This window comes from Phyllobates terribilis, unplaced genomic scaffold (assembly GCF_046119375.1).
Source record: "Phyllobates terribilis strain yellow unplaced genomic scaffold, ASM4611937v1 Scaffold_123__1_contigs__length_5148117, whole genome shotgun sequence".
In the NCBI taxonomy this organism is placed as follows: Eukaryota; Metazoa; Chordata; class Amphibia; order Anura; family Dendrobatidae; genus Phyllobates; species Phyllobates terribilis.
Window position 1 is genome coordinate 3,965,585 of NW_027362883.1, and position 72,089 is coordinate 4,037,673.

At 47.0% G+C, this 72,089-nt stretch overlaps 1 long non-coding RNA gene across 1 annotated transcript; it reads left to right on the forward strand.

Moving 5' to 3' along the window:
• Positions 1 to 37,672: 37,672 nt before the first annotated feature.
• Positions 37,673 to 39,909, forward strand: LOC141201662 (uncharacterized). Its single transcript, XR_012272961.1, has 3 exons — positions 37,673 to 37,733; positions 38,025 to 38,117; positions 39,824 to 39,909. It is a non-coding gene; the product is annotated as an uncharacterized lncRNA (long non-coding RNA).
• Positions 39,910 to 72,089: the final 32,180 nt, after the last annotated feature.

Consider the following 72,089-nt stretch of genomic DNA (forward strand, 5'->3'; position numbering starts at 1 on the left):
ACACCCTTCTCAACCCCGTCTAAGCACAACAGCCAGCCCTCGGTCCCTCAGATGTGGACAAGTAAAAGACCATTTCCTCCTAGCCATGAGAAAGCTAAGAGGTTGAATTTCACCATCTGCAAGATCTTGGCTACAGAAATGCTGCCTCTCCGCCTGGTGAACACAGAGGATTTTCGAGACCTTATGTCCGTCGCAGTGCCCCAGTACCAGATGCCCAGTCTGCACAATTTCTCAAAGAAAGGTGTGCCTGCGCTCCACCAGCATGTCGCACACAACATCACCGCTTCTTTGAGAAACTGTGTGTGTGACAGGGTGCATTTCACCACAGACACTTGAATGAGTAGGCATGGACAGGGGCGTTATATGTCGCTGACTGGGCACTGGATAACTATGGTGACAGCAGGACAAGGGGCTGCTGTCCAAGTCTTGCCGTCCCCACGAGTTGTGCGTCAATCCTCTTTATCTCGAAGTTCCTCCACTGCTTCTGCCTCCTCAACCTCCTCTCGGTCCTCCACCTTCTCCCAAAGCCTGTCTATTCATGCCACACGCTTTCTAACTGCGCAAAAGGGATCCTGCCCACCTCCTTACTATGCTGGAAGTAGGGCTCAACGTCATCAGGCGGTTTTTACTTTGAAATGTCTGGGAAATGTGAGTCATACAACTCAGGAGTTATGGTCAGCTCTGGAGAACCAGTTTCATGAATGGTTGTCTCCACTGGACCTGAAACCAGGGAAGGCCGTGTGCGACAATGCTGCAAACCTGGGTGCGGCCCTTCGCCGGGGCAATGTCACACACGTGCCTTGTATGGCTCACGTGTTGAACCTGGTTGTCCAGCAATTTTTAGGCCACTATCCCGGACTAGATGGCCTTCTGCAGAGGGCACGGTCGCTGTGTGCTCACTTCCGCCGTTCGCATCCCGCAACTCAGCGACTTACATCTCTACAGAAGTCGTTGGGCCTGCCACTTCACTGGCTAAAATGCGATGTGCCTACCCGGTGGAATTCAACTCTGCACATGTTGCAGCGACTGTGGCAGCACCGACAAGCCCTGGTGCAATACGTTCTGACGTATAGCCTGGGCCAACGGGATCCAGCGGTGGGGCAAATCACGCTGGAGGAGTGGTCTCAGATCAGGGACCTATGCACCCTTCTGCACAGTTTTGAAATGGCGACGAAGATGTTTAGTACTAACGATGCCATTATCAGCATGACTATTCCGGTGATTTACATGCTGGAGCACATGTTAAACAGAACTCGGAGTCAGGTGGTGCGACAAGAGGAGGTGGAGGAAGTAGAGGAGGAGGAGTTGTATGCGGAAGGGCTAACCTCTGCAAGACTCATCAGATGAGGGAGACCTTGATCACATTTCTGTTGTGCGAGGTTGGGGGGAGAGGGCAGAGGAAGGAAGCATGATTGTTACCTCACCACCAAAACAACAGGGACTTGGTGCTCCTGGATGCGCAAGACACATGAGTGCCTTCTTGCTGCACTATTCGAAATAATCCTGACTACTGGGTTGCCACACTCTTAGATCCCCGGTACAAAAGTAAATTTGCCGAAATAATTCCTGCCATAGAAAGGGATTCACGCATGCAGGAGTATCAGCAGAGACTGTTGCAGAATCTTACGTGTGCTTTTCCACAAAACACCAGTGGTGCATGTAGTGAATCTCACAGTTCTAACTTGCCAACCGTGGGACTGTCGAGTTTTCACCACTCAAACCGTAACAGAAACACAGTATCTGCTGGTAACAGCAATTTTGCGGAATCATTTCACAGCTTTTTTAGCCCATCATTTGCAAGGCCACAGGAGACAAGAAGTCTGACACATAGTCAACGCCTAGAGAGGATGGTACAGGAGTATCTCCAAGTAAACATCGAAGCCATGACTGTGTCACTGGACCCTTGCTCTTTTTGGGCTTCCAATCTGGAAAAATGGCCGGAGCTCGCCACTTACGCCTTGGAGATCTTGTCATGCCCCGCAGCCAGCATTCTCTCTGAACGTGTGTTCAGCGCTGCTGGTGGTGTGCTGACAGATAAGCGCACGCGGCTGTCTACTGAGAATGTAGACTGACTCACGTTCATAAAGATGAACAAATCATGGATCCGCAAGGACTTTTCTACCCCTGTGTCATCCTGGGGAGAGTAAAAGCTTGAGGATTTCGTAAAATCACCTCACCAACCGTTTTAAGCTTTCAAATTACTAATAATTTTTAGCTGCATCTTGTCTGGAAAATAATTTTGGGCCTGTAGCAGTGTGCGGTACTCATTCTATTATGCCATCTATACTAAGCTCCACCAGCTTGCAAATTACTAATAATTTTTAGCTGCATCTTGACTGGAAAATAATTTTGGGCCTGTAGCAGTGTGCGGTACTCATTCTATTATGCCATCTATACTAAGCTCCACCAGCTTGCAAATTACTAATAATTTTTAGCTGCATCTTGTCTGGAAAATAATTTTGGGCATAGTAGCAGTATGTGGTATTCATTCTAACCAACCATTTTAAGCAACTCTGGGGCAATTGATGCCACTTAAGTGGTGTCTGTGCCACAAATTTTTGGAAAAAATGGAGACTCTTTTTGGAGTCCCCTTGCTTTGTTTTACGTGACGTTGCCATCGTCAATTAGAGATGGGTTGGGTCCCCCCCCCCTTTTAACCGTATGAAAATACATACACTATGGCTTGGGGTAACACAGATGGTTGAGTCTGAAGTGCTGTTTACTCAGAGGTCTTCTCCAAAGCTTCAGTGTCTGCTAGTCAGCGTAGTAACCCAGCTGCGAAGCAAGCTGCACCGCCTGTGTATTTAATAATGATTTTTAAATGCATCTAGCCTAGGCAGACTGTGGGGACCCCTAACCAAACCCAGACGCTCAACCCCCTAACGCCCCCCTTTCATTGACAATACAATCATGTAACTCTTACAACTGGATGGGTGAGGATCGGTCACAGCTTTATTAACTGTTTATACTCATTCCATTAGAAATGCATTTTATTTCTAAAATAATTCAGCTTGTTGCAGCATGCCCTGTGTCTCTAGTCTCCACAACGGCAAGTTGGCCAACAAGTGTAACTCTCCAACATGTCCTTTCTATTTCCAGGCCACGGAGGAGCCTGCTTACTCGTATGCAGGACTCTGACCCCCAACCATCACTCTTAACGCTTGCTCCACTCCGTCCTGGAGTCCTGACAAGAATATGTCCAGTCCAATATCCATTAAGTGAACACCGTCGGGCCGTATGAGACCTGCGTTATCTCCTTCCAGTTGTCGGTGTCGTATCACTACACAGCCTCTGTCTCTTATAAATTTTACCATCCGAATATTTATTACCTGCCTTGTCCATTCGATGGACGTGATGTCTCACGCACCATGCCATACCGTTCTCGGCACAATCTCTGACCATACTATAGTTAGTTTTGTGAAAAATTCTCTGAAGCACTCAGTGTCTACTTTCATTATTGCCATTAGTTATGCGCTCTTGTGATAAGCTATGTCGTTTCATCCGGCCCGTATAACTAAGATGACCGGACCTCTTGCCTCTCTCCCTACCTTGATTACCTCCATTAGTATCTGTGGCCATTGCAGGCCTCTAATACCTCTCCAGTTCAAATATGTGTTATGAAACTCCAATTTCCTCCCGCCTGGGCGGACTTTCACCCTACTTTCTGCACAATATATATACGAGTACTTAATCATTGCATAGCAAAAAAAACAGCAAGGAAGTGGTATTTATATGTCATGTCCTGCTATGCACCTGTTCAAGGCTGAGTTAATCAGAAATTTAAACACACGTACCATGTTAAAATCGTATAGCATAGAAATAATGCATATAAATGTAAATAATCAAAAAGAAAAGAAGAAAAAAGGAACATATATATAATGATAATCTATAAATGATCACTCATAATGATACATCAAATCATGTCTGATGTTTAAACCCGCTGGTACACGTGTATTTAAAGTATAAATCCACCTACTTTCTCTATTAAGGAGCTTTCTCCTATAACCATCCACCAAATCTCCATCAATCGCCATGGCCCATGGAGGGGCCACCACAGTCAGTGAATCCTTGCTTATTTAGTATAGAGTCTACCAATACTTTGGGTGTATTAGCCCATCTGCGAAGCAAGCTGCACCGCCTGTGTATCTAATGAGAATTTTTAACTGAATCTAGCCTAGGCTGACTGTGGGGACCCCCAACCAAACCCAGACGCTCTGCATCTAACCCAGCCAATCATTTGATAGTATTGCTAGTAGCAGAGTCGCATGGGCTCTAAACCTTGCATAGCCTGTGCATTTTTTCAGATCGCTAAGGATGACCCAACTCGTGTTATCTGTAACATTTGTCACCAAAAGCTAAGTAGAGGCCAAAAAATCCATAGTTTGAGTACTTCATGCATGAACCGTCACATGGATATGAAGCATAAGTTGCAGTGCGAAGCTCACTGTGCTACAATGCGGCCTAGCGGGCCGGGACAACCACCATCTGCCCCACCTGTGTCATCCTGGGGAGACTAAAAGCTACTCCGCAGTCTTTTCCAAAAATTTGAGGGAATCACCACGAGAATGGTTTGGAAGAGGTTTAAGAGTTTAGGTAGGACGTTCATTTTTAGTATACTTATTCTGCCGAACCAGAAAAAATCCTTCACCATCCAAGAAGTAAGATCTTTATGGAGTTGTTCAATAAAGGGCCCAAAATTAAGATAAAATAGATGGGAGAGGTCTGTATGAATACGAATTCCTAAGTATTTGATACCCTGTGAAGGCCAGGCAAAAGGAAAGTTGGACTGGATGGAATCCTGTATGGATTTGGGGAGGTAGACATCAAGGGCCTCAGACTTCGCTGCATTGATTTTAAAATTTGACCATGTAACAAAGTGATCTATTTCAGCCATAACAGCAGGGATGGTGTAACGGGTCTGGGAAGTGGAACCTCTGAGCAACTATACAAGGGGGCAGTCCTTGTAAGGAAGTTGGTGGCTCCCAGGGAAGGCGGGCAAGTAGTCACGGCTAGTGACGGGGACAGTCTCTGGATAGAAGGGCAGGAGGTCACGGCAAGTGACGGGGACAGTCTCTAGACAGGCGGGTGGTCACGGCAAGTGACGGCAGAGCCTCCAGGTAGGCTAGCAGGCAGGTAGCAGGTGGAAGCTCCCAGGTGAGCGGGCAAGAGTCTCTGGACAGGCAGGTGGTCACAGCACGTGACGGCGGAGCCTCCAGGTAGGCTAGCAGGCAGGTAGCAGATGAGCGCTCCCAGGTGAGCGGGCAAGAGTCTCTGGACAGGCAGGTGGTCACAGCACGTGACGGCGGAGCCTCCAGGTAGGCTAGCAGACAGGTAGTAGGTGAGCGCTCCCAGGTGAGCGGGCAGGCTGGTCCATAGACAGACTGACAGGTGTCGGAAGGCAGACCGTCGGACCGCGGGCTTGCAAGCAGGTAAGCGGATATCAGGCAGGTATCAAGCAGGAATCTGGCAGGTGACTGACAGGTAACAAGCAGGAATCTGGCAGGTGACTGGCAGGTAACAAGCAGGAATCTGGCAGGTGACTGGCAGGTAACTGGTAACGGGACCTGAGGGCTGAAGCAGAGTGAAGGCTTTGCAACAACATTGCTCGGGCACCTCCATTTTGGAGGAGGTGCCTTATATATGGGAGGTCCTCCGGCAATTGGCCGGGGACTCCTTAGGACGGCGCGCGCGGTCCCTTTAAGAGAGGGGGAGCGCGCGTGCGCGCGCCCTAAGCACACTGCCGGGGAAGGAGCGCGTGCCGGAAGCAGCGGGGAGAGAAGCGCTGGAGGACGCCGCGCCTGGAGCGGGGAGGTGAGAGGGACGGCGTCTCTGCCTAGTACGGGGCAGAGAGGCCGATGCTACAGATGGATATATGTGATTGAGTGATATATACTAGGACATCATCAGCAAATGCAGAGCACTTGTACTCGGTGCCTCCCACCTCAATCCACCTAATATTGGGGTTTTCACGAATTGATGAGAGCAGGTGCTCCATCACTAGGATGTACAAGAGAGGGGACAGAGGACATCCCTGCCTTGTCCCATTGGTGATTATGAAAGGTGATGAAAATGTTCCTTTTATCTTCAGCCTAGCTGACGGATTGCGATATAGGGCCATGATTTTGGCTATAAAAGGGTCCCCTAGACCCCTACCCCAAGCTTTTTAAGAGAATAATATATGGCGTGCCAGGAGACTCTATGGAATGCTTTCTCAGCATCCAACGAGAGTATCTAATTACAAATTTTTAACTGCATCTAGCCCAGGCAATACTTTGGGGGTAGTAGCAGTGTCTGCTAGTCAGCAGAGTAGCCACCGCCTGTAGATCTAATTACAAATTTTTAACTGCATCTAGCACAGGAAATACTTTGGGCCTAGTAGCAGTGTCTGCTAGTCAGTGGATTATCCCAGCTGTTAAGCAAGCTACACCACCTGTAGTTTGGACACTTAATTTTTTCAAAGGAAATGCTTCGGGCCCCCGGGACACTCAGTGAAGAGCATCGGGGAGGCACCCCAAGGCACAGGGGCTGGGACTGGCGAAGCTCGATCCTTATTAAAGCTTTTTAACTGCAGCAGCTTTAGTGGAGGCTACTGGAGCTGGAATTCCCACGGCTGCTGGCATCAGACTTGCCCTCCAATAGATCCTTGTAAAAGGATTTAAAGTGTACTCATTCAAATTACAGAGACAATTTAAATTAAAAAGCTTAGACCTGCCTCCACCGCAGGGGGGCTCGCTCGACCCACCAGCGGACAGGCACCAGTATTGGGAGAGGGGGGCTGGCCGTCAGGGTCCACCGCAGCTCTGGCACAAACCCAGCGACACAGACGTCGCACGGGCAGGAACGGACTGGCCGTGTCAGCTTCGCACTTTTTTGGTTTTAGAAGGGCATGACATGCCTATATCTGTGTCTCCCCCTCCTTTTACTCCTCCACCTCTTTTCTTTTCGCATGACTATATGTACTTGTCACTTTTCCATGTGTTAGTTGTGTCTTCTGAGCAGTTTGTCAGGTTTTGGACTCCTTTGAAGGTGTTTTCTATGTGTTTCTATGTGTTTTTGTTTGCCTGCCATTGGTTTTAACGGTGTTCGACGGTGTTCGACGACCAGTTCGACGAACAGTTCGGCGAACATACGGGTGTTCGACGAACCGAACTCGAACACTACGGGGGTGGCTCAACTCTAGTCCCGGCCTATCCACACACACACAGACAGGAAAGGACCCCGTCTGAAGTCTAGGAACACTCTGGTGCGGGGTCCTGATTTAACACTGGACTTACTCAGAGGTTGTTGGACCCCCTTCGTCTCTGGTGACCGCAAATCCCCCGTGAGGAGCAGGGAGTCGCCTTCCTACTGCCATCTCTTTCGTGAGTAAAGCCTTGGAAGTTCACCCCTATGGCCTCCGGACTCTTTATTCTGCGCTACACCGCATTACGGAGCACCAGGTCTCCTCTACTACTACCCCCGTCATCCTGTCCCTCTGCCCTGAGGCCTTGCTACGCCTGTGGGGAGTAGTAACAACGACGGCCGCCATAACACCATGCCTCAGCGGACTGCAGCGGCGCTGGTGACCTTCACCAGGTGCCACAGGTGGCGTAGTCGTAACCAGCCACTCAACCCGGATAAGCCCATACCATCCTTTTTAATGTGACGGCCCTGGGCACGGAGCAGGTCCGGGCCACGGCTGCACTCCATCTCTCCATCACAGGACCCGACTCCGAGTCCCCCATCTCCCAGGGTAAGGGGCTAACAGGAGGCTTTGAGGCGTCACACCTGCTCAAGAAGAATCCCCGGAAGAAGGATCCCTGGTTGGAGCAGAGCAAGAAGGCCCAGCCAATGGTATACTTGCCAGTCCTGTAGAGAGGTCTAGGCAACCCTGCAGTTCCCCAACACTTAGAACTGACAGAATGGGAGGTAGTGCAAATACTATTGCCTCACGCATCCCAGTACCACGTAGGTCAACACGTAGCACACGAGGTCAGACCCCTGTCAGATACAGAGAGTAAGAAGGAAACTCTGACAGTGTAAATAGTTGCCCCTGGGGTATTATATTGTGTATTTTCATGTATATGTATTTATTAATTTGTGTTATGCTTGCAATGGACAATCTAAGTGAAATGGACACTTTCCCCTGATTGCCTCTAGTTAACCGTAAGGGTACATAAAGAACTCTGTGGCTGAGGACTATGTGCAGCCCCAAAACTGCTTCTTGTAAATAATTGCACTCCCTGGAGTGCCCCTTTAGGTGACATCAGAACAAAAACCTGTCTGGTGTGGCACAAGCGGAGGTCCAACTCAGGATCACCATGCCCTGCAACCACCCCAGGGCCAACATGGAGGGTTTGCTTTGGACAGGTCCCTCAAGCTACCAAGTACTCTAACCTGTGAGATGGACATCCTGTCGGGGAACCTCACCGGAAGAGACTTGAATTCTGGGGTTGCTTATTGAAATGTAAATATCTATTTATTATTTATAATGTTTTATATGTAACATTTAAGCAAAGTGCCTCCCATAAAGTGAAGAGTTATTGTTATTGTTGTTAAAAAAGTACTTCAGTCCGGGAGTACTGAGCTTTGCTAGGGGGGAATGTGGCGCCCTGCTACGCATTGGTGCCACAGATCCCAGAGGGGTGCATGGACGGATTCCTCCACAAGAGGCCCTCATAGCATTCACACACCTCTACCTTCCACCTCAGACAACCAGAGGGAGCCTGTTAGAAATATAAATAGGGAAGGTGGAGCTAGGCAGTGCAGTCTAAGTCTGGAGTCCACAGATAGTGTTAGTCTGTGAGAAAGTCAGGCCAGCCCAGACTCAGTGAGCTCAGTTAGTGAGCCCAGGGCGTGCCGACGCCGTAAGAGTGGTGAAGAGTAGCGAGGCCTACTGCCAGTGTGAAGCCTTGTGAGGGCCCCGAGCGCGGCCGAAGGCAAGTGGAGTAAGTGAGCTACATAGGGGGCAGAGAAGCTTAACCAGCTCACCCCACAAGCATTTACCGGACTCCGGGTCCGCGTCTGCAGGGATCCCTAAGGACCAGCAGAAACTACCGGAACCCCTGGCGAACTATATGTCCCAGAAACACCAAAAGCTGACCGTTATACCAGGGTCAGGAGTGAGGGAGGCCCAAGAGACCGGGGAGTGTGATCTCCAACGGAAGGCCCTACCACCAGGTCAGCCGCTGCAAGACAGAGACCAAGTTAGGCATAGCTCCAGGCAGGTCATAAACTTACCAGGAAAAGGCAAGAAGCAGGAGGCTCCACACCCGCTCACTGGGGAGAGTCCCGATATGCACCCTTCACCCTACAGTGCCCTGGATCGTGCCTGAAACACCACCAGTAAAGGTACTGAAGTGAACTGTTGTGAGTGTGCCTATTCTTCCTCTGACCCGGCTGGGTCCCCTCTGTCCTGCATCCCTTCTACTACGCTGCCCTGAGACCCTGCTCCACCTGTGGGGAGCCGCACCAACTAAGCTGCCTAATCACCAGCCTCAGAGGACTGTAGCAGCGCTGGTGATCTTCACCAGACACCATGGGTGGTGTCACAAACAATTTCCCCTTTCCCATATAACTTTCCCCCATTTTTCCTTGCTTTTAAGAGTGACCCCAGGGTACGGGCCTGCTCGCATCAGAAGTATCCCGACCGGCGGCGCCGCTCCCCGGTCCCCGTTCCTCACTAATACGGTTCGCTGATTGGTCGCGGCCGCCGGCTTAGTTACTATATATATAAATTTGTCATTATCAAATTGGTATAACATTTATAAACATTGATAATAACCTATTCTTGCAACCTTTTTCTTGTAGGACTCCTGTAAGAAATAAACAACACATTTAAAACAATCAGCATCTCTACCGCTGGAGCTTTTCGTACGTCTTCAACCAGCTCTCTCACTAGGCCAAAACAAGTCTTTCCACCAGGTAACATTGCCCATACTGTCTCTCGGAGGTGAACACCACTCAAGTGGGCTTACCTGGTCCGCAGGGAGAGATACCTGTTTCCAGTCGACAGTCCTTGGCACTTGACTTGGTTCTCCAATTGTCTCATACGTCAGCATCACGGGCCTCCTTACTTCTCGAGTCGAAATCCTTCTGGTGGGTTGTTCCTCAGATACCACGGGTTCTTCGGTAACAGGAGTTTCTTCCACCGCACTCATTTCCCGTGCTTCCTCAGATGCTCTTGGATCTGCCTCTGTAACTTTCTGTACTTCTCCTGAGTCGCCTGTTTCCACACGGTCTGGTAATTCCGCTCCTCCTGAATGTCGATCAATCTCTTCAGTGATCAGTATTCGATCATCAGATCTGAATTGGACTTCATCTGTACTCCTTGGTACAAACTTTGGAGCCTCAGGACTTAGTTCACTCTCTTGAGGATGGTACGTCCCTCTCCTTGCCGGTTCGAGAAATACAATGGTGTGCTCTTCCTCATCGGAACTTTCAAGGTCACTATCCACCTCTGGAGTTTCAGTCTGTGGTGGTCCCTTAGTTGATCTCGGTCGATGTCGGTCTGCTTCTGGAAAGTTTTGTTGTGGTGGGAGATAATCACAGGGTTGTAATAAATTCCGATGGACTATTCTGGTTTTCTTGTCCCCTCTTTCCAATCAGATTTCATACACTGGAATGTCATCAGCTTTCCTCTTTACGACCACATACACCTTGTCCTCCCAGTACGAACAAAGTTTTCCTGGACCACCTTTCTCACCTACGTTTTTGACTAGCACCCGGCTTCCCGGTGCCATTTCTGCTCCATAACATTTTTGATCATAGTACTCCTTACTCTTGCTCTGTCCTTGCGTAACCACTTTAGATGCTATGTTGTATGCCTCTGCCATCCATTCCTTCCATTTCCGAACGTACTCCGGATATGTTCTGTAAGTCTCTTACACCGGAGTATCGAACATGATGTCGATTGGCAGTCTTAGCGATTGTTTGAGTAACCCGTTGCATCGCTCTTTGTACAGTTATAGGCATGTACCACTTTTGACAGAGAACTCTTGCAGTCTTTCTTCTCGTCAGCTGTTAAAGTGCGCAACATCGACAATAATGTCTGGTTAAAACTTTCCACTTGTCCATTACCCTCTGGGTGATAGGACGTTGTGTGGGATCTCTGAATTCTACAGTACTTTCCTAGCTTGGGAAAGAGCTGGTTCTCAAATTCTCTTCCTTGGTCGTGGTGTAACCTCGTAGGGAACCCAAACCTCAAAGCAAAATCATTGAATATCTTCTCTGCCGCTGTTCAATCAGCTTTATTGGCGGTGGCATATGATTGGGCAAATCGAGTAAAATGGTCCATCACCACCAATATGTATTCTCCTATGTCTTAAGGTTAATTAAGTATTTGATCCTATGGCTCTCCTCAACAGTCCCCCCTAAATACTTTATTAACCTTTTGTCCCTACTGTGGTTCCCTCACCCATCAGTGCGTGATCACCCCCCTTGCTTGGGTGATTGCAATCTGTTGTCCTCCTAGAAATGAGTATAGAATGGCACAACACACAAAATAGAGGATATGTAACATTTTGTAGAAGGTTCTGATGGAGGCACGAACTTCTTGCAGTGGGAGGCGTGTATCCACGTCGGTCTTCCTTCAAGTTTGACTGAAGTAGGAGTGGTCAGGAGCATTTGGTATGGACCCTCAAATCTCAACTCTAGGGATGTATTTCTGGTGAACTTCTTTACCAGCACGTAGTCACCAGGTTGGAAAGTGTGAGTACCTTTACTTAAATCTGGATCTGTTATGGATGACAAAACTCGTGCATGTGTTACTGACAATTCTTTAGTAAGAGCAATGACATAATTTACGAGAGTATCACTTCCTAAGGCTAGCTATTGTGGAAAATATTGACCCAACCTTGGAGGCCCCCCAAAAAGAATCTCATATGGTGTGAGTTTAGCGGGACCCCTCGGAGTGTTTCTGACTGAATATAAGGCAATGGGCAAAATGTCTGTCTAAGGAAGTTTTGACCTCCTGACTGGCTTTCAGTATTTTGTTTTACAAGGTGCAATTTAGCCTTTCTACTTTACCACAGCTCTGGGGGTGATACGGAGTATGTAAACCCAAATCGGCCCCTACCAATGTCCATAGTTCCTTAGTCAGTGCTGCAATGAATGCGGGTCCTTGGTCACTCTCAATTACCTCTGTGATTCCATATCTGCACACTACCTCAGTCATCAGTCTCTTAACAGTCACTCTGGCAGTAATATTGGTTACTGGATAGGCTTCAGGCCATCCCGAGAACATGTCAGTCACTACCAGTACATACTCGTACTTCCCTACTTTTGTCATTTGAATATGATCGATTTGAATTCTTTGAAAGGGATAGAGTGGTTTAGCCAAATGTTTCTGAGTTACTTTCTGAGGCGGTGCTGGATTGCATGTTTCACACACAAAGCAGGACTTGCAATATTTTTGGGTGACAGTAGAAATCCCATGTGCCATATAAGTCTTCCAAATCAAGTCATTCATCTGATTCTTGCCTCTATGGGTGATACCCGGTGCCCATTCTGTCACCGAGGGGTACAAATTACGAGGTAGCCAGATCTTTTTGTTCTTCCTCCAGACTCCATCTTCATCCTTTAAGCTCCTGCTTCTTGCCACGACTTCTTTTCATCATCCGGTGTCTTGTCTTGATGTAAATGGATAAAACTTCATAAGAGAGCTTTGAGGCCCTTCTTCAGTGTCTTGAGACACGTCCACCGCTGCTTTCTCTTTTCTAAATGAATCCTGGTCATGTGTAACCACGGCATATCCCGGATGGAATCTTCCTGTTTCTTTTTTTTAAACATCATTTTTATTTGTTTTTTTCAGAAAAGCAAAAACATATAAAGACATATGAAACAAAGGCAGAATGCAGAATAATAAGGAGCCTGTCCATAGATCAGGCACACTGAATACCCGATAAGATCAGGTTAGCTGGCTTACCAAATAATCAACTAAAGAAAGATACAAAGATTAAGTCTTGCAAAATACAGTCATCTTCAACCAAAAGAATTAAGTAAATATCGGTGATTTGTGTGAATTATCTCCCATGTTTTAGTTAACGCGTAAAAGTCCTAGGTTGTTGTGTAAATCCTCTAGTATATACCATTCTGTAGAAGTAAATGGTTTGACAATTTTATTCTTTTCAGTCAGAGAGCAACATGTTCTAATAAACTGCTTCCATTTGATAGAAACTTGCCAGCTTGTTGTTCTTTGTTACTAAGGGCATCTAGCTGCTCTACTCCCATAAAATGTTTCATTTGGATTATTAGCTCTGCTATGGGGGGAATGATAGGGTCTAGCCCAGGGGTCTCAAACTCAGCTGGGCATAGTGGGAATTTCAACGTCATCAAGTTGTTGCTTCCATTATTTAAAGAAAATGTCAGGGTGTATCTTTAATAAATTGGATTTCATGGCCGAGTAAAGACTAGATATTGAGGGAGTGCCTGTTGGGGATGATAAAATTACATCTAATTCGTTTTGAAAGGTCTCGAAGGTAACATCCCTTAAGTTTGACATAATGGATAGTCTAATTTGTTCAAATTGAAAGCCCTGCTGAAGAGGTAGATCATACCTATCCATACATTCTGGGTACGTCAACCATCTCTGATCGGTTGGGTGGATAACGTGAGATATGTTATTTATACCTGCTTGCTGCCATTTAAAAAATAATTTATTTTCACTGCCCTGTGGAAATTCCGGGTTCCGCCATAGCGGCAGGTGCTTAGAAATTCTGAAAGAAAGGCCATATTTCTTTCTAAACGCTTTCCAAGCGGAAATGGTGCCTCCATAAAAGACTTTTACTCCAGAGCCTCCAGGTGTATAAAAGGAGAAACTCATTAAATCAACGATTGTTATAACTCTGGTCTCCTTTGTCTCCTCGTTTTGTGGGTCTCTTAGGGGACAGTGAGCTAGAGGGAGTTATCGCCTGGTAGGTCTGTTCAGGGCTGGCCCCTGGGCCTAGGAGACTGCTGACAAAAGATTCTGCCTTATCAGGTGAGATAAATTCCCGGAAAGAGTCATCTGTGTCTTTCAGGCGTAGAGTAGCCGGGTAGCGGAGTTGAAAGCAAATTTTTTCTTTGTGCAGTCTGGTGCATATAGAGCTGAAGGACTTCCTTTTCCTGGTTACTTCAATGGAGTAAAAAGCAAGATTTTATGGCCTTGAATGATCAATGGGTGGTTGATGCTCGGATAATGTCAGCTTTATCATTGAAATTCAAAAATTTCATAATGACCTGTCTTGGCCTGGTTGTATTGTAAGCTCCAGAGACAGAGGGTGGAGGACCAATTCTGTGGACCCTTTCCACCTTTTTACCTTCAGATAGTTTTAGGGCTTTTGGGACTTCGTTCTCGCATAGGGGTTTCAGAGTGTTCTGAAGATACGATTCAGGTAGACCCCCCAAACGCAGGTTGCTTCTGCGAGAGCGGTTCTCAAGGTCATCTATACGGTTTCTCAGTATTGTGTTTTCACGAACAATAGCCATTATTTTGGAATGGTCCTCATTTGAATCATCTTCAATGTTCGATACTCGTGATTCTAACTCAGTGAGCTGTTCGGCTTGTTCTTCCTGTCTGGCCTGAAGATCCATCAGAGCAGTATTTAGTGTGGATTGAATTAAGGTTTTGATTTCAGGAAGTAGCCTAGCAGTGACCTCAGCCGCTAGTTCCGAAGGGTCCATTTGTGATTCCCCGTTCCTAGAAGTAGAATTGCGGGGCGTTTTAGGGGGTTGACGTAGATCCCCTCCGTCTTCAGATTGGGCGGGCTGTTCCTCTTGGTCTAGAGTAGGAGCCATATTATGAAGATTGGAGAAGTCAGAGTGATTTGAAAAGGAAGATAGTTTTTGCCTGCTACGGAGAAGGTAGCGGTCCATATAGGCCAAAGATATTGTTCAAAGACGACCTTCAGCTGTGTGAAAATTTCAAAAAAATTCTGAGCTGCGGGGTCGAAAATCAGGAGCTTGGAGGCGATGTACGGGGGGGAGAACATGAGCAGATAGATAATCAGAGATCACATGGTCAGCGCCTGAACCGGAAGACTCACAGAATCATGGTTTGTAGACAGTAGTTACTTCATGATAAGAAATGGAGGGATCGCCAGAGCAGGTTATCTATTGTCCAGTAATAAACTGAATATGTGAGGTCAAGTCTGGTTATTAGATGACCATGGAGAGTTGGGTTGTATCATAGGAGTAGTGAGTGGACAATAGTTGTAAAAAATTGAGACTGCAATATTCCTGTGGGCCTCAAGATGGCGTTTGAAGTAAATGATAAAAAAAAATGATTGTTATAATTCAAATGTCCACTGGATGGAGTTTTGATGTAATTAGCAATGGAGGACGGATATTTGGAGTTTAACAAACTCCCATATTACTCCACTGATGTAAAAAATGACCCTGTAGTGAACAGAGTATAAAGGAGAATTATCAAGGTATTGATGCTCTGTTTGGGCCAAATTCAAAGCGCAAGAGTAGCCTCAAAAGTCTCCGTTGCCCGGGACTAGCAGCCTCCCAGCCCCGCACTACACACCGTTGAAGGGAAAGTCCCGACGACCCGCTCTGCAGGACTCCACAGAGGACGTGGTGCACTGCACGCAGGCAACCCTGATGTCTCCGGACCCCTAAGGAGGACGAGGGCGAGGTGAGTGTCTCTTTTACAGGTGATCAGGGGGTGCCGGTCCGAAGCACTTACCCCTGGCTAGTAGAGATTACTGTCAGGGGAGTGCAGCAAGAGCGGAGACAGGCTCCAGTGATGCGTCTCCTCGTGTCCAAGATGTTGGCGGTCCTCAGGCCAGGACTCCGCCTTCTGCTTGAGGCTCCAGTATCACGCACAGGGGGATTCCAAGAGGTGGTGCAGACTGTATGACCTGTTTAAGAGTGTAGAAGGCTTCCACGGATTTGGGACGTAGTGGAAAAGCTGACGTCTTGAGGTCATCGTACAACGGTTGCATCAGCTTTGAGGCATCTGGAATCCATTGGTGACAATATGTGATAAGTCCTAAGAAAGCTTGTAATTGCTTAGGTCCTTTTGGTAGAGGAACGGTCTCAATAGCAAGTTTCCTTTCACCCGTTAGATGTTTCAGGTTTGGAGAGAGACAGTGGCCTAAAAACACAACTTTGGGCTGACACCACTGGAGAAGAGCCTGAGAGGTGACTTGGTGAGTTCTGTGCTCCTTGTGGTAAGACTGTCCAGGTGTATTGTGATCCTCTGTAAGTGAAGGCAAACAGATACCAATCTTCTGGATGCAGTGGTACACTGAAGAAAGCATTGGCCAGATCGATGACACGTTTTGCATCTGATGGCATTTCTGACAATGTATGTGGATTGGGCACAATGGGACTTTCTAGTACGGTTGCCGCGTTAACAGCTCGGAGCTTAAGTTTTTGGCAGAACTGAACATCAGAGTCCCATGTGGTGTCACTGACAAGTGAGGCATCATTAAATGCAGTGTCCATAACAGGCCAATATGCATCACCTGCTTTAAGATTTGCCAGGGAAATGAGATCTTGCCATGTGGTGGAGTAATTCCTTTGGATTTGAAGCATGCTTCTATAGAAAGGCATCGGCTGTTTTTCTGGATCTGGGAGTTGGTTCAGCAGAGTAGCAGCTTGCTGGGGTGTACGCACACTTTTCCGGACTATTGGAATTTGGTCTCAAAATTCCGGATTATCGGAATTTAGCTAAAATATAAATTTTAAGCCTTCTGTGTATCCCACTTCTGACACCAAATGTTTTGCCAAGTATTTAAAGGGCTCGGATACGGCTTTAAAGAAGGTGATTAATTTTTATTATAATTAAATGATTACAGAAAATAGGAAATGGTGTGATATTGCGTACACTTTTGCATCACAATATAAATCACAAAGGTAAAGTAGTTACAGCGCACACTATACAGGAAAAACTTCACCAGGAGCAACATACATCATCTGTCCAGAAAAATATCAGCTGTGAGAAGCAAAACAGCGAAGACAGAGAAAAGTCCTGGGATGAATCCACACTGCGACGTCAGGGCGTCCCCTTTTAGTCCACAGGTCAACAGGCTTCTGTCTTAGCTGAAAACTTCACTAGCTTATATCTTGTTCAAAAACAAATGCTTGCGTAACCAAATGTTGCACAAATTCTGACAGGTTCTATTTGTTCAATATAGTATCTTTCTTCTGAGTGGCCAGCTGTTCAGATGTCAATTAACTCCAACAAATATATCAAATATATCACCGGAGATGAAATATGCCAAATGCTCCTGGTACCAGATGTCTTACCATTCTATAAACACAGCATATTCTCACCAAATATTGCCAACGAATATAAACATGCATCGTTCTCACTAAACATTGATAATGGAGCTATATGGTACTGGGTGATACTATAAACTAAACAATGATAATGGAGCTATGCAGTCCAGGTGTTTGAGAAAATTACAGAAAGTACAAGGCTATCAAGTTGAACTGTTACTGTGAAATATCTTAAAGGGTTCTTTAAAGACAGGATACCAATATGAATTCCTGATGACCATTAACATCTTAGCACTACAGCATTACATTGCATCCTTTGGTATCTTCACATTTCATGATGCCTTGCACACAGTCAGGGCACCCAGTGCCAGAGGCAGCAAAACAACCCCAAAACATCTTTGAACCTCCACCATATTTGACTGTGGGTACTGTGTTCTTTTCTTTGTAGGCCTTCCAAACAGTAGAATGATGTGCTTTACCAAACGTCTCTATCTTGATCTCATCTGTCCACAAGACGTTTTCCCAGAGAAATTTTGGCTTACTCACACACATTTTGGCAAACTGCAGTCTAGCTTTTTTATGTCTCTGTGTTAGCAGTGGGTTCCACCTGGATCACCTGCCATAGCATTTAATTTCATTCAAATGTCGACGGATAGTTCACGCTGACACTGATGCACCCTGAGCTTGCAGGACAGCTAAAGTTTCTTTAGAACTTGATTGGGGCTGCTTATCCACCATCCGGACTATCCTGCGTTGCAACCTTTCATTAATTTTTCTCTGCCGTTCATGTCGACAGAGATTAGCTACAGTGCCATGGGTTATAAACTTCTTGATTATGTTGCACACCATGGAAAACGGAACATCAAGATCTCTGGAGATGGACTTGTAACCTTGAGAGTGTTGATATTTTTCAACAATTTGAGTTCTCAAGTCCCCAGACAGTTCGACACACAATGCAAAGATTGAGTCAACTTCTACCATTTTTATCTTGTTTCAGGTGTGATTTTCATATTGCCCACACAATTTTGGAAAGTTGTCAGCAATTTTGTCCTGCCCATTTTAGGTTTTTTTTGTGAAATTATGTCCAATTTGTCTTTCTATCTCTGTTTTTTGTGTGTTGTTCCAGTACACAAAGGAAATAAACATGTGTACAACAAAAGATGTGTAATTGCATTAATTTTCTGGAAGAAATACCGTACTTTGCGGATTATAATACGCACCAGTTTATAATTTTGGGCAGGAAAATAGGAAATTTTTTTTTTATAAACCGGTGCGTATTATAATCAGCTTGCCTGGGGGGCGGTGGCGTTGGTAGAGCGGGGTCCCAGGGTTGCTGCTGGCTGAGGCCGCAGATGCTGCAGGGTCAGGACGGGGTGTTCAGAAGTAGCTGCAGGCCCCATGCTGTCTGCCAAGTTCTGCGCTGGAGGTGTCCGGTGGTGCGGGGGATCCGCCGACATCTTGTGGCAGCCGGATGTTGGCGGAGCCCCCGTACCTTCCATGCTGTCCTATGCAATGAACTCCGGGAAAATGGTCGCCAGAGGCGGCGCATGCTCAGATTGAGATCTCGGCACCAAGATCTCAGGAGACGAGATCTCAGCGCAAAAATCTCAATCCGGCGGCCTTTTTCCCAGAGCCCATCGCATAGGACAGCATGGAAGGTGCGGGGCTCCGGCTGCCACAAGATGTCAGCGGATCCCCCTCACCACCGGACATCTACAGCGTAGAACTTGGCAGACAACATGGGGGCCGCCTCAGAACACCCCATCCTGACCCCGCAGCATCTCCGGCACCACGTCCGCATCTCTGGCACCCCGCAGCATCTCCGGGACCTGCTCGACCGCAGCCGGTAAGGTGATTTCGCTTTCTAAGACGCACCCCTATTTTCCCCCCTAATATGGGGGGAAAAAGTGCGTCTTATAAATCGAAAAATAAGGTACTTCATTATCTGGAACAATTTCAAGGGTGCCAACACTTTCGGCCATGAATGTACATACACCATAGGTGATATTGTATATAGATGGATAGATAGACGCTGTAAATATTTTAGATATATATTTAGTAACATTACTGATGTCATCACTGATCTCGCCGGGTCTCGCAGAGCACAGCTTGACCGGGAGTGACCTAAGAGGCTTTGTTCTCAGAACGAGACTCCAACGGCTGTACTACAGAATCGGTAGATGTCGTGGGATCGCCATGGATTACATGGGCGGCTGCGGGCTGGTATTGTTTGGCAGGGAAGAGGCCAATATCTGTGGCACCCCAGTGGTCCGGTTGTCACAGTGGCTTTGCCTCCCTCAAAAGAGGTAATGCCATGCCTAGAAGCAAGCAGGGATCCCCTAGTCAGGGATACTAAGCATGCAACATTTTCCTGGCTCCAGACCAGCAAGGGGAGCTCCTCCCCTTGGCAACTGGGATTTGGGGGCGGGGTTAGTTAGTCTTGGTGTTGGGAGTTGAATTTAGGACGTCGAAGAGAGAGGAGCTAGGGACTGGAGCTGAGGTAGCTCGTCCTAGCTAGAAAAAACACAGAGGACTGGACACTGAAGTCCGAGGCTGTGGAGCACTGAAGGCCCAGCAGCAGATACCGTAGGGCAGGAGACTGAAGGTCTCCTAGCCCCATCAGATGCCCAGAGGCTCAGCAGCACAGAAGGACAAGCACCCCTACGTGGGATCAATGCATGAGTAAGGCCCGAGCTGCAAGCCATACGGGTGAGCACAGAACGTTACACTCAGGGATGTGGGCTATAGCACAGCTACAAGCTGCAAAGCCAAAGAGTATAGTGAGAAGGGGAGGCCTACAACCTCACCTGGCAAGGAGGACTCTATGCTTGCTTCCAGGCTGACCGGACTCTTACCTCTAGCCAGTACCCCAATCCAGGCTTGCCTAATTGTCATCAGTAAAGACCCTGGGACTGCACTATACTGACTCTGTGGTTATTACTGCACTACGACACCCTGCACAACCACCAACATTTACACCCTGCCCTGAAGCTAACTCTTCCTGTGGGGAGTCATAACATCCTTGCTGCAATACCACCAGCTTAAGAGGACTGGCCCGGCACCGGGTACCCATTGGCCCAGGGGGCGCGTCAACTTTGGCGTAGTCGGCAGGATCTCGTGCCTGTTGCCACCGGGTACTGTGCACTTTAACGAACTGTGTCGCATACCGTGGTGAAGTTTTGCGCCAATTACCGCTGTTTCCCGCGATTGTCCGCCATTTCCGAATTGCCGTGTGGGAAGAAGAGGGGCGTAACCGCTGGAAGCTCGCGAAGCCCAAGCCCTGCCTCACGCACTGACGCAGCGTCAGGTCCTGGGAGGAAGTCGCCGTGACAGTAAGCAAATGCCCTGACGTCAGATGCAAGGGACGCCTGGTCCTGCAGCGGGAACTGCTAGTCGAGCAGTTCTCCTCTTCCCGTCCGAGGGACCGCAGCCGGCTCAACAAGCAGGAAGGTAGGACGCGGTTCACTAGGGGGGAGGAAGATTCCCAACGTGGAAAAGGGTTCAACCTGCTGGCGCGGCCGCTGCCACTGTAATGCCGTTATCAATGCCATACATACCGGGGGCGGCATGGTTGCCCCAGTACTCAGGGGAGTCGCACACCCTGAATGATTTTGAGGAAAGACTGCACAGTTTGTTTAAAGTATACCCCCTGTCTGAGGAGCATAAAGTCAGCATCCTCATAGGCCAGCTAATCGGTGCAGCCCAGAGAGAGGTGAAGTCCTGGCCAGGCAGAGACAAAGGCACTGTAAAAGAAATACTGGCCCGATTAAAGGATACCTTTGACACCCGCACCGCAGCGGAAATTAAAATGAAGTTTTACGGATGCAAACAAAGAGTACAGGACAGTGTACGGGACTATGCTCTAAACCTGCAGGAGGTGCTGCGGGCCATCAAACAGGTAGACCCTGACAGTGTGCATGATGAGAACAGATTGCTAACTGAACAATTTATTGAGGGACTCCTGTCCAGCGCTCACAGGACGCAGCTGTGCATTATGGCTCTGCAAAACCCTGATCTGGACTTTGCACAATTTAAAGACAGAGCCATCAGGGTGCTGCGGGAATCAACACCACGAGGCACCACATCCCACCGGCGCCCAGCTATCACCTACCACCAGGAGGTGGCATCCTTTCCCCCAACACCTGTGGAGGCTGACGCGCAGACGCTGGACAATGACCCGTCTGCAGACCTGCGCCTTCAAGTCCAAGAGTTGACCAAAAGCGTGGCCGCGTTAACCAAAACAGTGCAGGCCATGCAAGTGTCTCCAGAGGAAAAGATCAAGCTGGCTTCCAGTCCAGATGACGTCCCGTGGCGACGACAGAAAAGAATCCCACCGATCAGAGGGAGGAACAGCGATCGCTACGACCAGGACGGACAACCCATCTGTCGCTGCTGTCAAAAGGCAGGACACTACGCAAGGTACTGTAATTTAAATGAGCAACACCTGGGGCAGAGGGCCAACCCCAAGGAGTAAGGCGACCAGGCCCACAAAGTTGGCGAGACAAGTACGTGGGATCACGGCCGGTCCTACCTGTCGTACTTGACGGCATCCCAATGAACGCATTGCTGGACACTGGGTCCCCGGTGACCACGATGTCATATGTCCTTTATAAACAATACTGGGCTGATTTAGACATTACTCGCCGTCCAGATGAATATCTTAACATCTATGACAGCAATGGTCAGCCCTTGCCTCACGTGGGGTATAAAGAGGTGACCATAAAAGTTGGCAAAGTAGAATTGCTATCACAAGGAATGATAATTGTTGATATTGATCGCCGAGAAAGTCATCCCATGATAACCTTAGGCACTAATGTTATAGAAAATTGTCTTTCAGAAATTATTGTCTACTCTAATAGTAGGCCCACCATTTTGACAGCCAGGGGGGTGGTTGATGTCCGCAGAGTGCCAGTCCGCATCCTGAATTGTGGGGAGGAGGAGGTCCATTTACCCCGCTATGCTACCCTTGCTAAATTATTCATAGTTAGTAACAACTCTACAAAAGCAGTAGAGCCCCTGCCTCTATCCAAACCGGCGGAGGATAATGGCTCTAAGGGACAGATGGAGGATTAGTGTCAGAAGCTACACGTGGGCACTGACTCCACCCCTCAGCACCAAAAACATGGAGTATACCGGGTGGTCCAGGAGTATGAGCGGATCTTCAGCAAATACCCACTAGATTATGGGCAGGTAAAAGGGGTACAACACCATATCTCCACGGGAGATCATCCAACTATTAAAGAGCGGTACTGGCCTGTGCCCCCAGCTCACTATCAATGTGCCAAAGGGATGTTACGGGAGATGAAGGAGGCTGGGGTGATAAGAGATAGTTGTAGCCCCTGGGCTTCTCCATTAGTTCTCGTCAGGAAAAAGGATGGTACAATGAGAATGTGTGTTGACTACAGACAAATTAACTGCATTACACATAAGGATGCCTACCCGTTGCCCAGAATTGAAGAGTCCCTAGCTGCATTAAAATCTGCTAATTATTTCTCTACTTTGGATCTCACCAGTGGGTATTGGCAGGCTCCTGTAGCAGAGGCGGATAAATAAAAGACCGCATTTACAATGCCGATGGGCCTCAGCGAGTTCAACTGCATGCCATTCGGGCTCTGCAACGCCCCAGGAACCTTCCAGCGGTTGATGGAGTGCTGTCTGGGAACTTCGAGACTGTCCGGCTGTACCTGGATGATGTCATTGTCTACTCCAAGTCCTATGAAGACCATGTGAAGCACCTGGCAGAGGTGTTTGAAGCCCTAGCTGGGCTTGGCCTGAAGGTGAAGCCGTCCAAATGCCACCTGTTGAAGCCCAAGGTACAGTACCTATGTCATGTGGTAAGCGCCGAAGGTGTAGCACCAGACCCTGAAAAGGTCACCGTAATCAAGGACTGGCCAAGACCCTCCACTATTAAGGAAGTGCGGCAGTTCTTCGGGGTGGTAGGCTACTACCGAAGGTTTTTCAAAGGCTTCACCAAGATAGTGGCACCTATGCAGGACCTCCTAGTAGGCCAGTCCAGAAAGGCCAAAACCCCGAAGCCTCCGTTCAAATGGGATAAGCCAGAAGACGAATCCTTCACCCGACTGAAGATGGCCCTCACGGGAGACGAAGTCCTGGCCTACCCCGACTATGGCCAACCCTTCATACTCCATACGGACACGAGCAACGTGGGGTTAGGAGCGGTGCTGTCCCAGATACAGCAGGGCAGAGAGGGAGTAATTCCCTATGCCAGCAGGAAGCTCCGGCCCACGGGAAGGAACCCCGATAACTACAGTTCCTTCAAGTTGGAGTTCCTCGCCGTAGTCTGGGCTGTGACAGAGCACTTCAAGCACTATCTCTCCTCCTCCAAAGTTACAGTCTTCACGGACAATAACCCGCTGATGCACCTGGAAACTGCGAAGCTTGGTGCCCTGGAACAACGATGGATGGCCCGACTTTAACTACAAGTTCACCATCAAGTATCGGGCTGGGCACAAAAATGCAAATGCTGACGCACTGTCCAGGATGTCCAACTTTCCAGATGGGGGGTAGACCTGGAAGAGATAGAGATACCGGCTTTCCATCGTCATGGGGTAACCCAGTGCTCCCATTGTGTGAAGAACAGGTGCTACGCCAATAGAGAGGTCACGTTCAACTCATTGCCTCACCATGGATGCGCAGAAACGCAGGATAGCGACCCGGCTGTCCGCCTAGTCAAGGAGTTGCTGACGCAAGCTGACTCGCGCCCTGACCCAGATACTCCACAGGAGACCCAACAGTTGTGGAAGGAGAAGGGCAAACTGTTCATTTACGAAGAAAAGCTGTGTCGAAGAAGCATCAACTCCCAGACGCATGAACTTGTCTGGCAGGTGGTAGTCCCGAGGCGGGATGCGTCGATGGTCTTAGAAGCGTACCACGATGCAGCAGGACACTTCGGGTGGAAGAAGTTGGAAGTCCTGCTACGTGAGCGATTTTACTGGGCTGGCATGAGAAAAGCAATCGAGAGATGGTGTCGAGAATGCGGACCATGCAACCTGAGACGAAAAGACCGTGACAACCAGAGGGCTCCCCTGCAGCCCATCATCACCAAACAGCCACTCGAACTGGTAGCCTTGGACCACGTGAAGCTAGCCCCAAGCAGGTCAGGCTATGTCTACGCTCTCACCATCGTAGACCACTACTCCCGGTTTCTGGTAGTAGTGCCAGTGAAAGACCAGACGGCTCAGACGGCAGCCAAGGCATTTCAAAAGCACTTCTGTCGCCTGCACGGTTACCCTGACCGTGTGCTTACTGATAAAGGTCCAGCCTTTGAAGCGGAAGTGTTCCAGGAATTCTGCAACCTGTACGGCTGCAAGAAAATCAGGACAATGCCGTATCACTCCCAAACCAACGGGTTGTGTGAAAAGATGAACCAGGTGGTGATAGACCTGTTGAAGACGTTGCGCCTTGAAGAACGTAGCCTGTGGCCAAAGAAGTTGCCAGATCTGGTGGATCTATATAATCACATCCCGGTGAACCAATTTTACACCCGCTTACCTGATGAGGGCAAGACCTGGTAAGCTGCCTGTTGACTTGGACATGGGAGTCCTAACACCAGATATAACCTCACCAGATGCGGATTGGGATACCGAGCGGCAGCAACAATACTACAAAGTGCAAGAGTGTGTTGAAAGAAGTTTGTCCCAGGCAAGACAGAAGCAAGAGAAAACTTAAAATCAACATGCACCTGCTGTCCCCTTGCTACCTGGAGAACAAGTCCTTAAGAGAAAGAGACGACTCCACAAACTAGATGATCAGTGGGAGGTAGAGCCGTACACCATCCTACCCTCGAGTTACGATAACACCTAAGTGTGCCTCATCTGCAAAGATGGAGGAGAAATTTCAGCGGCAGTCTCAAGAGACCACTTGAAGATATGTCCTGAGCAGTTAAAACACACTAAACAAAATCAAGACAACCCTCAGCCCACAGAAGAATTGGAGGAAGTGGTCCAAACAGTACTCGGAGAATTTCCCCGGTCGTGGACACAGGTAAACAATGCAATTGTAGTACCGGTCATTAACTTTCTCCAAGCAGCCTCACCGGAAACTGCAGAACTCCCAGAACAGCTGGAAGACCAGTTGGCCCCAGAGACGGAAGTTTCATCATCAGCAAACCAGGAGAATCAACCCTCTGCTAGCAGTGAACCTGTCGTAACCATGGTGAGCCAAAGAATTCATAGGAAATTACCCATCCTACCAGTGTTACCTCAGAATACCTGTAGTGTAGTTCACACTGAACCCACCACACCAGGGGTAGACACAAGGGACCAGGGTAGAGCAGTAACTACCGATGTACTACGTAGATCGACTAGAAGTACAAAAGGTCAGCTCCCTGCCCGTTGGAGAAACTAAAATGTAAAGTTTAAAGTATAAAAGTATTAAAATGTATGCTGTATATAGTTACCCGTAAGGGTATGCCAGAGACATTGCCAGTTTGATAAGTTTTATATGTGTTTATCCAGTTACCTGAAAGGGGTACAAAGACTTGTAGGTTATGGACAGTGAATAACCAAAGAACTTTCCATTGTAAATAGTTGCACTTATTAGAGTGCCCCCCTTATTGGTTTTATGATTATAACAAATGACCTTAGAACAAAAAACCGTTTGGCGTGGCCGAAGACGTGGTCCAACACCTGGATCATCCATGCCCTGCAGCCACGCCCAGGGCCTACATTGAGGGTTTGTGGACGGGTCCCTCATGTTCAAGTTTGCACCTTAATAAGGAAAATGGACACCTGGTTGCAGATTATACTGTAACCTGTTAAAGACTGTAATGTTAATAATTTTCTATGTGCCTTGTTGTTGTTATTTGTTACTTTTGAAAAATATTCTCAGTCCGGGAGTACTGAAATTAACAAGGAGGGAATGTGGCACCCTAGTGGTACGGTTGCCACAGTGGCTTTGCCTTCCTCAAAAGAGGTAATGCCATGCCTGGAAGCAAGCAGGGATCCCCTAGTCAGGGATACTAAGCATGCAACATTTTCCTGGCTCCAGACCAGCAAGGGGAGCTCCTCCCCTTGGTAACTGGGATCTGGGGGCGGGGTTAGTTAGTCTTAGTATTGGGAGTTGAGTTTAGGACGTCGAAGAGAGAGGAGCTAGGGATTGGAGCTGAGGTAGCTCGTCCTAGCTAGAAAAAACACAGAGGACAGGACACCGGAGTCTGAGGCTGTGGGGCACTGAAGGCCCAGCAGCAGATACCGTAGGGCAGGAGATTGAAGGTCTCCTGGCCCCATCAGACGCCCGGAGGCTCAGCAGCACAGAGGGACCAGCACCGCTACATGGGATCAATGCATGAGTAAGGCCCGAGCTGCAAGCCATACGGGTGAGCACAGAACATTATACTCAGGGACATGGGCTATAGCACAGCTACAAGCAGCAAAGCCAAAGAGTATAGTGAGAAGGGGAGGCCTACAACCTCACCTGGCAAGGAGGACTCTATGCTTGCTTCCAGGCTGACCGGACTCTTACCTCTAGCCAGTACCCCAATCCAGTCTTGCCTAATTGTCATCAGTAAAGACCCTGGGACTGCACTATACTGACTCTATGGTTATTACTGCACTACGACACCCTGCACAACCACCAACATTTACACCCTGCCCTGAAGCTAACTCTTCCTGTGGGGAGTCATAACATCCTTGCTGCAATACCACCAGCTTAAGAGGACTGCTCCGCAGCGGCGGCCCCTTTAGCTGCATTCCACAGGTGGCGTAGTCGGACTCTTTAATAAAACCTATACATATAATTTCCCTTGGATTGACCGCCCTGGGTCACGGACCGGGTCACCGCCACTGTGACTACAACCCCCAGCATCTACCAGCCCGGCACCGGGTACCCCACGGCCCAGGGGGCGCGTCATATCCATAGACCTTCCCAGCCTGATAATATCAGTAATATCAGCCTGTAGATGTCTGCTTTACCTTGGCTGGTTATCAAAAATAGGGGGGACGCCACGTCATTTTTTTAAATTCATTACTTATTAAATAGGTCAGAAAATGTTAAAAACACCATGAAAGGTAGTAAAGGGTACAATTGTATAATATTTAGGGTGGGACGTAGAATAATATAAGCTCTCCCTTTTTAGGTCAACTCTCTCTGAACTGCTTCCAGAGGACAGTGTGGTAAGCTTCGCCTCACAGGGTCTTCTATAAACCCGATGACGCAATGCAGCCGGCCAATCACAGTAATGCCAATAACCAACATGGCTAAGGCCATGTGTATGGAAAACATTTCCTGCATGTTTGTCAGCTGTCACAGCCGCACAATATGCGGGCCGGGGACTTGAGCATGGCGCGTGAGCATAGTAGAATTCATTCTCAGCCTATTAGTTCAGCCACAACAGTCACAATTTCTTATGTGGCCCCTCAGGAAAATGAATTGCCGACCCCTGATCTCAATGATTTATAACTTCAGTCGCTTATCTTTAATTGCTCAATAGTTGTCACAGTTGTTAATAGTCATGTGCAACCAATGAGTTAAATGTTCTATGGTAAAAAAAGACACATGAGAAATAAATCTACACAATGTTTCCAGTAACATAACTGAGTATATTTTTAAGGTATGTTCACAGTTGGCAGTTTTTTTTCAGCCGTTTTTTTTCTTCTGAGGAAATAAAACGCTGCATTTTACAGAGCCGGCTTAGAGATGAGATTTCTAAACTCTCAATCACACGCTGCATTTTTTTCCTGTTCTTTTAAATCTGCAGCTTGTCAATTCTTTCAGTTTTGCAGCGCTTTTCACCCATTAAAATGAAAAAAAAAACATTAAAAGAGCTGCAAAAACGCGAGTATTGTATTCAGCGTTGTTCCTCCTACCACTCAGGTTTTCGGGGTAGAAAAAAATGCTGTGAAAATGCAACGTGCGAACATCCCCTTATCCTGGTTGTGCTGTAATTGGAAATAAAATAAAACGTCCATAATAACATGGAGATGTAATTCATTCTATGGTGTTTGCACTTTCAGTATTGCTAGGTGGCATCTTTTTGTGCAGAGCCGCCAGTTTAACATTCTGTGACAAGATTCCATGATGACATCACTGGTGATGGTCGGCCATTATGACATCACAGCTCACAGCCATTACTTATAGAATGTACACAGGGTCACGGGTGCCTTTCTTGGCTTCATAGTGACTGATAGCATTTGCAGTTTTTCGCTATGGCTGAATTACTTTTGGATAATCTTGAGGTAGACGCACTATGGGAGATTATTATCAATAATAACCCAGACACTGCGCTTCTACCACCTGATGGCGTCCTCAGCTTCACTCACCGGATGGTGATAAAGCTAGTAAATGACTGCCTGACCAAACACTACCAAGGTCATCTAACGTCAGACTATCTGATGGATTTACCTCAGAACATCAGGACTTTACTACAGCAGGTAAGTGGCGGATGCTCCGCACAAATCTTCTCCATAATCATAGATAATAATAGCGGGACAGAAACTTCTTCAGAGGAGCAGATGTCACATACAATGGCCGCCTCCATTGTGCCCTTTCTCACTCAGGATTTTCATTTTTATTTATTTTCTTTTTTATAGGCTGAAAAAAGATTTCAAAACGGCGATTTGGCTTTTATTAAAGAACTCGCCGAAAAAGTCCTGTCTGTACTGGAACGTCCGGCCCGCTCATCGGAACGCCTGGTAAGGAGCCGTCATCTTCCCTATCACACGTCCTTGTTCTCTGATCTTCTCCAGATCAGCAGTCAGATATCAGATCTGGTGGTAGATGTTACAGGCCTCCTGTCAGCTCCTGGCAGGCTCAGCATATGTATGGCCGCCAGTCTGTGCTGCTCCCTCGCCTGTGAGGACAGTCTGTATTCTGCTGATGTAGTCACAGCTCAGGGGTGGGAAGTCTGTATTACCGCTTCTGTCTATCACTATTATCAGAGTCTTCCTGCTTGTAAATGCTGAAGCTGAGATAATAGGCGATAATAGTGCACACAAGTCTCTTCTACACTATATTAACATGGACTTGTGGAGAGGAACTGCAGTGTAAAGCAATTCCACCCAATACTGTAGGGAATGGAGTACAAGATGTACCCATGATATAAAGAATGCAGGTAACACAGCTCTGGGGTATCACAGTGCAGAAAAGTCAAAGTTTACACTGAACGTTTGATTTTTCAATCTAAATTTATCTTAATCCACGTAAATCAGAGAACTTTCTGAGAAATATTATCAAGATGGCGCATTATTTGTATAGTTACATTGCTGCATCTGTAAATGTGGGTTTAGTGCTTCCTGATTTATGTGTTTCGTGATTTGGTGAAATCTTCCACATATTAAATATATATATTATAATTATTAGGAAACAGCAAAAGGCAACACCAAAGATGGGCAAAATCTACACCCGGAAATAATCCCTGACCCTAATACGAGTCAGCCGGAACTGACCAGCGATCTGATTACAGGTAAGCCGATCATCCGACCTTCTACCTATAATATAATCAGGGATGTGACAGAGACAGAAAGACACATCCCAGACAGGGAGGGAGGAGGATGAGGATGGAGGAGGAGTGTGGCGACTGATAAAGCGGTATGCGTAGGCGCTTACCGTGTATTGCGATCTCCAGTGGGGACATACCCTGATCTTCAGAGAGGCCGGTGGAGGAGACTGGCGCCAGAGGATGGGGGGGAGCATATACCATGATGGGGGAGCATATACCAGGATGGGGGACCAGGATGGGGGAGCATATACCCGGCTGGGGTGGGAGCATATAACATGATGGAGGAGCATATACCAGGATGGGGGATCAGGATGAGGGAGCATATACCAGGATGGGGGATCAAGATTGGGGAGCATATACCAGAATAAGGGGTAGCATATACCATGATGGGGGAGCATATACCAGGATGGGGGATCAGGATGGGGGACCAGGATTGGGGAGCGTATACCAGAATGGGGGAGCATGGACCAGGACGGGGGAGCATATTCCAGGATTGGGGACCGGGATGGGGGAACAAGGACCAGGATGGGGGAGCATATACCAGGATGGGGGAGCATGGAGCAGGATGGGGGAGCATATACCAGGATAGGGAACCAGGATGGGGGAGCATATACTAGGATAGAGAACCAGGATGTGGGAGTATGGACCAGGATAGGGGACCAGGATTGGGGAGCATATATCAGGATAGAGGAACAGTATTGGGGAGCGTATACCACTATAGGGGACCAGGATTGTAGAGCATATACCAGGATGGGGGAAAGCATATACCAGGATGAGGGACCATGGACCAGGATGGGGGAGCATATACCAGTATAGAGGACCATGATGAGAGAGCATATACCAGGATGGGGGACCAGGATGGGGGAGCATATACCAGGATAGGGGACCAGTATGAGGGAGCGTATACCAGGATGGGGGGAGCATATACCAGGATGGCGGACGAGCATAGGGGAGCATATACCAGGATAGGGGATTAGGATGGGGGAGCATATACCAGTATAGGGGAACAGGATGGAGGGGAGCATATACCAGGATGGGGGACCATATACCAAGATGAGGAACAATATACCAGAATGGGGGACAATATACCAGGACTGGGGAGCATATACCAGGATAGGAGAGCATATACCAGGATGGGGGAGCATATTCCAGGATGGAGGAGCACATACTAGAATGGGGGCCCAAGATGGGGGAGCATATACCAGTATGGGGGAGCATATACCAGTATGGGGGAGCATATACCAGGATGGGGGATCAGGATCTAATGTCTTAGTCAGGAGAAATCTAATATAAATCTAGATGGAAGTTCACTGGGGGTGAAGAAAAAGTCAGAGTGCAGTAACATGCCCCCAGTGCACTTCCAGGCTAATTTGCATATGGCTGCTCTGCTTGAACTGTCTTTTCCCATCACTCACATGTACAGTGAGGGTGATGAGTTCCTCATTCATGTGATGATTTGGGATTCCTCCATCATTTATATTACATGTATCTGTCTATGGATGTGCCGTACGTTCTCATATTTAGAACCCCCATATAATTAGTAATAGCCCCATTTACAGACGTCCTGCCATTTCTCCATTATATTGCTGTATTGTGTATATAGGATTGATATCATCTAATACATTTTATTTCTTCATTGTTTTATCGCTATTTTAGATACAACTGTGCTGGCGGATGCTGACAGTGTAATCTGTGAGATCCCAGAGATCCAAGAACCTGCCGCTGTAAGTATCATAGAGGGAGATGTCTGTATATCACCAGATCATGGGGTGTGAATGACACGTCCAGTATTATCCCCATATAACCATGGGACATCTCTATTCTAAATGTAGATGACACTATTGTGTTAGTTAATAGCACTTATACTAAAGGGAATCTGTCACCAGATTTTGCTACTCACCTGAGAGCAGCATGATGTAGGGGCAGGGACCCTGATTCCAGCACTGTCACTTACTGGGTGCAGCAGTTGTGATAAAATCTCTCTTTCTCTGCATGCTGGGCTATGTATAACTGCCCACAGCACTGATTGGCAGCTTTCTTGTACAGTACGCTGTGGATAGGCAGAAATCCGCTAATCAGTGGTGGGGGCAGGGTTACACAGAGCAATAGGACTACATGGCACAAGACAACTAGTCCTGTAGTGATAATCTCTTGCTGATTAAACACTGATTTTAATAAATCAACGACACAGACCCTAGTAAGTGACACATCGCTGGAATCAGGATTTCGGCCCTTACTTCATGCAATTCTTAGATTACATATAAAACACAACTTGCTGACAGATTCCTTTTCAGTTCTCTTCTGTGATCTCCCATATTATTCGGCACTGTACAATGATTCCGGTGTATGGAGGATCCCCCTTAAATTACCCCCATGTCTGCGGGGCATCCTGCTTGTATCGCCCCCTACATACAATCAGTGTAAATCAGCTGGGACATAACAGAGGTGGAAGATGGTTTTGTATCCGGAGCTTTTTTCTTGCAGCTTTTTTATCTGAAAATCATTTCTTATTTTTTTATAGAGTGTGATCGAATCATTGATCCCGGCGAGAAAGCCGCATATGAGCGACTTCCAAACATCCAGACTGATCGGCAGCGGAGCTTTTGGGTGAGATTTCTGCTGGTATAATCCATATTTCTCAGATTCCCTATGACAATGCTTCTGCCTCTGTGCTCTGCCATTCAGCGTTATCATAGGGAAATGATCTGAGTCCACATCACTGTTCTAATTCTCACTATTCAGGTCATTTATATACAGCTGAGCAAACTGATCTATAACAAATCAGACTGTAAGGGCCTGTGCACACATTGCAGATTTTTTGCATTTTTGTTGTGTTTTTTCTGCTCAGAATTGTCACAAAACCTGAGGGATTTCATGTTGCCAGCAAAGTGATGGAGATTCCTGAAATCTTATGCACACGATGCTTATTTTTCCTTGCAGATTTGCAGCACATCTGCATCATGTCATTTCTTTCAGTATTTTTTCTGCAGATTTCACACATAATAATAAGTGGGGAAAAATCTGCAACAAAAACGCAGGTAAAAACATGACAAAACGCACCTCTTTTTTGCATAGTTTTTCCTGCCTAGGGATGCAGATTTGGTGGAAAACTTTCTGCTCCAAATACTTCATATGGACACATACCCTTAAGGAAAGAGATTAAAATAATATATTCCATTCACCTGTCCTCGCCCCTCACCTGTTTTTATGCTGCACCTCCACCAGGGCTTCCTTCTCCTCCTCAGCGGACTTTGTTTTTTTTTGGGGGCGGCTCCATTATGGAGCTGATAAGAGAGATTGGCTGCACACGGTCATGTGAGGATTGACACGATACTGACGTCAATGACATCTGCACCCACATCCTCCACCATGACAATGTGAGTCCAATCACTGGCCTCAGCACCAGAAGGGGGCGCCAGAACATCCAGAGACTGGCACAGAGGACGCAGGACTGCAGCGATGGACAGGTGACAGCCTAGGATAGGTGGCTATAACAGGTTTTATTATTTTTTTAACTACTTCCATCCCCTTCTTTTATTATGCCATAGGGTATGGGAGGAGCATAACAAATTTCTTCTTACAGCAATTGGAGGAATTTCAATTTGCACTAAATGTCACTTGGACAGAATCGTATCTATTGACCAAATATAGAGAATCTGGCCAAGAAGAATTTCGGTAGATTGTCTCCCATGTCTCTAATGCGACATGCGTGAGGGCTCAGACAGACATGGCATTGTGCAGATCTCCCATAGTTGATCTAGAAAGTGCTATTTTATTAATTTCTTGAAATGAATATCCAGTGACGGACAGATTTCAAGAATTGGTACAGAAGATCATGTAATGACTTCTATAGATGGACTATTAATAAGGATTCATTATAACCCATAGATTCTCCTTTTCTCCAGGGCCGTATACTTAGTGCACCATAAAGACTCACACCAGATCTTTGCAATGAAGAAAATGGCCAAGCAGAACCTGGATACTCCAAGAAAAGTGGAATTGGCCTTTCTGGAGAGGGACATCTTAACATTCGCTGATTGTCCCTTTGTGGTCTCCATGCTCTGCTCCTTTCCAACTAAATCTCACCTGTGTATGGTTATGGAGTATGTAGAAGGTAGGACATGTACATTATATTATATTCAATCCATGTCTGCTTACATCTTATCACCGCTCATATAATTAGGATTTGTCCAAGTGGTTGGCTACATCCCCTCAGAGAATTTACTATAGGTTATATATTACCAAGATACCTGGAAATTCATTGATCTGTGTGCACGGGTACTATGGTGCCCATGAGTCGGAGGGGTCCCACGCCACTTTGCTTTGTTTCCCATCCCTGTTCCTATCATCAAAATTTCAGCATAGCCACATCCTCAGAATGCGAATATGGCTGAACAGAATGGTGGATCAAGAAGCCAAAAGCTCCCTGATCCACCATCAGCCTGTGGTGAGTCTGAGACTCTGTGCACTGAAGGTGAAAAGTCGCAATAGCATCACGCCTGTAGTGTGGCGACTCAGTACTCACACTGCACTGACCAGTATGCCTGGGGAATGGGGTGAGATGAGTAGTGCTTTTTTATGTTAGTATTTGTAGGGGCCATAATACTAAATGGGTGTCTGGCAGTAGCCAATCATACTGTTTGGGGCACTGGTGGGGGTCATCATGCTGATTTCAGGGGGGCATAATACTGAGTGGTGGGGCTGGAGGGAGCCATAATAATGAGTTGGGGGGCTAGTGGGGACAATTATACTGAGTGGTGGCGACCATAATACTGAATAGGGGGCTGAAGGTAGCCAATCATACTAATTGGAGCATTGATGGGGGCCATCATACTGATTTGGAAGATGGGGGGGGGGGGCATGATACTGATTGGAGGCTTGGTGAGGGCCATAATACTGAGAGTTGGTGGGTGCCATAAAACTGAGTAATGGGGCTGGAGGGGGCCATAATACTGAGTGGTGGGGCCATTATACTGATTGGATGGATGGTTAGGGCCATAATACTAAGTGGTGGGGCTCGTGGAGGCCATGATACTGATTGGAGGGCTGGTGAGGCCCATAATACTGATTGGTGGGGCTGGTGGGGGCCATGATGCTGATTAGATGGCTGGTGAGGGCCATAATACTGAGTGGTGGGGCTGGTGAGGTCCATAATAATGAGTGATGGGGCTGATGGGGGCCATAATACTGAGTAGTGAGGCTTGTGTCAGCCATAATACTGAGTGGTGGGGCTGCTGGGAGTCATAATATTGAGTTAAGCGGCTCGTGGGAACAACTATACTGATTTGTATAAGTGGTGGGGCTGGAGGCGGCCATGATACTGAATGGAGGGCGGGTGAGGCCCATAATACTGATTGGTGGGGCTGGTGGGGGCCATGATACTGATTAGATGGCTGGTGAGGGCCATAATATGAAATAGTGAGGCTGGTAGGTGCCATAATACTGAGTGATGGGGCTGGTGGGGGGCATAATACTGAGTGGGGGACTGGTGAGGGCCATAATACTGAATTGGGGGCTGTGGGAGACATAATACTGTGCGAGAGGCTATGGGAGACTGTGAATTCTCCTATATTGAGTTGCTGACTGTGAATGCCCCTAAACTGAGTGGGGTCCTCATACTGAGTGGTGTGCTGTGGGAGTCCTTATTCTGTGTGGGGATCCTCATTCTGTGTTGTGGTCCAAATTATGTGTGAGGGGCCACTCATATTGAGTGGGACATGTATTTATGTAATTAGGTAAGGACCACATTTTACCACTACTTTAGTCTAATATTATGTGCACTATCCATTACATCTGTATATATTCTCTCCTGCCAAATATATCTGCTGACTTCTCATTATTCGTCACAGGGATCTGATTTATAAACCCCTCACCTGTCATATTTCCTTTTTTTCTATAGGTGGAAACTGTCAGACCCTTCTAAACACCAGGGGTCATTTATCTGTCCCCTTGACCCGCTTGTACTTTGCAGAAGTGGTTGTAGCTGTGGAATACTTGCACAGCTGTGGTGTGGTGCACAGAGACCTGAAACCGGAGAAGTAAGTGCCCCTGTAGTATAATAAGGAGGGAAAGTTATTATTTATTATCATATAGTCTGTAAGGCTAAAATCATCTTTTTTTTCGCAGCCTCCTGATAACATCTGCTGGACACATTAAAGTTACCGATTTTGGGCTTTCAAAAGTTGGTGTCATGATACCAAAAACCAACATCTACAAGCAATTAACAGAGGACATCACCAGAGAGTTCCGGGACCATGAGGTCAGCATCACTTACAGAAACCCAGCGTGTTCTTTACAAATCTCATCACACTATTGCTTCTTCTCTACGTTCTTCATTCCTAGAGAACTTTTCCACTGATATTTTATCTTCTGTCATTGTGTTTTTATGGTGAGAACTTGTCATATTAATGATATCATCAATCTCATCTCTTTCTTCTATTGGTTTCCAGGTCTGTGGCACCCCATATTATGTAGCCCCAGAGGTCATCCTGAAAAAAGGCTATGGGAGACCTGTTGATTGGTGGTCAATGGGGATCATACTACATCAATTTCTTGTGGGATTGGTTCCATTTTATGGAAATTCCCCAACTGAGATTTATGAAAATGTTGTCACAGGTAAGTAGAATAATCCGATTATAGCTTTGATTGGTTACATTTGTTTACTTATTTCCTTTGCTTTGTCGTACAGTCCAATAAAGAGGTTTCATTTTCTGTCTTTTTCTATATAACAGGTGGCGTAATTTGGGATTGTAATCCCGTTCCTCCCTTTGTTGCTCAGAACCTCATCACTAAACTGCTCAGAAAAATTCCTGCACAAAGACTTGGGACAGGTAACAGATAATTATTACACCAAGGACATATCGCTCAAGTCCATGAGACTCAGCACTTCTCTATCAGCTCATCCATTTTTAGTTCGCCATAATATGACTTTCAGTATATTTCCTTCATGTTTGCTCAGTTATGTCATTAGTTCAGATTAAGTTAAACAGTTCAGATATGGAGCAGTCTCTGACAATATCCGCAATACTTTTGTTTTGTCTTCTACAGCAGGAGCATTTGAGATCAAAGGTCATCCATTCCTGAGTGATGTAGACTTTGACAACCTTTTAAGTCAGAAGCCTGAGTACGTTCCTCAGCTTTTGTCAGACGTAGACATAAGCTCCCCTATCAGTAAGTAGAAGGAGACGTCATCTAGACAAAGCAGCTATTTGTCTCGTCTACCATAATTTGAGACAATTGGCTCCCATTAATATTACGGATAAATGGTGACTGTGCTAAACTAACAATCTCTAATAATACTTCATTACTTATCTCTGGTAGATCACTCTGATATAAACAAACATCTCGTCTCAGAGGATGAGGAGGACAATGAGAGCTTTAACTTCCAGAATTTTACATCTTCTTCTGAAAAGCTTTCTAAAGTAAGTATGAGAACAATTAATCTAAAATATGTAAAAAAAGACCTGTAAAAGTAAAAAAAAAGTATTTAATATCTTCTTGTTGTCCACATTTAGCTCTGTACCACCGCTACTAGGAGGATGAACAATGAGGATCCCAAGTCCCCTCCAGAGTGTACCCCGGCATCCAGCACAAGCATCTCAGAAATGTGAGTAGATTCTAAGGTCATTACTGGGAGCTTCATACTAATATATATGCACAAACCCAAATATAGGACATAAATACCATAACAACAAATACAGCATGCATCGCCCGTGATTAGCAGTCATTGTGCTTTTAGCTTCAGAAACCTCTGGTGGTGACAGCCCATAATTGCAGCCAGTCATGCACTTTTAGTGATGCCCACACTGTAGGAGAGATGTAGTACTACATGCCAGCCATTCTTGGTAGTGGTTTTTCGCTCTGCTTTATAGAAGGTAGTTTTGAGTAGGAAACCTTCCCTACCATAACTCTTATATATCCTAATAGGCCTTATTGTTGATGTTAATCTAGTGAGACAACCCCTTCTATACCGAATTTACTTGTAATTTACACGTTTATTTTCTTCCAAACAGGCAGAAAGAATCTTTTCCTGTGTCTATTAGAGATGATGCTATTACCAGCTTGCCACCCTCGTCCCCATTGTCAGGTATGTACATGTCTACAGCACAAAAAATGAGAATGTTGATGTCAAGGCTCAAATACTTTCATATGGTATTTTTGTTAGTGGTCTTCTATGTTATACATGTTTCATGGATTCCAATTATGTTGCCCATAGGCCCATACTGTATCTCTATTTGCCTAATTTTGTAAAGTTTTTCCAGATTACCAGATGTATAGGGGACAGGAGTAGAACAATTCTACTATATACAGGAAAGATACAAAGCAGATCCTATAAGAATATATTGTTAATGAGGGCTTTTTTTTACTTTCTGATTAGAAACTCCAGCTGACGTCGAAAGAAAATCTTCGATATATCTGAGTATAGAGCAAGAAATCTCAGAAAATGAAGAAAAGGGGGAAAAGAGAGGAGGTAAGTGTGAGAGTCAGCTCCATGTTGTGTGATGTCATTCAGTGAGAATAATTCATGTGGAGCAGTTGTTATTAGGGATGGGCAGACCCGTGGATGTTCGGGTCCATCAGGCTCAAGAATGTTACCCTAACGTGATCCCGAACCCGAACGGGATGTGGTGAATATTCATGGGACTTTAATAGCGGGCACACAGACAGCTGAGCGCAGCAGGAGCCGCGCTGCGGCTACCACGTGCAAACTATTAGGGAAAATGAGTGGTCACTGCTCCCCACGCACGCAGTGAATATTCCGGCACAGAGGGGAACACAGCGCTGGAGGAGAGAGGAGGTGAGTATGATTGTTTATTTTTTTATGAGCAGCGTAACAGGGATCAGGGGGTGCCAAGCATACCAGGATGAGGGGGCCATACATACAGGGATGAAGGGGGCCATGCATATAAGGATGAGGGGGGCAATGCATACAAGGATGAGAGGGGCTATACATACAGGGATGAGGCATGAGGGGGGGCCATACATACAGGGATGAAGGGGGGCCATACATACCGGGATGAGGGGGTCCATACATACAGGGATGAAGGATGAGGGGGGCCATACATACAGGGCTGAAGAGTGCCATACATACCAGGAAGAGGAATGAAGGTACCATACATACCAGGAAGAGGGTTGAAGGTGCCATACATACCAGGATTGGTGTGCGGGGGCGCCATACATAACAGGATGAAGGGTGCCATACATACCAGGAAGAGGGATGAGGGGGCCATGCATACCAGGATGGGGGATTGGGGTGCCATGCATACCAGAATGGTGGATTAGGGTGCGATTGCATATCAGGATGGGGATGAGGGCCACATATAACAGGAAGGAGGGGGCCATATATACCAGGATGGGGGATATTAACAGAAGTGGGGTACATTACCCCTATAACAGTGTCAGCAGCAGACCCCCTCCAGCTTAACAGGGCATCATGACAACATTTTTTGCTTACATTTTTTTTCTATTTTGCTCCTCTAAAACTTAGGTGCGTCTTATAGTCCGAAAAATACGGTATTCACCAGCCGGTGCCTATGCATAGTTAGAAATTTGTCAGTGAGATATATAATTTAGTGCAGTGTGTGTGTGTAGCTTATTGTACATGTATTTAGATAATAATTTAAAAAATAAAATAAAAAAATGCCCACATGAGGGAAAGCAGACAGCTCGGGACTGGTGTTATTATTCTGGGAAGAGGCCAATGTCCATGAAGCTTCCCAGGCTATTAATATCAGCTCACGGCTGTCTGCATAGCCTTCACTGATTATTAAAAGGGGGGGCACCCCCAAAAATGACGTGGGGTCCCCTTTATACTGCGCCGGCCAATCACAGGCATACCAATACTTGGCATGGCTGTGATGGGGCCTGAAGTGCCCACACCAGAAAAGTTTATTGAATGGCTGTGCTGCATCCTTTCAACAAGCTTTGTTCGGACTGTTGAACCCGAACAGTAACACAGACCTCCGGGAGACACTAGATGTCCAGTACAGACCGTCACATATATGATGGCTAACAATGATCCCTGACCTCTTTATGAATAAGATTCCTCTGCCGTTCAGCCACAGTGACCGCACAGTGGTATCAAGTAATAAGTCGTCCCTTTACTTACATTATGGACACAAAGCAGATCCTATAAGAATATATTGTTAATGAGGGCTTTTTTTACTTTCTGATTAGAAATTCCAGCTGACGTGGAAAGAAAATCTTCAATATATCTGAGTATAGAGCAAGAAATCTCAGAAAATGAAGAAAAGAGGGAAAAGAGACGAGGTAAGCGTGAGAGTCAGCTCCATGTTGTGTGATGTCATTCAGTGAGAATAATTCATGTGGAGCAGTTGTTATTAGGGATGTGCAGACCCGTGGATGTTCGGGGAACACAGCGCTGGAGGAGAGAGGAGGTGAGTATGATTGTTTATTTTTTTTATGAGCAGCGTGACAGGGAACAGGGGGTGCCAAGCATACCAGGATGAGGGGGCCATACATACAGGGATGAAGGGGGCCATGCATATAAGGATGAGGGGGGGCGATGCATACAAGGATGAGGAGGCCATGCATATAAGTGATGAGGAGGCAATGCATACAAGGATGAGGGGGGCTATACATACAGGGATGAGGCATGAGGGGGGCCATACATACAGGGATGTGGCATGAGGGGGGCCATACATACAGGGATGAAAGGGGCCATATATACTGGGATTAGGGGGTCCATACATACAGGGATGAAGGATGAGGGGGACCATACATACAGGGATGCAAGAGGAATGAAGGTACCATACATACCAGGAAGAGGGATGAAGGTGCCATACATACCTGGATGGGTGTGCGGGGGAGCCATACATAACAGGATGAAGGGTGCCATACATACCAGGAAGAGGGATAAGGGGGCCATGCATACCAGGATGGGGGATTGGGGAGCCATGCATACCAGGATGGTGGATTGGGGTGCCATTGCATATCAGGATGGGGATGAGGGCCACATATAACAGGAAGGAGGGGGCCATATATACCAGGATGGGGGATATTAACGGAAGTAGGGTACATTACACATTGTCAGAAGCAGACCCCCTCCCCCTTAACAGGGCATCATGACAACATTTTTTGCTTACATTTTTTTTCTATTTTACTCTTCTAAAACCTAGGTGCGTCTTATAGTCCGAAAAATACGGTATTCACCAGCCGGTGCCTGTGCATAGTTAGAAATTTGTCAGTGAGATATATAATTTAGTGCAGTATGTGTGTGTAGCTTACTGTACATGTATTTAGATAATAATTAAAAAAATAAAATAAAAAAATGCCCAGATGAGGGAAAGCAGACAGCTCGGGTCTGGTGTTATTATTCTGGGAAGAGGCCAATGTCCATGAAGCTTCCCAGGCTATTAATATCAGCTCACGGCTGTCTGCATAGCCTTTACTGATTATTAAAGGGGGGGGGCACCCCCAAAAATGACGTGGGGTCCCCTTTATACTGCGCCGGCCAATCACAGGCATACCAATACTTGGCATGGCTGTGATGGGGCCTGAAGTGCCCACACCAGAAAAGTTTGTTGAATGGCTGTGCTGCATCCTTTCAACAAGCTTTGTTCGGACTGTTGAACCCGAACAGTAACACAGACTTCCGGGAGACACTAGATGTCCAGTACGGACCGTCACATATATGATGGCTGACAATGATCCCTGACCTCTTTATGAATAAGATTCCTCTGCCATTCAACCACAGTGACCGCACAGTAGTATCAAGTAATAAGTCGTCCCTTTACTTACATTATAGACACAAAGCAGATCTTATAAGAATATATTGTTACTGTTTTTTTTTTCTACTTTCTGATCAGAAATTCCAGCTCTCGAGAAAAGAAAATCTTCGCTGTATTTGCTTAGAGAGCAACAAAACTCAGAAAATAAAGAAAAGAGGCAAAAGAGACGAGGTAAGTGTGAGAATCAGCTCCTTTACTTACATTATAAATACAAAGCAGATCCTATAAGAATATATTGTTACTGAGGGTTTTTTTTACTTTCTGATCAGAATTTCCAGCTCAGAAAGAAAGGAAATCTGAAAAAAATCTGAGTACACAGGAACAAAACTCAGAAAATGAAGAAAAGAGAGGAAGGAGACGAGGTAAGTGTGAGAATCAGCTCTATGTTGTGTGATGTCAGTGAGAATAATTCATGTGGAGCAGATGTCATCTGTCAGTGATGGGATTGTCGCATGTATGATGGCTAACAATGATCCCTGACCTCTGTATGATAAGATTCCTCTGCCGTTTGGCCGCAGTGTCCACGCAGTGGTATCATGTAATACGGAGTCCCATTACTTACATTATATTTATTTCTCTGCTCATAGGTTCCCTCCTCCGCCGGATCTTATCATCCTGCCGGCGTGGATTGTCCAGGGCTGCTCGGATATGTGCATGTTGTCACTGTTCCCCCAGCATCATCTAAAAGACTGAAAACCTCCGCATCTAGCGCCCAGAAATGCAGCAGATCCTCCATCACTGCTGAACCTGTATAGAAGGACCTTCACCAGCTTCCTGTGGCCTTCTCACTGGAACATCTTTACCCGGATATGTTTTGCCTCTATCATCAGGCTCCGCGGTATTCATACTACTCGCCTGACTTGGCTTTTACTGATCACCTGGTATCTGACCCCAGCTGTGTTCATGACTATGATTTCATCTATTAATAATATTCATGGTTTTGTTCATGTCTTAACCTTCTATCCTATTATTAATAATAAAAAAATAAAAATAAAAGCTGTTACTGTTGCTCTGATTTTTTTTCATCTTGAGTTCACAACTAATTGTAACTCACTAATTGTGCTTCTTAACACTAAATGCATTTGTCATTATTCTGAATGCAGCAGCCAGGCTCATATTTCTGTCCAGCAGCTACACCGGCGCCTCCACAGTACCAGTCATTGCACTCTCCCACAAAGCTCTCCACAGTGCTGCACTGTTCTACAACTCCTCCCATATGTCAGTCTACTACCATATCTACACTCCAATGAGCCAAGACTAATATCCTCCATAATCAGGACCTCCCACTCTCACGTCCATGACTTTTTCTGTGCTGCACCAGTTCTCAGGAGTGCATCAGGTTCATTCCTACTGTCTATGGATTTAAGTGTTCACTAAAAACAGATAATTTTTAGCAAGACTATCAAGTCATGTCACTAATCTAAGTTTTGCCCCCAGCACTTAATATCTGTACATATGTACAGATATTGGCTGGTGACCTGTTCATTTAGTCCAGGGCCGGCTCCAGGTTTTTCTGGGCCCCGGGCGAAAGAGTCTCAGTGGGCCCCTTTAACACATACCACGATTCATGATGCAGAGACATGGCGGAGAAATATATATATATATATATATTAGTACAATGCAAAGATTTCACTTCTTACATTACATGAGTGATATCTATTATAAATTCCACAATAGCTCAGAAACCGGTGAATCGCTCCACACAGAATAGTGGCCCCCATATAAGGCTCCATACGGAATACTGGCCCCCATATAAGGCCCCATACAGAATACTGGCCCCCATATAAGGCCCCATACGGAATACTGACCCCCATATAAGGCTCCATGCGGAATACTGACCCCCATATAAGGCTCCATGCGGAATACTGACCCCCATATAAGGCTCCAGGCGGAATACTGGCCCCCATATAAGGCTCCATGCGGAATACTGACCCCCATATAAGGCTCCATGCGGAATACTGACCCCCATATAAGGCCCCATACGGAATACTGGCCCCCATATAAGGCTCCATGCGGAATACTGACCCCCATATAAGGCTCCATGCGGAATACTGACCCCCATATAAGGCTCCATGCGGAATACTGGCCCCCATATAAGGCTCCATGTGGAATACTGACCCCCATATAAGGCTCCATGCGGAATACTGACCCCCATATAAGGCTCCATGCGGAATACTGGCCCCCATATAAGGCTCCATGCGGAATACTGACCCCCATATAAGGCTCCATACGGAATACTGGCCCCCATATAAGGCTCCATACAGAATACTGGCCTCCATATAACGTTCCATACAGGATACTGGTCCCCTTATAAAGCTCCATACAGGATACTGGCCCCCATATAACGCTCCATACAGGATACTGGTCCCCTTATAAAACTCCATACAGGATACTGGCCCCCATATAACGCTCCATACAGGATACCGGTCCCCTTATAACGCTCCATACAGGATACTGGCCCCCATATAATGCTGCATGCAGGCTGTTACCCCCCACATAATGCCCCATACAGGCTGCCCCCCCTTATAATGCTCCATGCAGGCTGTTCCCCCCCACATAATGCCCCATACAGCCCCCCCCTTTTAATGCTCCATGCAGGCTGTTACCCCCCCACATAATGCCCCATACAGGCTGCCCCCCCTTTATAATGCCCCATGCAGGCTGTTCCCCACCTTATAATGCCCCATACAGGCTGTCACCCCTTCTCTTTATAATGCCCCATGCAGGATGTCCCCCCCCTCTTTATAATGCCCCATGCAGGCTGTTCCCCACCTTATAATGCCCCATGCAGGCTGTCACCCCTCCTCTTTATAATGCCCCATGCAGGAATCCCCCCCCCCCTCTTTATAATGCCCCATGCCTCCATACATAAAAAAAAAAATCAAATACTCACCTCCCTTCTCACCTGCTGCCGCTGCTCGGGTCCGGACTCCAGCGTTGTCGGCGTCTTCCCGCTCAGCGCTCCCTGTGACGGCTCAGGGGAGGGCGCGGTGTAAAGGTGTCACTGCGCCCTCTGACCTGAGACGTCACAGGGAGCGCAGAGCAGGAAGACAGCGGATCTGCGGCGGCACGGGGAGAGGTAAGTATCCAGCTGCCGGGGCCCTGAGCAAGCGGCGGAGAAGGGCGGGCGCTGACACCGCTCTCCTCCGCCCATAGCCCAGCGGGGTGCGTGACCGCCAGTGGGCCCCTCTGCCTGCTCAGGGCCCCGGCATTTGCCCGGGTGCGCCGGGTGCTGACGCCGGCCCTGATTTAGTCTTAACTCCTCGAAGATAGGTGCTCCCTAAAACCACATCTGTTTAGGGCGGCCTATCACGCTCCTTAATCAAAGTCCTTTTATATATTTATAGCCCATTCATTATTTCTCCAAACATAAGTCACTCCACCGCACCCAAAACCCCTACAAATACTGGCTGGTGACAGCTCCTGCAGCCTTTATCTCTCCCTCATCCCCTCAAGATGGCGGACCATCATTGTAAATAAGCCCCTGTACTTTGCGTCCCCCCACCTCATTATAGATTGTAAGCTCTTACCAGCAGGGTCCTCATTAGTTTTGCTTTAATTATTGTATTATCTTTAGCTATGTTACTTATGACTGTTGTATATGAACCTGAATTGTAAAGCGCTGAGGAATATGTTGGCGCTATATGAATAAAGATTATTATTATTATTAAAGCAAAACAACAACATGTTTCATACCGCCAAATCTTCCTTAACTCCTTAGTGACCAAGCCAATTTTGACCTTAATGACCTGCCCAAATTTTTGAAGTTTGACCAATGTCAATTTATGTGGTAATAACTCTTTAACGCTTCAACGGATCCCACTGATTTTGAGACTGTTTTTTTCATGACATATTGTACTTCATAATAGTGGTAACATTTTTTCAATATGACTTTCATTTATTTGTGAAAATATCGGAAATTTGGCGAAAATTTTTAAAATTTCACAATTTTCAACCTTTTAGTTCTTACGCCCTTAAATCAGAGTGTCATGTCGCACAAAATAGTTAATAAATAACATTTCCCACATGCTTACTATACATCTGCGTCCTCTTTGAAACATCGTTTTTTCTGTTAGGAAGTTATAAGGGTCAAGATTTGACCAGTGATTTCTCATTTTTACAACAAAATTTACTAAATATTTTTTTTAGGGACCACATCACATTTGAATTGACTTTGGGGGGCATATATGACACAAAATATCCAAAAGGGATACTATTCTAAAAATTGCACCCCTTAATTCCTCAAAACCACATTCAAGAAGTTTATTAACCTTTCAGGTGCTTCACAGGAACTAAAGCAATGGCAAGGAAAAAATAAACATTTTTTCCACAAAAATTTTACTTTAGCCCCATTTTTTTTATTTTCACAAGGGTAACAGGAGAAATGGACACCAAAAATTGTTGTGTAATTGGTCCTGAGTATGCCAATACCCTATATGTGGGATAAAACTACTGATTGGGCGCACGGCAGGGTTCGGAAGGGAAGGAGCATAATGTCTTTTTGAATGCAAAAATAGCTGGAATCGAGAGCAGATGCCATGTCGTTTGGAGAGCCCCATATGTGCCTAAACAGTGAAAACCCCTACAAGTGACACGATTTTGGAAACTAGACCTCTCAAGGAATGCATGTAGATGCCTGGTGAGCACCTTGAACGCCCAGGTGCTTCACAAAAGTTTATAACGCAGAGCCGTGAAAATAAAAAAAAATCTATTTTTTACCACAAAAATATACTTTTAGCCCCAAATTTTTTTCCCACAAGGGTAATGGGAGAAAATGGACCCAAAAATTTGTTGTGCAATTGCTCCTGAGTACGCCGATATCCCATATGTAGGGGAAAACTATTGTTTGGGCACATGGCAGGGTTCGGAAAGGAAGGAGTGACGTTTTGGAAAGCAGACTTTGATGGAATGGTCTGCGGGTGTCATGTCGCGTTTGGAGAGCCCCTGATGTGCCTAAGCAGTGGAAATCCCCCCTCAAGTTACCCCATTTTGAAAACTACCCCCCTCAAGGATTTTATCCAGGGTTATGTATAGTGAGCATTTGTAAACCACAGGTACTACACATAATTTGTTAACATTAGGTCGTCATATTGAAAATTGTCATTTATTTCACAAAAATGACGTTTTAGCCCCAAATTGATTATTTTCACAATGGACAATAGGTTAAAAAATAACGCGATGATCAAAAACTTCTATTTGGGCACATGGCAGGACTAGGAAAGGAAAGAGAGCTATTGGTCTGGAATATATTGTGAAGGCCATGTCGCATTTGGAAAGCCCCTGACATGCGAAAACAGCAGAAGCCACCACAAGGGACCCAATTTTGGAAACTAGTCCCCTCAAGGAATTTATCTAGGGATGTATTGAGTATTTTTAACTTACAGGTGATTCACAAAACTTTATAACTTCCAGACGTGAGAACAAAAAATTATTTTTTTATACTAAAATACTGTTTTAGCACCAAATTTATAATTTACACAAGTGGTAATAGGAGAAAATGGACCCCATAATCTGTTATGCAATTTTTACCGATCACAGTGATACCCCATATGTGGTTGTACACTAATGTTTGAGCACACAGCAGGGGTTGGATGGGAAGGAGCGCTACTTGGCTTTTAGAACACAGATTTCGTTTTAATACAGTAGTGTTCAAAACAATAGCAGTGTGTCCAAAAACATGAGTTAAGCACAAAATCTTTCTACTAGTTTTTATTTCCAGCATTGGGAACATTACACACTGTTTTCTAATTCAAAACATGAAGAGAAATGTATATAATTTTTAACTACTTTACAGAAAATAACAAAAAAAGGAGGCCAAGTACTTAAGCTACGTAGTTGGGAGAGGCGAAATTAAGCCACAGGTCAATAAGAACGAGGCAATTCAGAACTGGCTGCAACCGCTCTCCAAGAAGCAGGTGAGAGCGTTTCTTGGAATCGTGGGATATTACCGGCGGTTTATCCCAAATTTTTCTATGATTGCCGCACCACTGACGGACCTTCTGAAAGGCACAAAATCAACGAGGGCGAAATGGACGGTTGAAACCGAGATGACGTTCCAACAGCTGAAGCTGGCACTCTGTAAGCAGCCGGTCCTGGTTGCACCAGACTTTACTAAAGAGTTTGTGCTCCAGACAGATGACTCAGAAGTTGGCCTAGGAGCCGTGCCGTCACAGGAGATAAATGGGGAAGAGCATCCCATCCTGTATATGAGCCGGAAGCTCTCATCCTGTGAGAAAAATTATGCCATTGTGAAGAAAGAATGCTTAGCCATAAAATCAGCCATACACACGCTAAGATATTACCTACTTGGCCAAAAGTTTAAATTGGTGTCAGACTATGCCCCTTTGAGATGGTTGAGGGAAAAGAAGGGTAAGAATGCCTGAGCAACTAGGTGGTTCTTAGGTCTCAAAGACTTTAATTTTCACATGGAGCATAGACCTGGGAAGTTACACGCTAATGCTACTGCCCTCTCCAGAATTCCCTGCTGGGTGACTGAAGGTGCCCCCCAGCTTTTGGCAGAGGGGGGGAATATGTGACAGAGTCACTGGTATTATATGCGAGGGGAGGTATGCGTCACTCAGGATTCTCTCCTGTGTGAACTGAGACCTACTGAATCTCTGCCAGCATGTTATATGCTGTGGGTTACCTCTTTTAAAGGGTGTGGTTTTATGGGAATGATGTAGAGATGGGAGGGAAGTCATTCCCCATATCTCCTCCTCAGGGTGTGGCTGAGCAAGCTTTAAATGTTCAGTCCTGTTTTTTTTTCTTTGTGTTGTGTTTGGAGAGGCAAGGTCTCCAGGCTGGACAGCCATAGCTCAGGACAGAGCTGAAGGGTGGACATAACCTGTGTGGGTGAATGGCACATACACATATGGACTGTGCTATTGTTTATCTTTTGTTATGTTGTTTTGCTAGTAAGGCTGTGTTTATCTTTGCTGGAGTTGCAGAGCTTTTGTCACGGGTGTGTCAGAGGTGACAGACAGTCGCCCTACAGTGGGTTGCAGGAGACATCTACGTTTGGCATTGCAGACAGCTTCTTAGATAAGAGGCTGTCTTTAGGACCAAGTAGCTACCTCTCTCTTGCTAATTAGCTCTCTGGCCTGGGTGTATATATACCTGGTGTGTCTGAGAGGGAGTCGCCGGCTATATTCATTTCTACTTGTGAGGCTTATCAGGAGCAGCACTTCATCCTTTCTGGAGCTTGAGGCCATGTGTATATTTGAAATCATCTAAAGCTAAGCAATTTTCCCCTGTTTTGTCTTCTCTTGTTGTCTATAGTGTTTAGTGGAGGTTGACTAGTTCTCATCTCCTTCCATCCCTAGCCGTAGCCGTACGCCAGGGAAAGTAGGGCGAGGCACGCATACGGTGATTGCTGAAGAGGCAATATAGGTACGGTAGTTAAGACAGGGTGACGTTAGACCATACTAGGAGGTCTCTACTTCCTCCTTTCCCTTTTCCCTTTGTGTTGCACTAACTCCTGGCGTGACATTATAGCCGGCCGAGCACGTTTTGAAAAGAAAAAAAAAAAAAAGCTGTAATTTTTTTTCCTTTGTCTGGAGAAGGGATATATCAGACCCTCATCTTCGCTAGTGGCGGCAGGGTTCTTCTTTGTGAAGAAAAAAGATGGCGGTCTACGTCCCTGTTTAGATTTCCGGGAATTACATCAAATTACCATCCATGATCCAAACCCTCTTCCTGATTCTTCCCTCCAGGCTTTTTCTTCCTTAAAGAACCATTTTGCCACTGCATGTATACTCAGTCAACCCGATGTTTCTCAACCCTTTAATGTGGAGGTTGATGCTTCTGATGTTGGGGTTGGGGCTGTGTTGTCTCAGGGTTCATCCCCTGGTAAATGGCATCCATGCGCCTTCTTTTCTAAAAAATTGTCTTCAGCAGAGAGAAATTAGGACATGGGTAATAGGGAACTTTTGGCGATCAAATTGGCGTTCAAGTAATGTCGACATTAGTTGGAGGAGGCTGTCCATCCTATTACTGTTATTACTGACCATAAGAACCCGTCATATCTCCAGTCAGCTAAATGTCTCAACCCTGGGTTCAATTTTGTTGTCACTCTTCGTCCAGGGGTCAAAAATGTCAAGGCTGATGCTTTGTCCCGGAGCTTCCCTGGTGGTGGTGACCATGAAAACCCTGCCCTGATATTACAGAAAGGGGTAGTCATTTTCGCTCTTTATCCTGAACTGGACGGTGAGGTGTTGGAGGCTCAGGGGGACGCCCCTGCCTTCTGCCCTTCAGGAAAGTTATTTGTACCATCTGACCTGCGCCGCAAAGTAATCAAGGAACATCATAACTCTGTGCTTGCTGAGCATCCAGGTGGTAAGGCAACTGCGGACCTCCTCTCTCATCGTTTTTGGTGGCTGGGGTTGCATCGGGATCCAATTGAACACTTAGCTGCTTGTAGTATTTGCGCGCGTTCTAAGGTTTCGTATACCCCTCCGTCTGGTACTCTTCTTCCGCTACTTATCCCTAGTAGGTCATGGACACACTTGTCCATGCATTTTATTACTGACCTACCGGTTTCTGCAGGTGAAACGGTGGTTTTGGTGGTAGTAGATAGGTTCAGTAAAATGGTTCACTTTGTCGCATTACCTGCACTTCCCAATGCCAAGACACTTGCTCAGGTGTTCATAAATTATATTGTGAAGCTTCACGGGGTTCTCTCTGATGTGGTGTCTGATCAGGGGACCCAGTTTGTTTCCAAGTTCTGGAAGGCATTCTGTTCTCGACCGGGGGTGCAGCAGTCCTTTTCATCTGCCTTCTACCCTCAGTCGAATGGTCAGACCGAGCGTGTCAATCAGAACTTGGAGACATACCTCAGGTGTTTTGTTTCCGAAAATCAGGAGGATTGGACATCCTACTTACCGCCAGCAGAATTTGCCATCAATAATCATCGTCAAGAATCCACTGGCAGGTCACCGTTCTTCGGTACATATGGTTATCATCCACAGTTTGGTACCTTCAGTGGGGGAAGAGCTTCATGAGTTTCTGAGGAGGAACGGTTTACATCATTGCTCTCCTCCATATGGCAGGGTGTTCTTTGAAACTTAAAGACCATGTGAAACAGGTATAAACGTATGGCCGACAGAAAAAGCTTGCCAGGTCTGGACCTGAATGTGAATGATTTTGTGTGGTTGTCTACCACGAATATAAGATTAAAAGTTCCTTCTTGGAAGCTGGGACCTAGGCTAATAAGCCCTATAAAATAACCACCGTCATTAACTCAGCAGCGTTTCATCTTGAACTTCCTCAGGCCCTTAAAGGTCCACAATGTGTTCCACATATCCTTACTCAAAAGGTATGTGGAACCACTTGAACCCTCAAGTCTACCACCGCCCCCAGTACTGGTTGATGGTAATCTGGAGTTCCAGATTTTGAGGATTGTAGATTCTCATCTCAAATGTCATTCTTTACAATACTTGGTGCACTGAAAAGGCCATAGTCCAGAGGAGAGGATGTGAGTTTCAGCGTCAGAGGTGAACGTTCCCAGATTGGTTAGCTCATTCCACACCTCTTTTCCTGAGAAACCCGGTCCTGAGGCCACTCGTAGAGGGGGGGCTACTATCGCAAGTGTGTCAAAGGTGACAAACAGTCGCCCTGCAGTGGGTTGCAGGAGATCTCTACGTTTGGCATTACAGATAAGATAAGATTGTAGATAAGAAGCTGTCTTTAGGACCAAGTGGCTACCTCTCTCTTGCTAATTAGCTCTCTGGCCTGGGTGTATATGTAGCACCCCGAGGGCTCGGTTGCTACAGAGGTATTGCATCTCAGCCAGATGTGCGATATCTCACTCTCAGGTATGGATGCAGTGTGGATCAGGACCCTGACACCTGCATGCTTTACACCACATTTCCAGGGGGCAGGGCGACCGATATGCTCCAAGTAGAGCACGACAGTCCCTGTCCCTGGCTGGAGTGGGGGGAGGGAACACCGAGGAAGTGGGAACCCTGTAGTGCAGGAGCAGGGAGGAGGTAGTTCCTGGGTGCACCTAGAGGGAGGTATAAAAGGTGGGCACCATCTTAGATCAGTGTTCAGTCTGAGAGAGGAAGTGACAGAGCAGGGCCTCTGTGGAGCTCTGCTCCGGAGGCGGGCCTAGCCTGTGAGGCCCAGCAAGCACTAAAAGAGAAGACAGTTCACTGAGAGAAGAAGAGGGAGCAGGAGGTGGGAGCAGAGGCTGGTGAGCACAGTACGACGTAGGCAGCCGTTACCTGCAGAAGTGGTCTGGATAATAAGAACTGTGAGTAAAGACCCTGGACTGCATCACTGACTCTGTGTCGTCACTGCTACTCCTGCACCATCACTCCCATCCTCCGCATACACTGCCCTGAGACTACACTCCTCCCGTGGGGAGTTGTACTACACTCTGCTGCACTTACAACACCAGCCTCAGCGGTCTGCCCTGCAGCGGCGGTTCATCCTGACCGCAATCCACGGGTGGCGTAGTCGGACATTTAATATCATAAAAACCACACAAATAGACTGCCATTTGAGTTGACCACCCTGAGCCACGGGACCGGGTCCCCGCCGCACGAAGACTACAACCCCCAGCATCCGCAATGAGTCCGGTTCCGGGTTTCCCCACACGCGCGCGGCCCAGGGGGCGTGTCATATATATACCTGGTGTGTCTGAGAGGGAGTCGCCGGCTATATTCATTTCCACTTGTAAGGCTTATCAGGAGCAGCACTTAGTCCTTTTTGGAGCTTGAGGCCGTGTGTATATTTGAACTGATCTAAAGCTAAGCAATTTCCCCGTTTTGTCTTCCCTTGTTGTCTATAGTGTTTAGTGGCGGTTGACTAGTGCTCATCTCTTTCCATCCCTAGCCGTAGCCATACATGAGGGAAAGTAGGGCGAGGCACGCGTGCAGCGATTGCTGAAGAGTCAATATAGGGGCGGTAGTTGAGAAACAGTGATGCTAGACTAGACTAGGAGGTCTCCACTTCCCCCTTTCCCTAGTGTCTGGGCTCCCTTTCCCTTTTCCCTCTGTATTGCACTAATACCTGATGTGACAGCATTATGCCATATAATAAAGCCTGCAGAGAAAACCTGGTTCCTGAGTCTACTTCCGGAAGCGGCCGAGCAAGTCGACCTACCACACCATGTATAAAAAGGCTACCACACCATGTATATTTTTACTGTCCCTATTCTAGTCCTATTAATTACTCTCATTTTTTTTAATTGTTTTATCACACACAAAAAAAATAAATAATCGGATGCCGATCAGCGCTCAATGGCTGTAGGACGCATACACAGATCTGGTGAAAAAAGAGGATAAAAAAAATAGAAAGGAAAGAAAAAAGTCCTAGCCAAATGTGAGCATTGGTTCCAATTAGTGATGCGCGTCTGATCAGCGGCTCGGCGGCTGCAGGACGCATGCACGGAAGTGGTGTAAAGGAAGGGTGGAGGTTGGGGATTAGAGGAAAAAAAATTACTGGAAAACAGCGAGCACGAGTGATGATTAGTGATTTGTGTCACTGATCAGTGCTCGGTGACTGCAGGACGCATGCACGAGTAACTAAAATGCTCCTTACTCGGACCAAACAATTCCTAATGCTCGGGTGCTCGTTTCGAGTAACGAGTATAATGGGAGTCAATGAGAAATCTGAGCATTTTTCCGGCAGACCCTACAAGGAGGTCTGGGGGGCAGAGAAAATGTGCAAATGGATGAGAAAGGTGCTGAATGGAAGGAGAACAGCATGGGGAAGACCCCTGGAAGCATCTCTGACTCCCAGATCACAGCTGAGAACAATGGTTTCACACTTTTACTCCACTTTAAGGACTGACAATAAAACATTCCAAATCAACGATAAATTGCATTTTAGATGAAAAAAAATGTTAAGAAATATGTTTCCTGTATAATAACTTGTATATAAGGCAAAATTTAAAAAGCATTTTAAAAAAATTATAATTTAAGTAAACCAAAATTGTTTTTTTTATGAAAAAATAGTAAACTTCAGTGTAATTTATGAAGGAAGCACGAACTGCCAAAAATTATCGACTCGGATACACCCTGTATTAGACATAAAGGAGGGTCTCATACACATTCTGTTCAAATTGTCATGTAGTGGTACTCCTAGACTCATAAAGGCTATGCAATAAGTGCAAATCCTGCCAAAAATTACAAGCAGGGTTATCCATACTCTCTTGAAGGCACCAACTGTAGTGCCTCATTCAAATATTGTGAACAAAGTGTAGTTGTGGTACTCCTACATTCATAAAGGCTTTGCACAAGTACAAAGGCAGGAACAAATTATAAGTAAGGTCATCCATAGACCCTAGAAGGCAACAACTGGCAGGCCTCATTCAAATATAGAACATTAAAAACACTTTATATGCTGCTGTCATCAGGTGGTGTGTAAAAGCCTGGTATAATCCATGCTTTGTTCATTGTTATCAGTCAGCCTTTCTGTTGCAGGAGAAAGCGCCTGTCCGTTATGACCCCCCTTTGGCACTAAAAATCTGCTGAGACAAGACCCTAGCGGCAGTGCAGCACAACACCTCCAAGGCATAGAGGGACAGCTCATGCCAGGTGTCCAGCTTTGAGACCCAATAGCTGAAGGTCGCAGAGGAATTAACAAATAAGCTGGTTTGGTCGGCCAGGTATTGCTTGACCATCTTTGAAAACTTTTCCTTCCTTGTCAAAAATACCTGGCCATGATGACGCGCCCCCTGAGCCATGGGGATACCCGGAGCCGGGCCTTGTAGATGCTGGGGGTTGTAGTCACCGTGGTGGTGACCCGGTCCGTGACCCAGGGCGGTCAAACCAAGGGGGTAGTCTATATGTACAAATGTTAATGTCCGACTAAGCCACCTGTGGATTGCGGTCATTGGTAACCGCCACTGCGGAGCAGTCCGCTGAAGCTGGTGGTATGTGCAGCAAGGTGATGTGACTCCCCACAGGAGGAGTGTAGCTTCAGGGCAGCGTGCTTGGATGATGGTGGTGATTGTGCAGGGCGTTCTAGTGCTATGAGTGCTGGCGCCGCAAGGAACACAGAGACAGGATAGTGCAGTCCCAGGGTCTTTACTCACTGTTGTTGTAGTTCAGATTACAGGTACCAAGCAATCTTCCCCCGTCGTGCTGTGCGTACTCAGTGAGGGGTTCAGTCCACCCTCAGGTATTTCCAGAGCACTTATCAGGACCCCGTTTTGTGTACCTTCCTCTGGCCTCTTCCTGCACCTCACACCCAGCGCCACTTCTATCCGGTACCCTCGGGCCTTGGCGGGCGACGTGTGTTCTGTCCCCTGGGTCCTGTGCTGATACCTTCTTAGTGTACTGGTGTGGACTTGTGGTCTGCAGTACTTGAAATGCTGCAGCCTCCGGTTCCTAGTTAAGCATTTGCTGTTTCTCTACTAGTTGAAGGACCCGGTTCCCTGTTCTAGCCTGACCCCTCTACCTCCTGGTACGGGTGGCTTGCTGCACGGCCCGTACCCCTAGGGTCCCTTCACTCCTCATTCCTGGAGCCGTCCTGCTCCCTCTCCTCTCTCTCAGGCTCAGGCCTCCTGACTTGGCCCGCCTTTGGAGCAGAGCTCATACAGAGCCTCTGCTCCCTGACTTCTCCTCAGTCTGTCTGACTGGAACTCCACCTGCTCTTCTGTCTGAACCAAGATGGTTCCTTACTTTTATACCTCCTACACATGTGCTCCCAGTATCTATGTCCTCCACCCCATCCACTACATAGTTCCCCCTCTCTAGGTGGTTCCCCCCACTCCAGCCAGGGACCAGGGACTGTGCTCTCCTGTAGGAGCAATCTCGCCCTGTCCCCCGGAAATGTGGTGTAGTGAATGCTGGTGTTAGGGTCCTGAGCTGTACTCTTTCCTTACATGGGAGTGAGATACCACACCTCTGGGTGAGATGCAATACCTCTGTGGCGACCGAACCCTCAGGGGCGCCACACACCCCCCTGGTAAAACACAGCACATCCACGGGCTGGAACAGAGCAAAAGACAGGGTAAATTAGGACATGCAAATTTTTGGATGCATCACATTATATAACATTATGGATACTTTTTAAAGGACATTTCTCTTCACACTTATAAAATATTTCTTCACACATATAAGACATTTTTAATATAAACATTCTTCATATCAACACATTTTCAAGTAAAACTTTTGGTCAACCGGTCACAGTAATGCCTGCAACCAGGTGTCCATTTTTCGATAAAGTGCAAACTTGCAAACATGAATATGACGGACCCGTTCAAAACCCTCAACGGAGCGCCTGGGGTGGCTGCAGGGCTTAGACGATCCAGATGCTGGACCTCGTCTTCGGTCACCTACAACGGGTTTTTGTTCTGAGGTCACTCGTTGTAGTTCTTATAAAACCAATAAGGGGCACCTCAAGAGGTGCAACTATTTACAAGAAGCGGCTGCTCCCAGTCCTCAGCCAGTTAGTCTCTGGACCCTTTACGGGTAACTAAACCTAGTAAAAACACAAACGGTGAACCTGCAGCGTCTATGCTGCTGTACGGGTACTGATTACTACTGGCAGTCCTTAGTAGTATTGCTCCCTCCAGGGAGGCTCTAGTTCATCACAAGCTGACCCAGCCGGGTCTTCAGCTTCATACTGGTAGAAGCCGTGCTCTTCTACCACCTTGTGGACATTTAAGGCATACCAGCCTCTGACTCCTTTGTGATGGGTATAGGTCACGATGTCTCCGGGGTAGAGGTCCCTATCAGGGTGACCTGCTATTAGGTGGGACTCCACGTCCCTCCTGTTGACGAACAGATCAATGTCTGTGTATGGGTCCCGGATGAATCCCCACCCGGCATCCAAATTGAATTTAACTACGGTCCCTTCTTCCTTGGGACCGTGGGTGGCTTTGTTGGCCTGGCAGGCCCGGGTCTTTTCCTGCATATTCTGGGCCTCTAATTTCTCCCACCGCACGCGCCGTGAGCTGCGCTCTTTTTCCTTTTTGAAATTGGACCAGCTGCTGGTGGCAGAACTCTTTGCGACGGGCTGCGGCTGCCCTGGTCTCCTGGGACAACCCCATCAGGTCCTCCCCAGAGTGATCCCACTCAAACTGGGCCTCGTCTTCCGGCAACCGGGAGATGGCGGCAGGCTGCGGAGCGGGTAGGAGCGAGGGCCGCTGGTCCTCCACCTCCGTGGACCAGTCCCACCGGCGACGTCTGTATACCCACTTGGCTGGTGGGGGAGTTGGTTCCTGCAGGGGACCCAGAAGCTGGCTGGCTGTGCCGGTGCCCGGAGGTGGCTGTGTCTGGGCTTGCGGGGCGTGCAGGGCAGGCGCGCCCGGGACTTGTGGACCTTGCGGCGGGGTCAGGTGCGGGCCGCCGCTGGTGGCGCCTGGGGTCAGCAGCTCCACCAGCGGGCCCAGGAGCAGGTCGATGCTGGCGGCGCCCGGGGCTGGAGGCCTAGGAGCGGGCCGCCGCTGGTGGCGCCCGGGGCTGGAGGGCTTGGCTGGGAGCCTTGCTGCGGGGTCAGGAGCGGGCTGGTGTTGGTAGCGCCCGGGGTCAGCGGCTCCACCAGGGGGCCCAGGAGCAGGTCGACGCTGGCAGCGCCCGGGACAGGGAAACTCCTCCTACCTGCTCCCGCGGCCGCTCCTGCGTCACGTGTCGCCTCCTGGCGCTGGTCGGGCTCCGCTAAGGCTGGGGCACCGCCGGTGCTTGGTAGCGTCGTCGGCTGCCGGTTCGCCATCCGCTGTTCCATCTCCCATCTCCACCCGGTGATGGCGTCTCGCTAGGCCCTCTCCATCCTCCGGCCCTGGTCTTCCATCCCAGAGCGGAGGAACTCCGAGTCCTCCTGGGGCAGCTTAGCCACTAGCTCCTCCAAGGTGTAGGGTGCTGTGGCCTGCAGCAGGCCGCTGACTGGGGCTCTTGTGCTGCCGTCCTCCATCTTCCCTACAGGGTGCGGTCTGTCTAGACTGATCCAGACCACGCCCTGTCTCCCAGTTTTCTTCTCTCCTCTCCCCTTTTGGGGGCGGTCCCAGGGCAGTTTGTTGTGGTCCCATGGCAATCTGCTGTCGGTTACTTTCAGGGTCAGCCCCCCCAACTTGATGGACACACTTGCATACATGACCACTGCTGTTTGGGGCGGGCTCCGCTTCTGGCACCATTCTGGGACCTGACCCACGATGGGAGGTGGTTTCTTGACGTCTTTTAGCACGCACATAATGGCGCCCATTCTTCTGGGGCGGGCGCCACATTTAGTAGAAAACAGTCTTTAGGCGCGCGATACCCAGTGATAACGGGTGGGCTCATATCCTGCCGACTACGCCAAAGTTGACGTGCCCCCTGGGCCGTGGGGTACCTGGAGCCGGGCCGGTTGACGCTGGGGGTTGTAGTCACTGTGGCGGTGACCCGGTCCGTGACCCAGGGCGGTCAATCTAAGGGTAGTATTTGTGTGTAGGGGTTTTATAATGTCCGACTACGCCACCTGTGGAGTGCGGGCAATGAGGCCGCCGCTGCGGAACAGTCCTCTGAAGCTGATGGTTTGGCAGCACATGTGGTATAACTCCCCACAGGAAGAGTGTAGCTTCAGGGCAGTGTGAGTGGATGATGGTGATTGTAGGGCAAGGAGTCAGTAATGAAAACAGAGTCCGTGTGATGCAGTCCCAAGGTCTTTACTCACAGTTATTGCAGTTCTGGTTACAGGGACCCATGTAACGGCCCTCGTCGTTCTGTGCTCACTCAGTGAGGGGTTCAACCGACCCCCAGGTAACTCCGGAGTATTTAGCAGGATCCTCCTCTGTGTGTCTTTTCTCTGGCCTTCTCCCTGAACCTCACACTCAGTGACACTTCTATCCGGTACCCTCGGGCCTTGGCGGGCGACGTGTGTTCCGTCCGCTGGGTCCTATGTGGCTACCTTCTTAGTGAGACTGGTGTGGACTTTTGGCTTACGGTACATAAAGTGCTGCAGCTTCCGGTTTCTAGTTGAGCCTTGCTGTTTCTCTGCTAGTTGAGGGACCGGTTCCCCTTATCTGGCCTGACCCCTCTACCTCCTGGTAGCAGCGGGCGTACGGGTGGCCTTCTGCATGGCCCATACCCCTAGGGTCCCTTCAGTTCCTGGAGCCTTCCTGCTCCCACTCCTCTCTTCTCTCCTTCAGTCCTGGGCCTCACAGGCTAGGCCCACCTCTGGAGCAGAGCTCATACAGAGCCTCTGCTCCTTCACTTCTCCTCCTCTGACTGAACTCTCTAAGATGGTGTCCCTATTTTATACTGCTCCCACTCAAGTGTTCCCAGGATCTGCGTCCTTCACCCCATCCACTACATGGTTCCCCCTCTCTAGGTGGTTCCCCCCACTCCAGCCAGGGATCAGGGACTGTGCTCTCCCGTAGGAGCAATCTTGCCTTGTCCCCCGGAAATGTGGTGTAGCGAATGCTGGTGTTAGGATCCTGAGCCATACTCCTTCCTTACCTGAGAGTGAAGTACCACATATCTGGATGAGATGCAATACCTCTGTGGCGACCGAACCCTCAGGGGCGCCACAGCCCCAACAGTGCAAACAACTCTGTATGATGCCCCTGAAACCCCCCACATATAGTATACAGCTCCAACTTTGCCCACAACACTTTATGATGCCCCCTCAGCCCTCCACACATAGTATATGGCCCCAATAGTGCCCACAACACTGCATGATACCCAACAGCCTCTCACACATAGTATACAGCCCTAACAATGCCCACACACTGTATGATGCCCCACAGACCCCAATCACAACATAGTATTATGTTCCATAAAGTGTACACACACTCAGCTGTCACACACAGACACAGATAGACACACTGTGTATATACACTGCTCAAAAAATAAAGGGAACACTCAAATAACACATCCTAGATCTGAATGAATGAAATATTCTCATTGAATACTTTGTTCTGTACAAAGTTGAATGTGCTGACAACAAAATCACACAAAAATCATCAATGGAAATCAAATTTATTAACCAATGGAGGCCTGGATTTGGAGTCACCCCCAAAATTAAAGTGGAAAAACACACAACAGGCTGATCGTACTTTTATGTAATGTCCTTAAAACAAGTCAAAATGAGGCTCAGTATTGTGTGTGGCCTCCACGTGCCTGTATGACCTCCCTACAACGCCTGGGCATGCTACTGATGAGGTTGTGGATGGTCTCCTGTGGGATCTCCTCCCAGACCTGGACTAAAGCATCCGCCAACTCCTGGACAGTTTGTGGTGCAATGTGTAGTATTGAGCGAGCATGCTCGACACTGCTCGGTACTCGCCCGAGCATCACGCTACTCGAGATGTTCGGCGAGCACCGAGCATTTCCGGGTTACTCGGGCGGGAGCTCGGGTCTCCGCCCTGCATGTTTGGCGCTCTTTACAGAGCCAATGAACATGCAGGGATTGCCAGCCAGTCACTTTAATGCCGCAGCCATGTTGTTTGTGGGCATTACAGTGATTGGCTGGCCGCACAGCGTCACCTCGAGTATTTAAAACTGGGCGCCGCCATCTTGGACACAGTCGCTCCAGAACAGACAGTGTAGGGACAGCGCTGTTGATTTAGGGAGAGATATAAACTGCGAAATAGTTAGTGTAGGGTCTGTAAAGGCTGCCAGATCAAACAAACAGTCCTTCTAAGGACTAATATCCATCCCAGATATCAGGCAGGCAGGCTGTATAGGAGACGCAGTGGTTATACCAGCAAACGCTGCATTACAGTCCTGTGTGCTCCTGTTGCTGAAATTGCTGGACTTAGCTCCAGGTCTCGGGGGCCAGGAAAAGTCCCTTTTTTTCATCTAAATGCTTTTGGCATTTTTTGCCGTAAAAAAAAAATAATAGTGTCTCCCTGATTTTTCAGACACAAATATACCTGTTGAAAATAGTCTGGTGTAGGCCAGAGAGACAGAAGTGTGGTTTTGCTGTTCCACGGTAAAAAATCTCTATTATCCTGCTTTTGGCATTTTTTGCCGTAAAAAAAAAAATAATAGTGTCTCCCTGATTTTTCATGAACAAATAAAGTAGCACACTGTAACACTGAGTATATAGATGTGAAATATGAAATATGAATAGCATAACTGCTATGAAAAATAGAAATAAATGAAAAATTTTTTGAAAATTTTTTTTATAGCGCATGAAATATGAAGTATGGAAAATGAATAGCATTACTGCTGTAAATAAATGAGAAATCTTAGCGCATAAATTGGCCAATTCATGTGTACCTGACAGCCGCGGTAAGGCGTTTCTCGATGTCAGGACCTACCAATGTGAATACCTCTCTAAGAGACCTCCGTCTGCTTATGTGTGGGAAAGACAGATCCTGATGCATTTAAAACCACCTGCGGCATGGGGGTGGGGGTGGAGTGCTCAGTCAACGCTAAATCTAGTAACAAAGAGAATGACGGCACTTCCACTACAAAAACTAGGTGTGAACAGGTGCTTACTAAGAGCAGCTACCTCCATATATAATGAACAAATAAAGTAGCACACTGTAACACTGAGTATATAGATGTGAAATATGAAATATGAATAGCATAACTGCTATTAAAAATAGAAATAAATGAAAAATTTTTTGAAATTTTTTTTTATAGCGCATGAAATATGAAGTATGGAAAATGAATAGCATTACTGCTGTAAATAAATGAGAAATCTTAGCGCATAAATTGGCCAATTCATGTGTACCTGACAGCCGCGGTAAGGCGTTTCTCGATGTCAGGACCTACCAATGTGAATACCTCTCTAAGACACCTCCGTCTGCTTATGTGTGGGAAAGACAGATCCTAGTAGGTCCTGACATCGAGAAACGCCTTACCGCGGCTGTCAGGTACACATGAATTGGCCAATTTATGCGCTAAGATTTCTCATTTATTTACAGCAGTAATGCTATTCATTTTCCATACTTCATATTTCATGCGCTATAAAAAAAAATTTCAAAAAATTTTTCATTTATTTCTATTTTTCATAGCAGTTATGCTATTCATATTTCATATTTCACATCTATATACTCAGTGTTACAGTGTGCTACTTTATTTGTTCATTATATATGGAGGTAGCTGCTCTTAGTAAGCACCTGTTCACACCTAGTTTTTGTAGTGGAAGTGCCGTCATTCTCTTTGTTACTAGATTTAGCGTTGACTGAGCACTCCACCCCCACCCCCATGCCGCAGGTGGTTTTAAATGCATCAGGATCTGTCTTTCCCACACATAAGCAGACGGAGGTCTCTTAGAGAGGTATTCACATTGGTAGGTCCTGACATCGAGAAACGCCTTACCGCGGCTGTCAGGTACATATGAATTGGCCAATTTATGCGCTAAGATTTCTCATTTATTTACAGCAGTAATGCTATTCATTTTCCATACTTCATATTTCATGCGCTATAAAAAAAATTTTCAAAAAATTTTTCATTTATTTCTATTTTTCATAGCAGTTATGCTATTCATATTTCATATTTCACATCTATATACTCAGTGTTACAGTGTGCTACTTTATTTGTTCATTATATATGGAGGTAGCTGCTCTTAGTAAGCACCTGTTCACACCTAGTTTTTGTAGTGGAAGTGCCGTCATTCTCTTTGTCCCTGATTTTTCAGACACAAATATATCTGTTGAAAATAGTCTGGTGTAGGCCAGAGAGACAGAAGTGTGGTTTTGCTGTTCCACGGTAAAAAATCTCTATTATCCTGCTTTTGGCATTTTTTGCCGTAAAAAAAAAAATAATAGTGTCTCCCTGATTTTTCAGACACAAATATATCTGTTGAAAATAGTCTGGTGTAGGCCAGAGAGACAGAAGTGTGGTTTTGCTGTTCCACGGTAAAAAATCTCTATTATCCTGCTTTTGGCATTTTTTGCCGTAAAAAATAAATAATAGTGTCTCCTGATTGTTCAGACACAAATATATCTGTTGAAAATAGTCTGGTGTAGGCCCGAGAAATACAAGTGTGGTTTTGCAGTTCCACAGGTCAAATCTCTGTATTATCCTGCTTTTCGCAATTTTTGCCGGAAAAAATAAATAATAGTGTCTCCTGATTGTTCAGACACAAATATATCTGTTGAAAATAGTTTGGTGTAGGCCCGAGAAATACAAGTGTGGTTTTGCAGTTCCACGGTTCAAACCTCTGTATTATCCACTTTTGGGCCATTTGTATCTAAAAAAAACAGTTTGAGTGTATCGCTCACTGTTCAGCCGCAAATATATGTATTTAAAAAAGTCTGGTATACACCAGTAAATTATAACTGTGGTTTTGCTGTTCCACGGTAAGAAATCTCTATTATTCAGCTTTTGGTATTTTTTCCGTAAAGAAAAACAGTAATAGTTTCTCCCTGATTGTTCAGATTGTTTAAAAGAGTCGGGTGTAGGCCAGAGAAAGAACTGTGGTTTTCCTCTTCCCCGGTTCTAATCTACTTTTTATTACCCTTGTTCCATTGATAGTGCGAGTGTAAGCTATTTTGCTTCCTTTACAATGGGCAAGGCACGTGGCAAGGGACGTGGAAGTGGACGTTCTGGTGATGGTGCGTGCAGAGGACGGGGCCGTGGCCAAGGTGAAAATGTGCCACAACCAACAGCCACATCTTCTTGCTCCCACTTCTTGACCGAATTACTAGGGAAGCACAGAACAACACCAGTATTGCGAACTGATCAGTATGAACAGGTTATTAATTGGATAACAGATAATACTTCCAGTTACCTGGGCACCACCACCTCCGGCCTGTCTTCCACATGGTCGACTCTTAGTAGCCGTGAGTCTCGACCGCATACTCCTCCTCACGCTGATGCTCCTTCCCCCCACCATGCCGAGTGTCGTCAGACAGTAACTGATCCCACACTTGGACACTCTGAAGAGCTGTTCACTGGTCATTTCCAGATTTGTGCCCCTCGCCTGCTCCGCTTGAAGTGGTGGAAGAGGAGATCCCATGTAGCGATGCCCAAATATTTGAACAGCCACGGCCACAGGAAGTCGACGCTGGCAATTTGTCACAAGAGGTGGACGATGATGAGACACAATTGCCAGGAAGTGAGGAGGAGGATCGTGGTGCGCAAGTGGAAGAGGAGGAGGTGGTGGATGATCTAGTAACTGACCCAACGTGGCAGGAGGACATGCAGAGTGACGCCAGCAGCACTAAGGGGGAAGGAGGCAGAGTACCCCAACAGACAGGAAGAAGCAATGTGGTGGCCGCAGACTGAAGGCGGGCAACAGTTCCTCGTAACACCGACACGAGGGACGTTGGCAGTACAAGCGGTAGGTCTTCCAGAGTCTGGAATTTTTTTAAAGACTCTGCTGATAACCCCAAAAGGGCCATTTGTGCCACCTGCCATGCCAGCATCAGCAGGGGTGACAAAACTACCAGCCTGACCACCACCAGCATGATCAGGCACATGGCAGCAAAGCACCCGACTTTGTGGGGCGAACCCCAGGGTCCACGACCAGTGTCAGCGGGTGTCACCACTGCTTCTTCCGCTGTTGTGCATCCAATAGAACCCCCTGTTGTGTGTGCAAGGCAATCCCCTGTCCATACTGCATGTAAAGATGCCCCCTCCTCTCAGTCTTCACTTGTTATGGCAGTTTCTCAAGAAACAGCATCAACGTCCACGTCCCACCGCAGCGTTCAATTGTCCATATCCCAGACCTTTGAATGAAAGCGGAAATTCGCAGCTAACGCCCCACAGGCCACAGTCCTAAATTCGCACATTTCACGACTGCTTGCGTTGGAAATGCTGCCTTTTAGGCTGGTGGAGACGGAATCCTTCCGCAACCTTATGGCGGTGGCCGTCCCTCGGTACTCGGTCCCCAGCCGACACTATTTTGCCCGGTGTGCCATCCCCGGACTACACAAGCACGTGTCCCAAAACAACTGCCGTGTCCTCAACAAAGCAGTTACTGGGAGAGTCCACCTGACAACGGACACGTGGACAAGTGCTTGTGGCCAGGGACGGTACATCTCCCTGACGGCACACTGGGTAAACATAGTGGAAGCCGGGACCCAGTCGGACCTTGGGACGGAACACATCCTCCCCACACCGAGGATTGCGGGCCCTATGTCAGTCAGAGTTGCCCCCACAGTGTACAGCTCCTGCGCATCATCTTCCTCCTCCTCATGTTCAGCCTCCATCTCAGATATCTCCACATCAGTTACAAGCTGGAAGCACTGCAGTACTGCCTCCCCCAAGCGGCAACAGGCTGTGCTGAAACTCATAAGCTTAGGTGAGAAACCTCACACTGCTTGTGAGTTGTGGACAGCTGTGAAAGAGCAGGCAGATCTGTGGCTGAGACTGCTGAACCTACATCCAGGCATGGTTGGGTGTGACAATGGCCGTAACCTGGTGGCGGCTCTGAGGCGAGATCACACACGTACCATGCCTGGCTCATGTGCTTAACCTCGTGGTTCAGCAGTTTCTTAAATCGTACCCCGAGTTGCCAGATCTGCTCATCAAAGTACGCCGCCTGTCAGCTCATTTTCTCAAGTCGGCTACAGCTTCCGCCGCCCTTGCTGTGTTGCAGCAGCGATTGCAGCTTCCCTCACACCGATGGTGTGTGATGTCCCCACACGTTGGAACTCTACCCTCCACATGTTGCAAAGGATTTGTGAGCAGAAGAGAGCAGTTGTGGAGTACCAGCTGCAACAAGGCAGTCGATATTCAGGTCAGACTCCACACATAAGACCTCAGGAGTGGACCTAGATGTCTGACATCTGTACCATCTTGACAAACTTTGAGGAGTCCACCCAGATGGTGAGTGGCGATGACGCCATCATTAGTGTCAGCATTCCACTTGTCTGTCTTTTGCAACGCTCTCTGCAGAGAATTAAAGAGGAGGCATTGCAGCCAGAGTATGATGAGATGGATCAAGAAGCCGTAGCGGTCGATTACACACAGCCCAGCCTCATCTCATCCCAACGTGCATTGGGGGACAATGAGGGAGAGGAGGAGGAGGAGGAAGAACAGGAGCTTGTATCATGCGCTGTAGACGGTAGTACCTGTACAACTGTCATACCGTCGAGTCAGCGTGGGTGGCCTGAGAACAGAGGGGAGGAGGAGGAGGGAATAATGTTTGTAATATGCTGTACTGCATGGCTCTTGTAAGGGGCATTGCTTGTTCCTCCGTCCTAATTTTTGGCAGCTTTTGCTTGGAAGGCATAAGCAAATACTATGGGAGACACACTCCCCAATCATGGGAATAATGTTTTTAAGATGCTGTACTGTATGGCTCTTGTAAGGGGCATTAAAACAGTCTTGTTAAGCTACTGCGACCTCCACCACTTTTCCGAGGGGCATTAAAACCGTCTTGTTAAGCTACTGTGACCTCCATGTCTCTTCCAAGGGGCATTCAAACCGTCTTGTTAAGCTACTGGGACCTCCACGTCTTTTCCGAGGGGCATTAAAACCATCTTGTTAAGCTACTGTGACCTCCACGTCTCTTCAAAGGGGCATTAAAAGCGTCTTCTTAAGCCACTCTGAACTCCACAGCTCTTCCAAGGGGCATTGAAATGTTGTTTTTAATTACCTCTAACCTCCACCACTCTTCCAACGGGCATTGCATTTCCTCCTAATTTTAGTCAGCTTTTGCTTTTCAATGCAAAGGCGAAAACTAAGGGAGACCCACTCCCCAATAATGGGTAGAAAGTTTTTAGTACGCTGTAATCCACGTCTGTTTCAAGGGGCATTGCAGTTCCTCATAATTTTTGGAAAGCCTTCCATTCACTGCTTAGGCCAACAGTGTACAGGAGACCCAGTTGCTATAAATGGAAAAAAAGGTTTAGTTAAGGCCCTCTGACCTCCATGTCATTTCCAAGGGGCATTGGAGTGCCTCAAAATTTTTGGTAGGCATTGCACTCACTGTATGCCCTATAACTGTGTAGCCGAACCGCTCCTTTTGTTACAGAAACATATCCTACAAGACATATGTGGTTGACTGGCCTGATATTGATGTGAATGGTCCCTGTTCCTCCTGCTCTTTCTCCTTTGCCACTACCTCATCCATTATTTATCACCTGAAGCTTTGTTTTAACGGGAGTCATAGAACTGGAATAGTAGCAGGAAAACATCCAGCAATCCACGGAGGAGGTAGGATATGCACCAAAATGCTGACCACCTCAGGCCTAGCCGCTACTACATACATGCGCTTGCATTCCAAGAAAACAAAGCAGATGCTGACTTCTATCATCATCATCATGGTCCTCACCTTGGCACTCTCAACTCCCCTGATGGAGAAGCCAGGGCCCACCGGAGGAGTCTGGTTCTCTGGTGGGCTCGTCCAATGCTGCCCTAAAGCAGGCCGGGCTAAGAAAAGTGTGTGTGGGGATGTTCCAAGGAGAAATAGGGGCGGCTGGGGACCATTTATGGACACCCGGCTGCCCCCAGGCGGCTGGGGACCATGTGTGGACACCCGGCCACCCCCTTGCGGCTGGGGACCGAGTGTGGACACCCGGCCGCCGGGCGGCTGGGGACTGAGTATGGATACCAGGCAGCCAACGCAGCCATGACGTGGTGGCCAGATTCCGCCTCCACATGCCTAAAAGGCCCAATTTCAAGTGCAAGCAAGCAGTATGGTATTGCAGCCTGGGGGTGGGTGGGTGGTTGGCTGCATATTTGTGCTTGCATCGCAAGGAATGGGGGAGGTACAATTGAGCACTGCCCTGGGACAAGAACTTGCACGGGGATAGCTGCAAGTCTGTATCTTCTGATGCGGCAAGGATGACTTCTGATGGGCACACATTTAGGCAGTGACCTGGGTGTCAGAGATGCTTTCAGGGGTCTTCCCCATGCTGTTCCCATGTCTTTTCAGCACTGTATGCATGTGTCACACAGCACATGGCCAGATAAGGTTGTAAAATGTTAAAATGACATTTCCCGGTGAATGCATTTGTCACGGTTGAAGGCAATACAAAAGTGTAAAAACGCATAAAAAATGCTACTTGTGAACATAGCCCAAGGTGTGGAGGAGTATTTTTTTTGGGTTATTTATTTTACCTTATACACAAGTCTTTACCCTGGAAAGGAACTTCCTTAACATATTTCACAGGAAAGCACTTCAGTTTCGTTTTTGAACATTTTATTGTGAGCCCTTAACAGTGGCTTAATATCTCTGACCACGTTGCTGACAGCAGTGACCTGGGGGTCAGAAATGCTTCCTGGGGCGATCCCCATGCTGTCCCCATGTCATTTCAGCACTGTCACTATCGTTTTGGGCACTTGTTAGGCTTTTAAAAGACTGCCGGGGGAGCCGCCGCAAAAATGCTCGGGTCTCCCATAGACTAACATTGGGCTAGTTGCTCGGGTCGAGCACCCGAGTATCACGGCGAGCTCGGCCCGAGCTTCAAGCACCCGAGCATTTTAGTGCTCGCTCAACACTAGCAATGTGACGTTGGTGGATGGAGCGAGACAAGATGTCCCAGATGTGCTCAATCGGATTCAGGTCTGGGGAACGGGCGGGCCAGTCCATAGCTTCAATGCCTTCATCTTGCAGGAACTGCTGACACACTCCAGCCACATGAGGTCTGGTATTGTCCTGCATTAGGAGGAACCCAGGGCCAACCACACCAGCATATGGTCTCACAAGGGGTCTAAGGATCTCATCTCGGTACCTAATGGCAGTCAGGCTACCTCTGGCGAGAACATGGAGGGCTCTGCGGCCCTCCAAAGAAATGCCACCCCACACCATTACTAACCCACTGCCAAACCGGTCATGCTGAAGGATGTTGCAGGCAGCAGATCGCTCTCCACGGCGTCTCCAGACTCTGTCACGTCTGTCACATGTGCTCAGTGTGAACCTGCTTTCATCTGTGAAGAGCACATGGCACTAGTGGCGACTTTGCCAATCCTGTTGTTCTGTGGCAAATGGCAAGCGTCCTGCATGGTGTTGGGCTGTGAGCACAACCCCCATCCGTGGACGTTGGGCCCCCATACCACCCTCATAGAGTCGGTTTTTAACAGCTTGTGCAGACACATGCACATTTGTGGCCTGCTGAAGGTCATTTTGCAGGGCTCTTGCAGTGCTCCTCCTGTTCCTCCTTGCACAAAGGTGGAGGTAGCGATCCTGCTGCTGGTTTGTTGCCCTCCTACGGCCCCCTCCACGTCTCCTGGTGTACTGGCCTGTCTCCTGATAGTGCCTCCAGCCTCTGGACACTACGCTGACAGACACAGCAAACCTTCTTGCCACATCTCGCATTGATGTGCCATCCTCGATGAGCAGCACTATCTGAGCAACTTCTGTGGGTTGTAGAGTCCGTCTCATGCTACCATGAGTGTGAAAGTACAACCAACATTCAAAAGTGACCAAAACATCAGCCAGAAAGCATTGGTACTGAGATGTGGTCTGTGGTCCCCACCTGCAGAACCACTCCTTTATTGAGTGTGTCTTGATAATTGCCAATAATTTCCATCTATTGTCTATTCCATTTGCACAACAGCATGTGAAATTGATTGTCAATCAGTGTTGCTTCCTAAGTGGACAGTTTGCTTTCACAGAAGTTTGATTTACTTGGATTTATATTCTGTTGCTTAAGTGTTCCCTTTATTTTTTTGAGCAGTGTATATACATACACAGTGGGGGAAATAAGTATTTGATACCTTGCTGTTTTTGTAAGTTTGCCCACTTACAAAGACATGAACAGTCTATAATTTTAAGGGTAGGGTAATTTTAACATTGAGAGATAGAATATCCAAAAAATGTGTTCCTTTGGAGGTGATCAGTCTCCGTATCAAGCCTCGCCGATGTGTCCCGCGGCATCTCCTTCGGTTGCTGGAGTTGGGGCGCCTCCTGCTGGTGGCCCCACGTTGGGCACCAAGAATGTTAGGGTGGTCCTATATCAGGACGCTCGATTGCCTGCTCCTGACCTAATGGTTTAAATCAAGTGCATGCGCAGAAGAAATAAAACCAGACACAGTCAGGTGCAGCTCCTCTCTTGACAGAGTAGGTGCGTCAAATCTTTATTGCGACACAAGCAAGGGGCATTTTATATCATCGCATACTAAGGCGTAGCTAGCTGATTGTCATGTCCTTTTCCATTGGATAGTCCATATATGGTCTTTGCATTGCGTAGACTTCCAGCACGAGATATCTTGCTTTCCAGGGCTTGGTCCTGAGTGCAGGCGCCATCTTGTCTCACAGCACTTTCTAGCATCTCTACTGACTCATATAAAGGCAATAATTAATTTCATAAACACCTTAATTTATTCATCTTAACACCTGTGTCTACAAAAAATCAGTTTTGCAGAAGATTACTAACTACATTGTTTCTTTCTTCCAGACCCTCTCCCAATGCTGCACTGAGATTTGTGAAGTAAGTATAATAGGATCTGCAATTATCAAGTGAGAAAACCTTACAAGGTCCAGCACAGAAGGTGGGTGTGCATGCATTTGCCTGAGTATGCATGTCCCTGTGTCTGCAAAATATAATTTTTGTTGATGATTATTAACTGCATTATTTCTTTCTTCCTGGCCCTCCCGAAATGTTGCCCTGAGATTTGTGAAATAAATATCGTAGGACTTGCAATTATCAAATGAGAAAACCTTTTAAGGTCAAGCACAGAATGTGTAAATTCACGCATGTACACCCACCTTCTGTGCTGAAATTTGAAAAGTTTTCTCACTTGATGATTGCAGGTCCCATGATATTTACACGACAAATCTCAGTGCAGCATTGGGGGATGACCAGGAAGAAAGAAACAATGCAGTTAATAATCATCAGCAAAAATTATTTATTGCACACACAGTCACATGCATACATAGGCAAATGCACGCACACCCACCGTCTGTGCTAGACCTTGAAAGGTTTTCTCACTTGATAATTGCAGGTCCTATGATACTCACTACACAAATCTCTGTGCATCATTGGGGGAGGGTAAGGAAGAAAGAAACAATGCAGTTAATAATCATGTGCAAAGATGATTTTTTGCAGACACAGGCACATGCATGCACAGGCAAATGCCTGCACACCCACCTTCTGAGCTGGACCTTGAAATGTTTTCTAACTTGATAACTGCAGGTCCTACGATACTTCACAAGTTTCAGTACAGCATTGAGGGAGGATCAGGAAGAAAGAAAAAATGCAGTTAACAATCATCAGCAAAAATTATTTATTGCAGACACAGGCACATGCATACACAGGCAAATGCATGCACACCCACCTTCTGTGCTGGACCTTGAAATGTTTTCTCACTTGATAATTGCAGGTCCTATGATACTTAGTCCACAAATCTCAGTGCAGTCTTGGGGGAGGGGCAGGAAGAAAGAAACAATGCAGTTAATAATCTTCTGCAAAACTGATTTTTTGCAGACACAAGCACATTTACGCACACCCTCCTTCTGAGCTGGAATTTGAAAAGTTTTCTTACTTGATTATTGCAGGTCCTATGGTACTTAGTCCATCATTGGGGGAGGGTAAGAAAGAAAGAAACAATGCAGTTAATAATCATGCACAAAGATGATTTTTTGCAGACACAGGTACATGCATGCACAAGCAAATGCATGCACACCCACCTTCTGTGCAGGACCTTCAAATGTATTCTCACTTGATATTTGCAGGTCCAATCATACTTACTACACAAATCTCAGTGCAGCATTGGGAGAGGGTCAGGAAGAAAGAAAAATTTAGTTAAAAATCTTCTGTAAAAATGATTTTTTGCAGACTCAGGCATATGCATACACAAGCAGAGGCATGCACACACACCTTCTGTGCAGAACGTTGAAAGGTTTTCTCACTTGATAATTACAGGTCCTATGATACTTAGTCCACATATCTTAGTGAAGCATTGGGGGAGGGTCAGGAAGAAAGAAACAAAGCAGTTAATAATCTCCTGCAAAACTGATTTTTTGCAGACACAGGCACATGCATACAAAGGCAAAAGCATGCACACCCACCTTCTGTGATGGATCCTAAAAGGTTTTCTCACTTGATGATTGCGGGTCCCATGAAATTTACGCCACAAATCACAGTGCAGCATTGGGGGATGGCCAGGAAGAAAGAAACAATGCAGTTAATAATCATCAGCAAAACTGATTTTTTGCAGACACAGGCACATGCATACATAGACAAATGCACGCATGCACACCCACCTTCTGTTGTGGAATTTGAAAAGTTTTCTCACTTGATGATTGCAGGTCCCATATTTATGCCACAAATCTCAGTGCAGCATTGGGGGATGACCAGGAAGAAAGAAACAATGCAGTTAATAATCATCAGCAAAAATTATTTATTGCACACACAGGCACATGCATGCACAGGCAAATGCATGCACACCCACCTTCTGTGCTGGACCTTGAAATGTTTTCTCACTTGATAATTGCAGGTCCTATGATACGCGACAAATCTCAGTGCAGCAATGGGAGATAGTCAGGAAGAAAGAATAATTCAGTTAATAATCATCAGCAAAACTGACTTTTTGCAGACACAGGCACATGCATATACAGGCAAATGCACGCATGAACACACACCTTCTGTTTTGGAACATAAACGGTTTTCTAACTTGATAATTGCAGGTCCTATGATACTTACTCCACAAATCTCAGTGCAGCATTCGAGAAGGGTCAGGAAGAAATAAACAAGTCAGTTAATAATCATCTGAAAAAAATTTTTTTTTGCAGACAAAGGCACATGCATACACAGGCAAAGGCACGCACACCCACCTTCTGTGCTGGACCTTTAAAGTTTTTTTCACTTGATAATTGCAGGTCCTATGATACTTCTCAAGTTTCAGTACAGCATTGAGGCAGGATCAGGAAGAAAGAAAAAATGCAGTTAATAATCATCCGCAAAAAAGATTTTT